General features: G+C 46.3%; 3 protein-coding genes across 4 annotated transcripts; all 3 read left to right on the top strand.

Moving 5' to 3' along the window:
• The first annotated feature begins 10,443 nt into the window (after nucleotides 1-10,443).
• On the top strand, nucleotides 10,444-57,236 carry nalf1a (NALCN channel auxiliary factor 1a). Its single transcript, XM_028955456.1, has 3 exons — nucleotides 10,444-11,247; nucleotides 53,577-53,748; nucleotides 54,486-57,236. The coding sequence occupies exons 1-3, from the start codon at nucleotides 10,693-10,695 to the stop codon at nucleotides 54,770-54,772; spliced, it is 1,014 nt and encodes a 337-aa protein (XP_028811289.1). The 5' UTR covers nucleotides 10,444-10,692; the 3' UTR covers nucleotides 54,773-57,236.
• A 487-nt stretch (nucleotides 57,237-57,723) lies between these two features.
• LOC114764569 (uncharacterized) lies at nucleotides 57,724-62,817 on the top strand. 2 transcript variants are annotated; one of them, XM_028954299.1, is made up of 2 exons: nucleotides 57,724-57,861; nucleotides 60,031-62,817. In XM_028954299.1, exon 2 carries the CDS (start codon nucleotides 60,094-60,096, stop codon nucleotides 62,686-62,688), a length of 2,595 nt encoding a protein of 864 aa, XP_028810132.1. In that variant the 5' UTR covers nucleotides 57,724-57,861; nucleotides 60,031-60,093; the 3' UTR covers nucleotides 62,689-62,817. The 2 variants fall into 2 exon arrangements, with proteins under 2 accessions (XP_028810132.1, XP_028810131.1); XM_028954298.1 differs by lacking the exon at nucleotides 57,724-57,861 and adding an exon at nucleotides 58,694-58,747.
• Nucleotides 62,818-63,715: 898 nt separating this feature from the next.
• LOC114764570 (hemopexin) lies at nucleotides 63,716-67,302 on the top strand. The gene is given in 9 exon segments (XM_074933597.1): nucleotides 63,716-63,784; nucleotides 64,159-64,258; nucleotides 64,373-64,530; nucleotides 64,719-64,872; nucleotides 64,977-65,189; nucleotides 65,265-65,357; nucleotides 66,178-66,308; nucleotides 66,760-66,907; nucleotides 67,049-67,302. Coding segments are annotated over 9 exon segments (1,293 nt in total). The 3' UTR covers nucleotides 67,276-67,302.
• The last annotated feature ends 973 nt before the right edge of the window (nucleotides 67,303-68,275 follow it).

The following is a 68,275-nucleotide window of genomic DNA, read 5'->3' as shown; positions in this document are numbered from 1 at the left end:
GTTATATTTTACACATGCTCATCAAGGCACCTAATACAAGCCTGCCTAAATGAAACCCTGTAAAATAAATTGAATTAGACATGCCTGCCTTATGCCCACAGTTGGTCAGCCTGACCAGTGGACCAACACTTAAAAACACAAAAGGACATGGCAACAATTTGGTTATGCTCAGCCAAATAGTGTAGGGTGGTCGTAGCCTAGAGGGTAACACACTCGCCTATGAACCAGAAGGTTCAAATCCCACTTACTACCATTGTGTGCCTGAGCAAGACACTTAACCCCAAGTTGCTCCAGGGGGACTGTCCCTGTAACTACTGATTGTAAGTCGCTCTGGATAAGGATGTCTGATAAATGCTGTAAATGTAAATGTGTGTGTTTCCTTGACTGTCAGCTACTGACAGACCTGTGGGCATTATCACGCGAATGGTGGCAAGCGGGACCCCCCAACACCCGAGGTGCGCTCCTCTAACTGAAAGGTTCCTGTCTTGCGAAAGGGCGCACTGGTATCAGGAGAGGGCCTCTGCTGCGCGTGGCCTTTACAGGTTCCCCGCGCCGCGCTGACCTCGGATGGGCCCTAGGTGGTGCCACCTACACTGATCACAATCACCCGCCTGAGGACCACCGCCCAAAACAAACGAGATGATAGTTCCTATGTTTCCGTCTTCTGAAAGTAATGTCTGTGGAAACCAGAGGAAAATGTTTCTGGGGATCCCCCCCCCCCCCTCCCGTTGGCTGAGTCTGAAGCTTCATCAATCAGTAATTGGCCGTATCTATCGAGCAAAGAAGCGAGGGGTTCGGCGTGGGGATAAATGGCTGTGAAATTGCGGCGTGTTTTTGACAGAACTGAGGAGCCCCCCCGGTGGGAGCCAGCAGACGTTTCCTAATAAAGGGTAAATCTGCATTGCAAATAAGAGCGGCGCTGCTCCGGGGCGGCAGCGCTGTAGCCCCGAGTGCCCGGGCGAGATCTATTATTACACATCACCCCGAAAATATCAGTGTGTCTTCTACACACACACACACACAGAGAGAGAGAGAGAGAGAGTGCTCAAAAAAAAAAGTTCAGCCACATCCAGAGGTCCTTGCTTTCATCGTCCAAGCGGACATTCCGCCTCTGGGACAAAAAAAAAAAAAAAGGACTTGTGTTCCTGCCCTTGAAAGTTTATCAAGGGAGTGTCAAAAAGCATCAAATCTCTTCCCCAGTGTGGCTGGTCCACCTTTCATAGGGTGGCGGGACCCTTCAAGTCGGGCCGCGGCGCTGCATGCAAATCCAAGCCGTCGGCGTTGGCGGAATCTCTCCGGTTGTCCACAGTCCATCAGATCTGAGACAGGGTCTAACCTGATTTCAATCCATTTGTCCATAGAAGATCTTGTTGGAAGGCGGCAGTGTGTTCCGCAGTTTCTTAAAATGAAGAATCATCAAAGAATACGTTGTTAAATGTTACATTTCCGGTGGGCGGTGGCGGCCTAGCGGTTAAGGAAGCGGCCCCGTAATCAGAAGGTTGCCGGTTCGAATCCCGATCCGCCAGGGTGCCACTGAGGTGCCACTGAGCAAAGCACCGTCCCCACACACTGCTCCCTGGGGGCCTGTCATGGCTGCCCACTGCTCACTCAGGGTGATGGGTTAAATGCAGAGGACAAATTTCACTGTGTGTGCTGTGCTGCTGTGTATTACATGTGACAATCACTTCACTTTCACTTTAAATTGTTAAATCTGTTGCCTTCCACACGAAACATGCACTGGGTGATTATATAATAACGCAGGATAAGGGTTTTACGAAACGTGTCCTCTGCATTTAAGCATCACCCTTGGTGAGCAGTGGGCAGCGTGTGGGGACCAGTCAGTGGCACCTTGGCGAATCGGGATTCAAACCCGCAACCCCTCCGGTTACGAGTCCACCTCCTTACCTGCTAGGACTTCGCTGTCCAATAAAATCCCTTTGAGCGTGTGGATTTTTCCGCGATTCAGCCCCCTCGTTGCCGCTGTTCCCAAGCCGCCTCAGCCATGGCCTCTGCTTATCTCTCCTGTCCGACGATAACTTTAACCAGATTAAAGCCCATTTGCACTGAGCTAATAATTAAAGCCATTCCTGTCAGAAAAAGGGTCTCATTTGGAATTGACTTCCGGCAGAGCTGTCCACCCCACCGCCCGCCCTGCGCAAAAACGTGCACCTGTTAAGAGACAAAGACATGTGAGTTACTGTCCCACTGGCACCAGGGATTTATTCAGGGTGTACGTGACTCTGTGTGTGTGTGTGTGTGTTCGTGTCGTTTTGCACTGCATTGCTTCGCACACACACACACACACACACACTCACACGGACACACACTTCGCACACCGAGATGACCGCATTGCTGCTATAATTCAGTACAACAGTCTCGGCTCTCGCAACGCATTGATTTAACGGAGCTATTTTTGGCAGCAGCAGCAGCTAAACAGAGGCGCGGGCCTGACACCCACCCCCACGTCCTTCCGTCAGGCGCTGCAGATGAGATTTAAAGTGAGTGTTTTTTAATCTAGTTGCTGTAAGCTGCTCGAGATCATTCAGCTGCTGGAATCATACGGGAGGGAAGCTCGTGTCAGCGGCTGAGCAGTCAACGCTTCCTGAATGTGTGTTTCCATGCACTGTGTGTGTGTGTGTGTGGAAAAGGCCGCAGGTTGTTCTACCTGGGTACGTTCTTATGAGTTTTAATTATTCCACTCTTCAGAAAATGACTATGCGCCAGTAGAAAATTGAGAATAATTCACTTAATATGGGGCAGGCGTCTCAGTCCGGCCCGTTCCTGATCACGCTGTAGCAGGTGAAGTGACAAAGGCCGAAGAAAAGCGTCCCAACAGCAGTCCTGAGTTGGACGAAGCAGCTTACGAAGGTCCAACAGCCCCCAAATCTCCAGTTTGAGTCTCAAGCTGTTAACGGTGCGTGTTCGGCGAAAGGTCAGATCTTTGAACCTGCTCTGAACTGCATGTGTTTTTGGCCCACTGAAGCTCCTGGGACAAAACAACTGGATCTTACACACAAAAAATAATGGGTTCGGAAGGCCTGGTGATGTGCCACATGCCCTGAGAATGAGCATAATGATGTCACATACTCGGTATATATAGCGTTTTATTGCTAATACATCAGCGCTCATAACTTGGCAGGTCCAGTGGAGTGGGGAGATGTGACGTATTCTTCACAACAAGTCAGACGTTTTCAAAATCCGAATTCTCTTTCGATGAACTCGATGAAGCGGAACCGCAGAATGCCGCGCGAGGCTCAGTAAAGGCCTTTTTCTTTCATAATAAGCAGCACAGCACATTTACATTTACAGCATTTATCAGACGCCCTTATCCAGAGCGACTTACACTCAGTAGTTACAGGGACAGTCTCCCTGGAGACACTCAGGGTTAAGTGTCTTGCTCAGGGACACAATGGTAGTAAGTGGGATTCGAACCCGGGTCTTCTGGTTCCACTAGGCTACTACCACCCTCGCTCTTGCACGAAGCAAGAGCATAAAAAAACCCCACTACCTGGTCCGATGCTTCTGCCTCGGCGCCGCCTGACGTCTGACTCGTCTTAATGAGCCGTGATTAGATGTCGTATCGCAACGCCGGCTCATCAGCGCGGCGTTGGGGCTTCTCTTCCCGTCCCGTTCAGCCTCCCGAGTGATTGGTACGCCGTGGGCCGCCGGATGAGCGCACGCGGTCAGCAGGCCGCTCCCCGGGTCAAGTCCCCAGGTCAAACTTCACCGTGCCAAGAAGAGAAAAAAAAAAAAAAAAAAAAGACAGATTTGGGTTTCAAGCGAAGAGAGATCGATCAGAAATAAAAAAGCCGGCGAGGTGACGGCGGAAGATCGCGTCTCTGCTAATTGAGTTTAAAGCCGCGCGGTTGTGCTTGGCGGCGCGGTTTAATACGGCATTCCTTTTCTTCGGAGACAGTAAATTTTATGGATCAGTCAATCGATCTGTAATTGCACGAGTGCGCGACTTTCATCCATCTTGGCGGCGGAGCATTGATTTAAGGTCTGTCCATTTTTTTTATTTTTTTTTAAATACAGCGACCTCGCTCATTAAAATGGCTTTTTGAACGATCTTCCGACTGAACGCGGCAGTTAGTGAGGGAAAGGGGCAATTGATGTTGAGGAAAGATACTTGTAGGAGATCAGAAATGTGGAACGCTTTGATGAGGGCAGGAGGCACGACAGGAACATCATTTTATTTAACAGGGAACAGAATAAAAACTTAAACTGGACAGAGGTCCAGTTTGCCAGAGACAAATCAAGTTCTTATGCACACACATGTTTTAAAGTGAAGTGATTGTCACATGTGATACACAGCAGCAGCACACGGTGCACACAGTGAAATGTGTCCTCTGCATTTAACCCATCACCCTTAGTGAGCAGTGGGCAGCCATGACAGGCGCCCGGGGAACAGTGTGTGGGGACGGTGTGCAGACTGGGATTCGAACCGGGAACCTTCTGATTACGGGGCCACTTCCTTACCCGCCAGGCCACCACTACCCCCATAACTAGACACACGTGGAATGAACAATTAAGACTTTGACGCAATAAAGATGTGCACCATAAGGAGATAATGGTCTGAATCGCGAGAAATTCTAACTTAAACTTTCAGCCCTGAAGAGACAGTGTAATGACTTCCCATATAAAAAATCTGGTTATCTCTGTTAACACTGAGACAGTTTATAGCTACAGGAAACCATTTGTCAACTGCATTTAGAAAAAGAATCGGTGTTGTTTTAGGATTGAATTCTCATAATACCTGACAAGAGAGGACCACGGTGTGTTATTTGCTTATTAGCTGATTCTGCTCCGAAAGTGAGGTGATTGTCATTGTGAGACACTGCAGTGCAGCACACGGTGACACAGCGAAATGTGTCCTCTGCTTTTAACCATCACCCTTGGTGAGCAGTGGGAACCATTTAAAATCCTCAGAAACTCCCAGAAAAAAAAAAAAAACTGGAGAATTTCATGTCAGGCCATATCAGCACAAAAGTCATTAATAAGTAATGTTTTTTAATAGTGTAATTACAGTGTAATAACTACAAACAGTGGCATGGAACAGCCCTGTTCGAGCTGCTCCTGTGGGGTATTTTGAACTTGTGAGAGTGGCTGGCTTCGTGTATTCGGCAGAACGAACAATTCTCGCCATGTAAATGTCTCTGCCGTGGCGTCGGTGTAATTTTAGATCAAAGATCATCCGTGAGCCGGCGCGCACACGCTGAGCGACTCGCCTGCGCACATTATCCACGTTCGACCAGACAACAGAGCGGAGGGCAGCCCGGCTCGCTCCTCCCGTCCTCGGGGCCCAGCGGGGCGCGGGCGGGGCGCCAGCGAGTGGTCACATGGAGGGGGGGGGCGAGAGAGACGGCCCCAGGAGGCTTCCCCGCTGGGTGCAGGAGCCCTCGGCGTGCCACTTCAAGATGGCATGGGAGTCGCCGGTCGTTTTGGGGCGTCGTTTGCTGCTGACTCACGGCCGATAAACGCCGGCTTTATACCTTACGCAGGCATCACAGCACTTATCTCCCCTTTTATTCTTGCCCCTCGGAAAGAGTGTTCCCCGATCCATTTCCCTCCTTTTTATTTTACCGCGGTACAGCGGATACGCTGAAGGGAATAAGGATAATCGCCGCGGCCGCAACAGCCAATAACAGGCCCCGCTTCCCTGTAAGGTGTCGGAAAGATAAAGAGGAACGCCGGGGCTGAGGCACGGAGAGGCGCCACACGTTCCCCTCTCTCTCACTCTACGCTCCGGCCATTACGCCGTCCTTTTTCAGGCCGATAAAAGGACCTCCCTCTTTGATGGCCGGGGAGGGGAGGGGAGAGTGGAGGTGGCGGACGCCCCCTTGATTGGATTCAGGAAACCTGGGCCGAAAGGATGGGCGAAAAATCAGCCGACGTGATGATGCCTCGCTCCGTCCCTCCCTCCCTCCCGCTTTCAGGTGTGATGTTGGTCTGAAAAAAGGAACGGTCGGGGTCAGTCGGTAATCCTGACATTTTAGTACACTTTTAACCTAAATTTCAAGGCTATTCGAGGCTCTTTTCTTTTTTTTTTTAAGCGATGTGAGTATTTCAATATTTCAGAATGTATGTCTCTTTTCTAGTGTGTACCTGGTCCCTTGTTGGCAGGTGTGCTCCGCCTTAATGGTGGCGGTGCAAATGCATGATATGGGCAGTGGTGGCTGAGCAGGTAAGGAAGCGGACCTGTAATCAAAGGGTGGCGGGTTCAAATCCCAAACTGCCAAGGTACCGTCCCCACGCACTGCTCCCGGGGCGCCTTTCATGGCTGCCCACTGCTCACCAAGAATGATGTGTTAAACGCAGAGGTCACATTTTGATATGTTGTCTTCATTTCAGTTTCAGTCTACTCTTTGCATCATAGTTTTTGTTAGTCTTAGTCACGCACATACTCATTTCAGTCAAGTTTCATTCGACTAAGAGTCTGAGCATTTGTCATATTGTAGTCAGAGTTATCCATGATCATTTTACCCTGGTTTTAGTCAATGAAAATTGTATTTTGGTCTCTTTGTTAAGTAATGCATTTCTATTTAACCCAGTCAATTTAGTACAAGTACCTTAGTAGAGAAGACAAAAACAGCATTCTCTTTTAGTCAAACCCCTTTCACAATTGAAACAAGGTTATCTTATTATTATATTGTTGCTACTTTATTGACTCCAGAAAAATCTATTCTAGTGGCCGCATTTCTCCACACATATTGTTTCCTTTTTCCACTTCATTGTAAAGACAGTGCGTCCAAATGTTGCTTTGCCCAGCCATCTTCTAACCCACCACCGTATATCTGTGGCCCACCACAAGCATTCTGAAATATAAATAATGCGCGAATGGAAACTGAAGAAGTGACACAGAAACAGAAATACTAAATAAAAATAATGACGCAAATAGACAAAAAGAAATAATGAATGAAGAGACAAAAATGAAGAGACATTTTAGTTTCGTTTTTTTTTTTTGCAAACCACATTTAGTCTCGTTTTTATTCATCAACAATATTACATGATATATTTCATTATAATCATCGTCACTTCTAGCTTCAGTATCGTCATAAAGTTCGTTGACGAAGATATTTTGACACAAATTTCGTTGGCGAAAATGACACTACTGTTCTTGCTGTTTATCATAATGACTGTTAATCAGATCTTCTCAGGGGCCTCCTTCCATCTCGGGGCCCCAGGCATTAGGTTGCTTTGTCTATCCTGCTGCAAAGGCCCTGTCGTGGGGGGGGATGCATCCCTTACAATATTATATATTCCCTACAACAATAATTGCATACGACAAGCTGCATACTGTGCGACTGTATACGGTCATGGTCATATGCGTAGAGAATCAGCACTGGCAATAAAAAAAACCCTACATTTCCTGGGACAGGACAACACCCTATCAAATTTATTAATTTCCAAATCAAGCCGGCACTCTCGCACCCCACCCCCTTCGCTTTTAACGACTGCATGACTCAAGCTGCTTAAATATTGTCAGTGACCCAGAAAAAGCGCGGAGACTTTGACGTTTCATAGTTTAAAAATGTTCAAGTTCCTACAACGGCCTTCGGAACGTAATAAACCGTTCCGCACGAGGTCTCACGTTTTATCTGCATGTTGTGAGCGGTTTGCGTGCGGTGCTCCCGCACCAACATTCACACGCGCACACGCAAAGAGGGTAAACAGGTTCCCCGGTCCCTGCTGTGCGCCACATGGCCCACGAGTTGTAGCCGCAGCATCCATTATTGCGCAAAGCGTGACACACGATGCACATTCTCACCCGAACGGCGCTCACAAGGCCGCCCCGCCGCCGATAAAGCTGCCGGATAGGAGCGCGACAGAAGCCTACCTTGGGCTGGCCAGGTTGGCACACTTCTGGTTGTTTATTAAAAGGCCGGCGAGGGTGTGGGCCAACACATATGTTGTGCATTAGACACCTCCGACGTGTCAAAAACCATGTCAACGCACGCTGCGATTGCGCCTCGCTCTTCCTCCTCCTCCAGCCTCCATTTATAATGCGCTTTTTTTTTTTTGTTGGAGTTACTGTGTGTGTGTGTGTGTAGAGGCACACATGCGTCGCGCTCCATATGGCTCTGAACTGCGAGACAAAGTGGAGACACGGGCCGACCCGGCGAGTGAAAACGAGCGCCTGATCGGGGCCCTCACACGTCCCCGCACACCAGGGCGCCACGAAACGAGCCGGGCTTTACTCGCTACACAGTCCTACGGCGGGGCGGCGGTATAATTGGAAGCCAGTATTACTCAGAGGCTCGCGAGGGGATGAGGTTCGGCCTCTTTTTTTTCCGTCTCAGCGTGGCACGGCATCCATTATTTCGCTCCCCAAAGCGCCACTGTCCTCAAACGAAGGGGATCGGGTTTTTTTTTTTTTTTTTTTTCAAAATTTCTGCCATGGCCCAAAATCGTTAGCCAAAAAAATGAAGGAAGAAAGAAAGAAAGAAAGAAAAATGCAACGTGGACCAGTTCCACACCAACCAATTAGATGGTCTGTAGATGTCTGTAGATGTCGTGGAGGAGAAGACGGGCTCCCGGGTTTATCTTCTCAGGCCGCTGCATTCCGGCCGATTATTTCCTCTCGCTGGGATGCAGCATTCGGGCGGGCCTGTGTGCGGGTGGGTGAACATGAAGAATTGCACCGTTCGGCCTCTTCGCGGGATTGTCACCGAGGCAGGGACAGCCACCGAAGGCCATGCGGCTGACGGTGAAACTCACAGATGCCTCTGGAATTTCCGAAACTCCTGAAACACGACATGTCCAACACATAAAAACACATAAAAACATGCTACTTACATTCAATCTACCGTAAGATGATTTGGTTTGATTTTGCTGATTATGGCTGAATATGTCACATTAATAGAATTTCACCAACAGTGAAATCAAGAAGGATTCACAATGGTCCACAAAGTGTCCAAGTTCCGAAAGGTGTCTTCAGGTTTGCCTTTCACCTTTCCCAATTCTCTGAGTTGCATGCATAAATTTAGGTCGTTATAGTGGATTCATATTGTTGGTTTTATGCTTGACCCTTCAGGTGGGGTGCAGTAATGCTCCCGAGATATATCAAAGTCAAAGCAAATGGAAAATTGCAAATGGCATACATTTACCAGACGCCCTTATCCAGAGTGACTTACAATCAGTAGGTACAGGGACAGTCCCCCTCTGGAGACACTTAGGGACACAATGGTAGTACGTGGGGTTTATACCTGGGTCTTCTGGTTCATAGGCGAGTGTGTTACCCACTAGGCTACACATGCACCGACACATATAGTGCAGGTCGAGACAAACCAGGCGGACAAGTAGCAGCAATATGACATATATCAGTGCATGGATGTAAAGGGCGTCTGATAAATGCTGTAAATGTATTCAGTATATTGTGTATATGATATAATAATGAGAGTAGTGGTGATATGATATGATAATAACACAGCAGCACAGTGTGACTGCATATATGTTATGTGGATGACTGTGAATTGTCTTTCCTGTAGTCGTTTCCAGTCACCCACTAAGACTCCTGTGTTACAATTTTTGGAAAAAGCCCCAAAACCATCGACGTGTCTCTGTACTTTCATGCCGTCTGTCATTGGAGGGTGACGAGTATGATTTAGGAATGGCATAAAAAGGCCAAGCTCCGGGACTCCATAAGATTTAGTGGTGGATCTTTTAGTTGGCTAGATTTCATATGTTGGGATTTAATTTACCAGGCAAAGGACAAAAGACCGGGTAGCAATTAAAATCCCGAGAGGAAGTGGGAACAGTAACACAGGCAATAAAGTGCAACACGACAGTAAAATGCATTAACATTTACATTTACAGCATTTCTCAGACGCCCTTATCCTGAGCGACTTACAATCAGTAGTTACAGGGACAGTCCCCCCCTGGAGACACTCAGGGTTAAGTGTCTTGATCAGGGACATGATGGTAGTAGGTGGGGTTTGAACCTGGGAGTTCTGGTTCATAGGCGAGTGCGTTACCCCACTAGGCTACTACCACCCTAAAATGCATGATTTTGGGGCTGCAAATCCTGGTCTACAACAGTACGGCCGGATTTCTTTTATTTTGTCGTGTTTACAGACGATCGAAGAAAATCTACGCGCCCGTATTTGATGGCCACCGACGCACTTTTCGACGCGGGCGACCTGTTGGCGGGCGTCTCGTCGCCCCTCCTCCCGCATCAATATTTATCGCCGGGGAATGACGCCCGAAAAAAAAAAGAAAAGAAAGAAACGTAAAGTGCCCGTCGGCCGCGGACATGGGACCGAGATGACCGCGATTCGCGGGGGAGCGCATCGTCGCCGGCACCGACGCGCCCTGACGCGGAAGCGAACCGCGGCGTGTTGAGACGACGTCGTCTCTCTCTCTCTCTCTCTCTCTCTCTCTCTCCCTCCCTCCCTCTCTCTTTTTTTTTTTTTTTTTTTTTTTTTGGAACCGGCTGGAGCTCCGCCGACAGCGGCTCTCCGCGCAGGGCGCCCGCGGAGCAGCGACGTGTTGCTGCGGACGGCGACGCGCCGAGCACGGGGGGAGCCCCCGCGATGCGCGCCGCGACCCCCGCGCAGCCCGTGGACGAGGCGAGCCGGCAGCGTTTGGCGGAGGGAGGGGGGCCGGGGCGGGCGTGAGGAGCCGCGCGTCGATGACCATTGTGGCAGAGGAGCCCCGGCGGTGGAGTCGGTCCGCGCCGCGCCTTCCCGAAATATGACCCGGGGCGCCGGGACGCGTCGGCAGCGAGACGACCGCCTCGCCATCCGCTTCGCGCCCCGCCTGAGCGAGAAGCCCTGCACCGACTCGGAGAGGGCCCAGCGATGGCGACTGTCCTTGGCGTCCCTGCTCTTCCTCACCGTCCTGCTCTCTGACCATCTGTGGCTCTGCGCCGAGGCCAAGCTGACCGGGACGCGCGACGAGCGGCCGCACGGCGGCCCCGGCCCCGGCCCCCGGGGGAACCCCGCGGAAACTCGCCTCGCCGCGGCCGACGCGGACCTCGTGTGCGCGGCCCTGGCGTCGGGCCCCGCCAACGTCAGCGCGCTGCGCCTGTCCTTCTGCGACGCCTACTCCCTGCGGGACCTGTTCCGCGGCGCGCCCGGCCCCGACAGCCTGAACTGCAGCCTGGAGGCGGCGCGCTGCAGCCTGTGCGTCCAGGCGTACCAGCGCTACGACCAGCACGCACAGGAGAAGTACGAGGAGTTCGAGGCGCTGGCGCGCCGCTACCAGACGGACGTGTACTCGACGCGGACGTGCATGGAGGAGTGCAAGGTGAGGATGATGATGGTGGAGTCGGGCTCCCGCATCCGGTCGCCATGGTAACTGCTTCTTAGTAAGCAAAAAAGGGGGGAAAAGTGCGAGTCGAGGATGCGCCATTTGTTTCGTGGCGACTGTCGTCTCGTTAATCACGTTCCAGGCGACGAAGCTTCCCGATATCGAAAGAACATGGATCTCATAAAGTTCGTTTTTTTCTAAATGAAAGATTATTGATAATGGATTATACCTGTCACAAAGGGTGCAAATTCACTTATCAAACACAGTTTAACATGGATTCTGTCACTGAGTTGTTGAGAAGTGAAGTGATTGTCATTGTGATACACAGCAGCACAGCACACGGTGCACACAGTGAAATGTGTCCTCTGTATTTAACCATCACCCTTGGTGAACAGTGGGCAGCCATGACAGTCGCCCGGGGAGCAGCGTGTGGGGATGGTGCTTGGTGGATCGGGATTCGAACCGGCAACCTTCTGATTACGGGGCCGCTTCCTTAACCGCTAGGCCACCACTGCCCCTAAAGAGCACAAATGCACGAGCCAGCCAGGAGTCTAACCTAGAATCTCCTGATTCTGATAGACAGATAGATAGATAACATGCACAACAAGTGTCTACAAGCAGCAACGTATCACGGTGCAACCGTAAAATGCGTATAACGCATGATTTTATGGACGACTTGTTCAAACACAGACATTGGCTTGTATGCAAATATTAATTAAACCGTGCAAACACATTCTCTAAAAGTAAATAGCACTTTCCGAGCATAGCCAACAACGGTAAGTTATTGTGAGGTTATTATTATTATTATTATTTATGAGGTGACCGATAAAACTGATGACTGGGTGCCCGCCTGCTGGAAGGGGGAGAACAGGGGCTTCCCCCACCCTACTGTCCTCCCTCACTCGCCTTTGTTTGCGCAGAAGTCTGGCCCCAGAGCGCCCTCTTAACAGCAATAAAGCCCACATTAAAGTTCATTTCCGACTTCTGCCGCCGTGTCCTCTCGTATGGATTATCTGGCCTCCCAGGAGAGCGCGCGACGCCAGATCCGCCTCCTTCGACTGAGGGCCGCCGAGCTACGCCAGATCGGGCGACTGGGTCGCTTTGCCATTTTGAGATCGGTCGATAGCGAGCGTGTGTGGGATAGGGTTACGTTCGCCCAGAACCTCCAGGCTGCTGGTGTCCTTGACTTAGGAATGATTGGACACACTGCTGCATAAAATACTGTCAGAATGTAGGCCTGGAAAACACAATTTCACGGAATTGTACTTAACTTACAGAACTTCAATTTCAAAAAACACAGTTTGCATAGAAGTTTGCGTTATTATTGCACTATTATGAAAGTTTCACTTTGTGAGATTATATAACAAGAATACGACTTCCACTATCCTGCAGTGGCTAGAAATGGCGATAGGTGAAAAGAGTGCTGTTGGCCATGCTTCACCAATCAGAGAGCGGCAGCTCAGATTTTCTGATCTGGAATTTGTCCCCTTATGTCGTCATAAGGGGAAAGGTTCATTCCCGTTTCTCATGCTTACATTTACATTTACAGCATTTATCAGACGCCCTTATCCAGAGCGACTTACAGTCAGTAGTTACAGGGACAGTCCCCCCCCCTGGGGACACTTATAGGACACGATAGTAGTAAGTGGGGTTTGAACCTGGGTCTTCTGGTTCATAGGCGAGCGTGTACTACCAGCTACCAAGCTACAGACACCGAAACCGAATAATGATATTTTCCAGTTCGGATATACTAACCCTGAGCCCAGATGGCTTGTAAAAGTAGTTTTTTATATGCAATGGAGGGCAATAAGAATAAAAATAAAAACGCCACTCATGCTAATAGAAGCGGTCCGGCTTACTGGATTCATGTGCAAAAGAGGCGTGCGCTTTACCAGTATAAACTGTACCGTCTGAGCGGGAATACCCGCCGGCCCTAAGTTGGCGTTGCGTCAAACAGTCCCTCCAGGACTTCGCAACGTCGCCAAGGCAAAAGTTGACACGAAAGTCCACCAGATTCCGAAGTTCCTGCCGCAAACGTTGGAATTTGCACAGTTTTTTTTGCAGTTCCATGGACCCCCAATTTACACGTTCTTTCCCAGCGTATTTCACTGCAAAAAATCTCTGCAAAAATTGCAACGTTTATTGCAATACTTTCAAAAAGGAAAAGTTGCCGCAGGAAACGGCTTCCACTCGGACCGCTTTCCTCGCCGCCGCCCCCCCGGCTTCTGGGCCCTTTTCGTTCCACCGGCCCGAGTCGGAGTGAACTACAGGCGCTGAGTTGGCAGCGTAATCGGTGCATAATCGTGGCGTTAAATGGCGCTCGCCTCTCTCTCTCTCTCTCTCGAGCGGGTGACCTTTCGCGCCAAGGCGGCCCCGGCCACTAAATTAGAACACGCGGGTTGTAACCCGGCTGACGGTGGGAGAGCAGAAAGCGGCCCGCTGTTACGCGCAAGACGCCGCGCGTTGCACGTGCGACGTCCGGCCGAACGGGAGCTCGGCCGCGTTCCGTTAAAACTCGCTAATGAGCGGAGGATTTCGGAGATTCGGTTTCTAGGCAACTGGTAATTTAGGACATTTCTGATGCACAAAGGTCAGATTGTGAGGTTCTGTGGAACGTCGGGGGTCTGAGCTTGAGGAATAAATCCCCAAATCAGGGAAATTTCGTAAAACCACGCACGTGTCCAGTATTCCGTTCTTGAGCTTCACTGTATGTACAGGATACACACACACACACACACACCTACCTTGTTAAATATGCATGTTGCTGCATCAACACCTGTTGTCCCGTTTTTCTTGTTGCATGCGCCGGCGCGGCAGCAGCAGAGCCTCGGCCGCCGCTTTCTGAGCACGCCGCATTAACCCCGCGCCTTCCGTCGACAAAAACTAATTTGATTTATTGTTCTGCGGCCTGTCTGGATATTTTCCTGGACAGGAATTAGGGCCCCCGAGACGAAAATTGAATTTTGGGGGGCGGGGGTGGGGTGGGGGGAGGGTGGCTGGCCACGGAAAGATGAATCCGGCGTCATTCGGAGGGCAGATGGATGGCCGGGGACGGCCCCTGCTGCGGTGTGTTTAACCTTCTTTAAAATGGCCTTCTACCTGCGGTGGGGAAAACGAACGCTCCCACAGAAGGGCTGTCGGCCGGTGTGTTCCTCACCTCATAATCCCAACCGCTACCAAATAAAAGGGGAGGGAGGCGGGATGGGGACAGGTGGAGAGAGAGAGAGAGAGAGTAATGAGTTGGGGGGGTGGAGAGAGAGAGAGAGAGAGAGAGCGAGAGGGCGGGAAGCGGAGGGGGTGGGGGGGTAATCACGGGTTTGACGGGCAGCCGGATCAGCCGGCTGCCTGATTTAATCCGCGTTTCCTCGCATTTCCTCGCCGCCACCAGGCCTCCTGCGCATGTGAATTTGGCCGCGTGTGTTTGAGTGGGTGGCCGTGCGAGAGTTGAACTCACTTTTGCACGCAGGTGTGTGTGTGTGTGTTGCAGTGGTTCCCGATTCAAAGTTAAAGTGAAGTGATGGTCACATGTGATACACAGCAGCACAGCACACGGTGCACACAGTGAAATGTGTCCTCTGCATTTAACCATCACCCTGAGTGAGCAGTGGGCAGTCATGACAGGCGCCCGGGGAGCAGTGTGTGGGGACGGTACTTTGCTCAGTGGCACCTCAGTGGCACCTTGGCGGATCAGAACTGGCAACCTTCTGATTACGGGGCCGCTTCCTTAACCGCTAGGCCACCACTGCCCCATGTGTTTATTTTCACAGTGCTGTGGGTTCGGTGTTCGGTGTAGGTAGCTGCCCTATAAACATGCGTGTTGTTGTCACGGCTGCCACCCGTCTGCCAGGGGGGGCGCCAGGGCACCCTGACCTCGTGTAAATGGCGGAGCGAGAACGCAAACTCATACGCTGAATTACTTCTCCCTTGCCGTACGCCGTACTCCTCGCGACTGCTTCCTGTACCTTGATTATGTCTCCTGGATCGCCCTTCGATTGGCCCCCCGATGTTGCCGACCGCCTTTTCCGTACGCGACCGAGCTTCCCGTCTCGTTCGTGATAGTTGTGGATTCATAATTACTGACAAAGTGATTGATAACTGGCATGTTAAGATGGTGATACATGTTTACGGTCAGATTGCCCCATCTAGTGGTGCTTCCTTAAATGACAGAGTATTTCTTTGCAACACTGCAGATTCGATGAAGATATAATTACTAGAAACAAACCACATTTTATATATTGGTGGGAATATTTAAGATGAAAAAAATGATGCCACTTCTGTTTAAATGTGCAGCACCCGGTGAAATCCCAGAATTCCTGGCCTCGCTACCAAACGAAGGTTGCGGCGCTGAAGTCGTCTCTGACTAATGCATCATCTGTGCCCCGTGGAGTCGTCTAATGGGGACATCATCGAGGATGCATTAGCATTTTAAAAAGCGGACCGTCCAGTCCAGCTTTCCCCCCTTTTCTGTGCTGCCTTGGCCAGAACAAGTAGTTGGTTCACACTGGGGCCAAGCGGCCAGCGCCAGAGGGGTCCAGAACGTGATAGATGGCGTTGTCCCATCGCTCTGCTTTGGATGGCAGATTTTTTTTTTTTTTTTAAGCATATGTAGTTTGAGCAGATTGCAGGCTGCATAGATAATGACAGTATCGATGCAGCGATGGCGGTACTGCGCAAGAGGACAATGTGCTCGAATCCCGGAACCGAAATGACAGCTCTGAGACTGTCCTCTCTGCTTGTCACTCATTTCGCTTGTGCACCGAGCAGCCCGTGAGGATTGTGGAATTGCCGGTCTCGGGTAAGCGGCCTCGTAGGCGAATTTGACCAGATGCTGGGTTAGAGGAGCATTTCACTTCCACAGCGGAGTAAGGTGTCTTAACACATTTACATTTACGCCATTTACCAGACGCCCTTATCCAGAGCGACTTACAATCAGTAGTTACAGGGACAGTCCCCCCCTGGACAATTTAGGTGTGGTAGTAGCCTGTGAACCAGAAGACCCAGGTTCAAACCCCACTTACTACCAACTACTGATTGTAAGTCGCTCTGGATAAGGACGTCTGATAAATGCTGTAAATTTAGGGTTAAGTGTCTTGCTCAGGGACACGATGGTAGTAAGGGTTTGAACCTGGATCTTCTGGTTCACAGGCGAGTGTGTTACCCATAGGCTACTACCACCCACCTAACACAACTTTGCTTTTATAACATAACTCCGTTTTATAACGTAACTCCTTTAACAACATTCGTGTCATCACCGCACACATTCATTAACTACATGGTACAGACCCATGTGAAGACGGGCTTGAGTTGGGACAGAAATGGCTTGAGTTGTGCTTTGGATGGTGTCCTTGTGTGTGTGTGTGTGTGTGTGTGTGTGTGCTTGTTTTGACATTTTCTGGCAGAGAAAGGCAGGTTTTGTGCTCAAATTCCTAAGAATTTGAAGTGTTTAATTGTCACCCGGCACCAGACCCGGCGACTAATGAACTTCGGCAATCTCTGGTTACTAATTTCCCTTAATCAATTTATAATTAATGTGGGCAAAATCCGACGTTGATGTAAGACACCGGTCCCCAAACCTCCGTCGTGCAAAAGACGATAATAATTAGGGTGCCGCTGTCCTGCTGACTGCAAAAAATGAATAATTTTAGTTGCTGACCCTGCTGGTTCCTGTGCCATCACCGTACTTGGCAGTAGACTCTTTCCGTCACAGTTATTACGAAATTAAAGCCAGGAGGGGGGACCGAATCTTTCATATTTAAGATAAAGATAAAGTGAAGTGATTGTCACATGTGATACACAGCAGCACAGCACACGGTGCACACAGTGAAATTTGTCCTCTGCATTTAACCCATCACCCTGAGTGAGCAGTGGGCAGCCATTCATTACGCAAAAATGCGTAATTAAAAAATTTTTCATTTTGTATTAAACGGTAAAACCTTGTTTGCTGGTTCATTTCTGCCCCGGTTTAAAAAAAAAAAAAACAAGAAGGCAACCAAGGAGACTCTGCGTTGTGGAAAAAGTGAAAAATAAGTGAAAGTGAATGAGAAGTAAAAATGACCTTTAAAAGGGTTTATGTTCATTAGCTCTCATCGCATGGCGTTTCAGTAGTCAGCGCGAACACCTCCGGGCTCCGGTGACCCTGACCGCTTTTTACAGAATGGATGAACGGTAATTAGCTACCGCGTTGCAATATTAAAATTGTCTGATAATTCTTTGCCTCTTTTTCGCGGTAGGTGTTAAGCGGCATGAAATATTACTGTTTTTTTTTTTTTGTTTTTTTTTTTGTCGCAGTCAGCAGGACAGCGGCACGCTAATCATTATCGTCTTTTCCACGACGGAGGTTTGGGGACCGGTGTCTTACATCAACGTCGGATTTTGATCACATTAATTATGACTTGATTAAGGGAAATTAGTAACCAGAGATAGCCGAAGTTCATTAGTCGCCGTTTCCTTTTCGGGGTCGGTCCTGAAGAGGGGACGCCTGAAGGGACGCTGACGCGGAAGACCACAATAACAGAAGAGGTGACGCTCTTATTTTTTTTTTCACCCCCCCTTAAAATGGAATTTCCCGTCGGACCAGGGGAGCGAACGCTTCTACCGGCATCCTGCCTTTCCCCAAAGGCCCGATAAGACACGTGGTTGGCGTTTCCATAATTGCTAAACGATTCGGGACGATATCTCCAGTACGCGGTTTGACATGCGGGTCCAGGAAAATCCATTTTCTGTCATCCAGTGCTTGTTTGGACGCTCCCTCCTGCCGTTCCCAGCGATGGGATAATGAGTTGGAGGCAGGCCGCTCTATTATGGAGCCATTTTTTATAGCGCGGCGCTGTCAGCAGGTACCTATTAATGACTATATTGCATTTACAGATGTCTGTCCTGGTGTTTTTAACTTAATTCCAAATGCACCACAGTGGTAAAATGTGCATGTGATGGTGCACAAATGTGATGTTGTATAGGGTGGTAGTCGCCTAGTGGGTCAGACAGTCTCCTATGAACCAGAAGACCCGGGTTCAAACCCCACTTACTACCATCGTGTCCCTGAGCAAGACACTTAACCCTGAGTGTCTCCGGGGGGGGGGGGGACTGTCCCCTGTAACTATTGATTGTAAGTCGCTCTGGATAAAGGCGTCTGATAAAAGCCGTAAATGTATATAGTGTGACGAAAAGCACTTTCTGGACAAACGCAAAGTCCCAGGTTCAAACCCCATTCAATACCATTGTGTCCCTGCGCAAGACACTTAACCCCGAGTGTCTCCAGGTGGACTGTCCCTGTCACTGCTGACTGTAAGGTGTCTGATAAATGCTGTAGATGTAGTGAGTGAGTGGGTACTGAGTGGCCGTACGTCTCCTGTGTCTTCTCTCTCGTGGGAAGTGCAGCTATGTAGCGGGCGCATGTACGGCGCCCGCGGCCGGCGTAATGTGTTTGGACAGCTTTTGTAAACACCTGTGTTAATGTGTTATTCATGGGGCCGCGGCTCGTTTTCCTGCTCACTTCAGCTGAAGGGCTTCCTCACGCTCCAGCGGCACCGTCCACTTGGAGAAGCGCCGCCGCTCCGGACGGTCGCTTTTGTTCGCTTTGTTTGTTTTCAGACTCCAGCGTCCAATGCTGAATTTGTCCTGCGTTCAGAGATTTGAATGGGCCAGCTCAGCGTGTGTGTGTGTGTGTGTGTGTGTGTGTGACAGTCTTGTTCCCAGCTGAGATGTAGCGGATCATCTGCGCGCCATGAGAATGCAGACCGAGAGTCTGTCCTCCCTCAGGCCCTGTTCTGTGGGCTGCTTGTGTGTGTGTGTGTGTGTGTGTCTGTGTGTGTGCGCGTGTGTGTGTGTGTGTGTACACGCCCGCGTGTGTAAGTGTGTTTTTTTGCGGCCTGCGCGTCTCTGAGATTACAACGCACAGCAAACGCGATTAAGCAAGAAGCACAGACGGGCGCCTCGCGAGCTTCTCCCGCTCCGCTTTTAAACGGGCCAAATTCCATACAGCCTGTTGCAGAAACATACGCTCTTCCCATCATTTATTTATTTCACACACTCGCACACGTTTAACACATACAAACTCGCATCCACACTCATCCTAATAAATGCACTTTCAGAAAGGACAGATGAGTACATGCGGTTATTTACTGTCGTTATTTACAGTATTATCCAAGTCCACATGTCAAATTGTTAAAAAACTGATTTGGCACAATTCTGTGTTGGTGTCTTCCTGCTAGTGGAGATGAGTGATTTGTTGTTAGATTTACGACACTGGTGCTGATGGGAATTATGTGAATCTGCTTCATCTTTGGTGCTGTAGGGTTTATGTGTGGTGATTCTATAGATTTTTTTATTATTATTACATTTACATTTAGGGCATTTGGCAGACCCGCTTATCCAGAGCGACTTACAACGTGCTTTCAAGTTACCATCGATGAAGTGATCAGTTCTGGTTCATTAGGACCCCAACTATAAATACAATCTTTTTATTCACTCTGTTGTAGCTTCTATACCAAAGTAAGTCAAAAGAGGGTTACAAGTTAATCGAAATTATTATAAACCGATATTGGTTTAATTGCGATAGCTAATTCTTATCATCAGGTCTTCTCAACGTGAGGAGCATCATACATTATCTAACGTCTCCCTCTACAACAACCTCACTCTTTCTCTGTCATATTAGCCCTAACTGGCTAACTGCCCCGACCATCCGGACGGATGCAGGCTGCTGTAATTATTCTGTATTCGTTCGAATACAGCAGATAGCTATCACCAGCTGGAGTAGAGCTGCATAAACATGGCCTGAAGAGCGATCCATCTAGCTGTCTGTCTGTCTGTTGATGGGTCTGTATGTCTGTCTAGGTGGTAGTAGCTAAGTGGTAACACACTCGCCTATGAACCAGAAGAGCCAGGTTCAAATCCCACTTACTGTCCCTGAGCAAGAGGCTTAACCCTGAGTGTCTCCAGGGGGGGACTGTCCCTGTAACTACTGTAAGTCGCTCTGGATAAGGGCGTCTGGTAAATGCTGTAATTGTAAATGTCTATCTAGCTGTATGTCTGTCTGTCTGCCTGTCTATCTATCTGTCTGTCTAGCTTTCTGTCTGTCTGTATATCTAGCTGTCTGTCTGTCTGTCTAGCTTTCTGTCTGTCTGTGTAACTAGCTGCCTGCCTGTCTGTCTGCCTGTCTGTCTAGCTTTCTGTCTGTCTTTGTATCTGCCTGTTCTCTGTCTGTCTGTCTGTCTGTCGATCTAGCTTTCTGTCTCTCTGTGTATCTAGCTGTCTGTCTGTCTGTCTATTTAGCTGTCTGTCTGTCTGCCTGTCTCTCTGTGTATCTAGCTGTCTGTCTGTCTGCCTGTCAGTCTAGCTTTCTGTCTGTCTGTGTATCTAGCTGTCTGTCTGTCTGCCTGTCTCTCTGTGTATCTAGCTGTCTGTCTGTCTGCCTGTCTCTCTGTGTATCTAGCTGTCTGTCTGTCTGCCTGTCTCTCTGTGTATCTAGCTGTCTGTCTGTCTGCCTGTCTGTCTGTGCATCTAGCTGTCTGTCTGTCTGTCTGATCTTGTAAATTGCCCATGTTGTGGTTGCCCAGGGCGATGGTGGTTGGCCCAGGGCATCTCTCCTCCCACGAGGACAGTGTGGTGCTTGTCCCTCCTTGAGCGTGGGACTGCGCTTCCAGCACCGGGGACGGCTCCTCCGGCGGTGGCGTGGGGAAGCTCTGCTCTAATCCGGCGGAGAGCGCACGCCCCGATAAGACCATCTGCCTGCCAAATAAACGTTACGCAACCAGGTCACCATTCATGCAAAACACAAAGAAAGAACCCGAGGGACCCTGTTTACGTAACCGCGCTCCGAACGGCGGCCATCGAGCGAGCGGCCGCCACGTGCGCTCTTCATCACCGCCATTCGCCCCCATCAGCAGGGAGAATCCGGCCCGGCGAGAGAATAAGAAGGCTGCAGGCCGGGGATGTAGAGTATATCGATCTATTCATCTCCATGAGCACATTCCGATCGCAATTTCTCCGTTTTTCGACAGCGGGTAAACGAGAGCGACGACTGCAAAGCCAGTCCGAGCTGTACGATGGCACCCGTACCGCGGTAGGTACCGTAGTGTCGCGGCGAGGCTCTAATCGGCGTCATGGCACGCGCCCGGCTCAGCGGCTGCTGGCTGTCGGATGGGGCGGAGTTACGTAACGCGGGGATGGGTTGCATTTCTGCCGTTCCATCGCGTTATGAAAGGGGGGGTCTGGCGCCGCAGATGAATGACAGAAAGCGGCTCACGTGGGTCGTTTGTGGGCAGCTGCCACTGAGACATTTCCGTCTTTTTGCGGTTCTTTTAAAAAATAAATAAAATACACAAATTCTTTCTAAGAGCAAGAACACATACCGCCTCCTAACACATTCACATGAGAACGGTATTATGTAGATTCGGGGAAGTGGAAGAAAAGCGTGGACATAGGTGAGAACAGCACCTCGCCGGACCCTGCAGAAGCGGCGCGGGCCGCAGCCGTTCGCCAAAACGTTGTATTTTTAAATATTTGCGAGAAGACACTGTTCCCGAGTCATTTTCTTTGTGTGTGTGTGTGTGTGTGTGTGTGTGGTCCTCATATTAAAGGTTAAGAATTTTTTTTTTTCCTGGACTGATGCGAGAGCTCCTGCCTGAGGACAGACAGTAAACAGAGCATGGAATGCACTGCCTCTGTGGACAGTTTTCCTGTGTGTGTGTGTGTGTGTGTGTGTGTAAAAGAGAGAGGGCGAGAGAGGCTCGCTTCATGCACCTTTATTAAAGCTCTCAGGCCTGGGCTGGCTGTATTAACGTTTCTTTCTGTGAGTGTGTGTATGTGTGTGTGTGTGAGAGAGAGCGCAGCTCGGCCAGTGTTTAGGAGGCTCCATTAAAATGCCAGTGGTGTTTGCTCATTCATAAAAGGCTCTGCCTGAGAGGATAAAACCTCTCCAAGGTCAGTGTCCCCCAGCTGCCTCTACTGCTCTCCTCTGCAGTACACACTGCACACTACAGAGATCACACACACACACACACACACACACACACACACTCATGCTGGATTCCACTCAGACCGCACACATGCAGGCCGCACGCCACTTACATCCCCCACACGCACAATTAGTTGCAGTTAAATAGTTGCACGTACAAAACTGTTTACAATAATGCTGTTGAAATTTGAAGAGAAACTGTATAATATCTCATCTGATCTTATCTCAGTTTTCCTGGCAAGAGCTAAGCAGGAATGTCTGAATAAAATGTCTATTTGAGGAATGCCATCGTCACTGGTCACTTGTGTCTCAGATCGAATTATGATATGGACTACGTGGTCAATGGTCACAATAATCATAAATTCATTTGTCATTTGTAGGGCAGCCATACTAACTTCTGTATGGCTTCTGTCATTTCTGAAGTTTGGAGAGGAGGTGCAAACTACTCTGCCGCACTTTCATATATGAAAATCAGCATTGGCCCAAAGCTGTCGTCACCTCCCTGGGGGTCATGTTACCTAGGAAAGCACACATCAAATGAACTGTTACTCATGCACAATCACACGATGGCACCGCGGAAAACAAAGCGGCAAAAAGAGAAGATCAGTGCGCCTCGTCAGCGGTGGAATGGCGGCCTCCCCGCGCCACAGCATTTCATGCATTTATGGATCGCAGCAGCGCTGTTATCTCTTGTGGAGACCCCATGACCCGCGTTCCTATTCATATTCAGCATGCACAGACCTTCAGCAAATGTTCACGCCCGGAGCTTCCGGTTTACTTCATCAGAAGAATCAGCATGTGATACCTTGCGGATGTGCTCGTTTTGCCCCTAGATTGGGCAATTAGTTTCTGTTAAATAAGTACGTCCAGCTAGGAAAGATTTGGTGAATCCTGTGAAAAATATTGATACTTTCCGACCACTGGGGGACATTCGGGTAAAAAAAGACAGCAAATGAGGGCGATTTATTGAACATACTTGATGCGTCGTGGCTTGTTTTACATGCGATGTATAAAGGACTATATCGACTTTAAATCCTGATGTTATTGTTAAACAGACAGCATGTACTTCGCTTCTCCTCCCATCAAAGCAGACAGCTCGCTCCCCAACTCACCCAGAAAACTCTCCTGCTGCAAGTGGAAGTGAAGTGATTGTCATTGTGAAACACTGTAGCACAGCACGTGGTGACACAATGAAATGTGTCCTCTGCATGTAACCATCACCCTTTTTGGGTTTGAGCAGTGGGTGGGGAGCAGTGCGTGGGTACCAGTCAGTGGCACCACCTTCAGTGGTTGCCTAGAGGTTTAGAAGACACTGCACTGTAATCAGAAGGTTGCCGGTTCGAATCCCGAGCCACAAAGGTGCCACTGAGGTGCCACTAAGCAAAGCATCGTCCCCACACACTGCTCCCCGGGCGCCTGTCATGGCTGCCCACCGCTCACCAAGGGTGATGGTTAAATACAGAGGACACATTTCGTTGTGTCACCGTGTGCTGTGCTGTGTATCACTTTACTTTCACTTTTTCACTTTTAGCCGCACCTGTCCATGGCTGTAGCCCTGCTTTCGAGCTGATCGGTGCCAGCTGTGTTCCCAGCTGCACCCAGCCGTGACACTAATGTTGAACTTATGTTGCATACTGTCACGTGATTCCATCCACATGACTGGTGGCTACACAGAGATGAGGTAACGTGACTCCCAATTGGCAAGATGGCCACTGCCAGCTGCTCAGTCATTGATTGCATTTGTTAGCAACCGACTCGGCAGCAGAACCCGAAACCAGCGTAAGATTTGTCCTGTTTGTCTCCTCACCTCTCTTCTCTTCCCTCACGGCCTGTCCCTACCCCGAGTAATCCAGGAACGCGAACGTCGGCATACATGGGGTGTTGCGGCTCACGCTGGCTCTCCTTTTTATTGTTTGGGAGAAAACGTTTTTATAATATAGGTGAACCGGTAAGTGGTGTTAATGTCCATAATTACCGAGCTGAGGCAGTAAGGTGGCCGAGGTTAGCACATTAGCTCCGTGTTAACATTTTAGCAATCTACAGATGCCCTGTCCCAGGAACTGTATTTCTAAACGCCTTTTGAATAAAGCAGGACAACTGATCTCAGGCCGGTAGTTAAGCATTGTAATGAAGGTTCTATCTGTCAGCCCAGATAACGTGCATTATTATTTTTTTTGCCCTCTCATTTTTGCAATTGCACACAAGCTGCGAGGTACACATGCGCTAACCTGCTAACACAGCAGCATAAACACCCCAGCTAAATGTACAGTTATAGGGGTTTGCCACCATTTGTTGCTCTTATGTCGTAATGACTGATATGGGATTTAAAATGGATTGATTTAGTTTAAGTGAGGACATTATAAATAGCCTCTACATATGTTATAACACAGTGATATGAAATTATTTCCCATTGTGAGTCTCCACACGGCCCCAGTTTTTGTTTTCGCACGGGCCAACTAAATCAGATTAGGAGAACTAGTGGCGCTGAATTTTCACCATGAGAAAGCGTGCTGCGATTGAGAGATATGTGAGCTTTTGCTCGATATAACTGGCTGAGGGACACGACGCGGAGATGCAGGTCAAATGTAGGTCAAAGCCGCCATGCGGTGTAAATCCAGTCAACGTAGAGCATAATGCTGTATTTGCTTATTAAATTGGTTTTGGTGTGTGCGTGTTTGTATGTTTGCGGGCGTTTACCCTGTGATTTAATGCTCGTTGCTGCCGAAGATTACATCCCTTTCTTCACAGATTCCATATGACTGTGACAGATATTAAGATTCAAAAATAGATAGATAAAAACAAAGGGAGTTACTCGGTTGCGGCCCGCTGTCTGTTCAAGGGTCAGATTAGCGAATCCAGCTTTTTTAAAAAAAAACTTAAAAGTGATTAAAAAGTCACATCGAAAGTCCTGCAGACACACAGTTCCGTTTTTGGAGAATCTTCCGGTCTTTAAAAACCAGGTGGTGATGGTCATTAGTGATTAGATCCAGGATCAGAAGTACCATTTTGAAAAAAATGGTGAAGATGCGGGCCTGAGGTACACGACCCTGATCCAAGATCAGCTTTCACAGGGACAGAGTTCTGTTCTCTGAAGCGAGAGAACAAGGGTGAGATCATGCGACACGTCTTCACACCCAGCATGTGTAGCCCAGCTGTTACCGTGACGATTATCTCCATCTGCGCCCCTTATAAAGACAAACCTTCATTATCTGACTGGAATTCAATTTGGCCATATCGCCAAGTGGAAAAAAAAGCTGCCTGTGGCCTTTAGCTGATGCCGTGCCCTGGGTGAGGAAAAGTCCTTCAATGTGGGAGGTGTGAAGGAGATCGATGAGGGAATGTGCCACAAACAGCGCTTTGATCAGTCGAGCTCTGCCAAGCAACTCACTTGCTCACCACCACCGGTGCTTCCGCTCCATGGAACATGGTAACGGCACGGTCATCTCTTTTTAGACACGGAGAGAACGGTCAAGCTGAACTGTTTCCGTACACCGTGTGTACCTGCCCTGCTCTTCTTGTGGCCAACTCCTGATTTGTACAGACCTCATTAAGGACTGATTATACTAATAAGAGGCCTGACAATTGACAAATTACATTTGTCAATTTAGCGGATATATTTCAACTGATGTCTTAATTCATCAATTGTCAGTTTCTGACAAAATACTGACAGTTGGCTAGATATATATTTAGGTGAGGTGAGGGTTCATGCCAAAACAGCAGTTGCACTAATGTGGTATATGAATACATCAATGTATTCTGTTACAGTTCAACAAAAGCAATGCACTCAGAATTCATAGTTGAAATGCATGTGATGTGTTTGTTTATTGGTCATTCAGCATCAAAATGAATAAAATATCTGCTTGAATACTACTGACATAAGTGGTTAACTTTCTCACACATGTGGGTTTTGTGACCATTGAATATGACAGTATTATGGGACTAACATCAACATAGATTAATATATATTTTTTATATCAGTGCCATCATCATCTGCAGTTGAAAAACTAGCTATGTTGTAAATACTGACTTGTAAAATATAACATGGACTGGATACTTAATACTTGTAAATGCACATCACTATTAAATGTATCAGCTCAGTCTTATTATTGTAAGTGTATTTACCAATACAGCACTGCGATTTTAATCCAAAAAAAAGTATTGGATATGGAAAAGCTCATCCTGCTCAAGACATGTAAGCCTTTGTTCTAAAATATTGTGTTCACATTTTAATTCAACCTTTGTTCTAGAATATTGTGTGAACAATTCGATTCAAGCTTCTAAGTTTTGCATATTTCTGCGTGCACCCTGGACAACCACTACCTGATGTGACTTGTCTTTGCTGATTAAAATATAGAAAGCTACCGCTACGGAGCAGAACATATGTCGAGCAGGTGTGCTGGACATGTTGGAGCGCTGGTGCTCAGCTGTGGGCTGTGTGTGGGGTCAGTGCATTTTGTACAATTGGCCACCATTGTAGTTCAAAGAGATCTGAGAGTCACGTTGCGTCTCGCTGCCTTTGAAGTTTCGCTTCATCAATGAAAGTTGTGTCTTGGGAGCATAGTTGGTTGACCTGCCTAGGCATACTGGAAGTTTGAATTTGTGCTTTTATGAAGAAGCTGAAAAGGCTTTTAGCTACACTACACTGGAAGTCATTTTTCCAAATACCAGTAATCACATCAGCAAATTTCACATTCGTATTGATTGTTTGGAGAGGGAAAACATTTATTGATGCATGGTCATTGCATCAGCTCACAAAATGGACGGTTACAACAGGTCAAGTGCTTCTTCTGGCTGGTCACTTTTCATGTTTAAACTCTAATTTTGTTGATTGTGGTGGCTTAAATTGTTTAATTTAAAAAAAGATTAAACCACTGTTACTGTTGTGGTGATTAGATGAAATTGCATGCAACCGTATAGGGTTGAACTTACATTATTGTTGGGATCCTGGAGGCGCTGTGCATTGTAAGAAGGTGTACTTACAGTCAAGAATAGGGTGATTGACAGTGGTAGGTGTTGACGTTTAATGTATCGCATAAGTTCTGGCTAGTGGACAGATTTTGCTTCATTTCTATAGAACAGGATGGCAGTAAAGCCATGGAGTTCTTTTTTCTACAGTCAGTCATTGTGAGAAAAGAACCAGGCACGTGACTAACTTGAGAATTCTCCAAGTGGTACATATACAGTGGGGCAAACATTTGGCAGCCACCGATTGTGCAAGTTGGCCCACTTAAAAAGATAAGAGGTCTGTAATTTTTATGGTAGGTACATCACATTGTATGATTTATTTGTATAATACTGTATTTGATCAATGGCAAAAGCTCACCTCAATACTTTGCGATGTAATGTAATGTAACCTTGGTTGGCAATGAGAGAGGTCAAATGTTTCCTGTGTGTCTTCACCAGGTTTGCACACACTGTTTTGGCCCATTCCTCCATGTAGATCTTCTGAAGAGCCGTGATGTTTTGGGGTTGTCGCTGGGCACAAATTCTCTTTTAGAATGAGTTCTGGAGACTGGCTAGTCCACTCCAGAACCTTGTAATGGTTTTCACGTAGCCACTTATTTGATGCCTGGGCGGTGTGTGTGGGATCCTCGTCATGCTGGAAGATCCAGCCATGTTTCATCTTTAATTCTCTCACTGATGGAAGGAGGTTTTTGCCCAAAATCTCATGATACATGGCCCTATTCATCATTTTCTTAATACGGATCGGCCGATCTGTCTCCTTTGCAGAAAGGCAGCCCCAAAGCATAATAACCCCCATGCTTCTAAGTGGCTATGGTGTTCTTGGGATGCAACTCATCATTCTTCTCCTCCAAACAAAAGTTCTATTTTGGTCTCATCTGATCACATGACATTCTCCCAATCCTCCTCTGGACCAGAGAGATGGTCTCTTGAAAACTGTAGACAGGTCTGGACATGTGCTGGCTTAAGCAGGTGAAAGGCTGCAGGATTTAAATCCATGACGATGTAGTGTGTTACTGGTAGTAAACTTTGTTAATGTGGTCCCAGCTCTCTCCAGGTCATAGACCAGTTCTCCCCTGTGTAGTTCAGGGCTGTTCTCAGGATCATTTGTACCCTGCGAGGTGTGATCTTGCATTGCTCAGTTGATCTCTTCTCACCAAGCTGCTTGCCTATTGTAGTTTGTCTCATTCTAGTCTTCTGCAGGTGTACAGTCTTGTCCCTGGTGTCCTCGGACAGCTCTCTGGTCTTGACGATGGTGGAGGTTGGGGTGTGAATATTTGAAGGTGTGGACCGGTGTCTTTTATACAGATACAGATTTCAAACTGGTGCCATTAATACAGGTATCGAGTGAAGGATAGAACAGCTCTTGCTTGTTTTTAGGTGCTAAATATTTCTTTTCAGCACCATGTACAAATAAAATGAAGTGTACGTATGATGAAAATGACAGAATGACAATTAAACAGATATACAGAGTACGGACTGAACAAGTAGTTTACACACAGTAGTTTACACGTGACCACAAGGCATAAATCTATCATTTTATTTGGAGAAGTCATGAGCGAGCAGCCCCAATTTTCCTCTCGACAACGATATTCCCACGGCGCAGCACTCCCCTCCCCCGACTTCCTTCCTGTCCATCTCCCCCGTGACGCAGACTGTTGCGGTGTGAAGAAAGCGTTATCGGTTCCATCGCAGCGGTGGGCTAAATATTGATTTTGAAAATTAGAAAAGGCCCCCCTTGCACTTCAGGGCCATTAGAACCTCTGCTAATGCCGGCTGTGCGGCGCTGAAAAAGCACACCCACCTTTTGCCTGTCAAAGACCATCCTGCACTTGGTGCCAGCAGCCCTGCGCCCTCGGCTACAGCCCACAAGAGGCGAGTACAAAACCGGCATCGCCATCGATTCGCCGTGGTTCCAAGGATCCTCTCACACATCAAAGAACCAGCGCTTCTCCGCCGCTGCTGTTTAACGGCCGCACTTCTGCTCGGGAAGCCGAACGCGGAGAGACAGCCGCGGGGCTGGCGCTTAAACGCTACAATGCGGGACTGTGCCGCCATTTCCAATGCAGTCAGCATCACTTGTATTATTAATCAAACAATCTCGATTCATCAATGGTGCCAACTGGTTATTCTGTCGTCAAACATGTTTCCATTCGGTTCTCATTCCGTTCAGTTCTAACTTCTTCTTTTCCTGTCTTGCTGTATGAATCCCCAGCTGTGCGGCCTTGTTTTTGTTTATTTCACATGTCAATTATTCAAAAAAAATTTTTGTTCAGGGCCTTGGTGGGATTTATTCCGGGTGAGGCCAGAAGCACTCCCTCTGAACTGGGCGGGTTGCTACTGATGAGTGATGTGCCGCGGGGCTGCAGGGGTTGCGTACCTGCATTGCGCTTCGCACATGGAACTGTACGAGAACCGGAAACGTGTAACAGAAAAGGCGTGCTCTGCCCGAGAAGGTCATTAAACACGGCGGCAGATGCATAAACACGCGCACACACACACGCGCACGCACATACACAAGCGCCACATTGTGTCACAACTTAATTTCCTGAGTCCTTGCGTCAGTGCCTCACCAAGGGCGCGCTGGAATAGCAAATGGACCCACCGGAGGAGGTTTCATCTGATAGCTTTTGTTAGCGCTGATACCCGGTCGCCAGAGCTGGCTGAAGACACTCAGCTAGGCCATCCTTCAAAGAGCCATGAACTCGGATGAACTCTTGCTATTTTATGTTCTCGAGAAAAGGGGTGTGTGTGTGACAACAGCATATTACTCACGGTATAATGCTAGAATAACAGTGGTTATGCAATTGTTGGTGCGTAAGTAAGGGTTTACCTGGCGGCCTGCAGACAAAGTTGACATTTGGTGGGTGCACTTTTTGGCCATGAATGCACTGGCATCTCGAACAGCTTCTCACAAATCGAGACTGCAATTTTCGCCCATTATTCTTTGCGAAAGCAACAGCGTGCCAGCAGGTTAAAAATGAGCTGTTGCTGAACAGTCATTTTCAATCTGTGCCAGTAGCTGGATTCTGCTCTGGGCTTTCTTTCGAAGAGAAGATTTCATTCCGTGTTTTGCATTTATGTCTGCCTGGAAAAATGAACTTCCTTGGCTCTGGTATTCGGTTATTCGGTGGGCCTGTAGCAGTAGTGGAGCAGCACTGGAAAATTGCATTAATGGAATACTTGGATATTAACGCAGCAGTCTAACTGCCACCTTAACAGCAATTTCTGTCGCCATCCGTCCACCCGCTTTCAGAATGAGTAATTAGTTCCTTTCCAATAATGTGTGCACATATTGGGATTAAAGCATTTTTCATGCATCAACAACCTGGAAACAATTTCCTGATGATGGCATTTCAGTGGCTCGGTGTCAGCAGTTCGATGTTCGGTGTCATGTACGGAAGAACCACTAGATGGAGATCTAGATCGGATTCTCAATAAACAAATGAGTTGACATAATAATAATAATAATAATAACATATTGAAGAACCTGTCATGAAATCTGCCAGGGTTTTTTTGAATTAAATACTTTAAATGTGCTTAAATATTGTCTTTTAGTTTGCTAGTTTTTTGTATTGTCTGGCCTCAAAATTGTGCAGTGGATCCACAGAACAACCGTCAGAGTATTAGAATCTGAAGATTTTCCCAAACGTTTCTTTGGCCTCCTGATGCAACCACCCAACCATGTTGTGCTTGAGAGTCAGGTGTATTTAAGCGGAATTCATCTGAGACAGCTTTAATTGCACACAGTTGGACTTCATTTGCATGATTATATGACTGTGGCTGAAAATGGCTTCCCTCTTAGTTCTTAGTCGTGAAACAAAATGCATTTTCGTACCCCTTTTCCACTGCTCCGGTTCGCAATTTTGGAGACAGTATCACAGGTTTCCACAGGAAAGGATTGTGCCGGTGTCCTAAAACAAGCACCGAACTGGCCCCTAACCTCCACAGGTCTAGTAGCGAGAACCTGTGACATCACGAGCGGTGGGCAGAGTGATCGGTAACTTTAGAAGTCTGGTAATGTGGAGCGCATTTTAGCTAAACGGACGTCCACAGAAATTCCACAAAAGTTAAAAAGTGCACTACAACAACATTTATTTCTTATATAGCCCAAAATCACGTACAGTATGTCTCAATGGGCTTTGACAGGCCCTACAGTTGACACCCCCCCACTTGACCCTTCTGCACACAAGGAAAAACTCCACAGAACAAAACTCTAGGAGAGAGAAAAAAATAAAGGAAGAAACATTGGGAAGGAGTGATACAGAGAGGGACTTGTACAATAGGAAAGAAAGAACAAAGAAATACTAATAAGTCCTACAGTTGCAGGGTTGGAGAAGTCCATAATGTAGTCCAGTGTCATGGTCTAGATTACATGTCCATTGTGGTGTTACTGGTCCATTTGAAGATCCCTGAAGCTGTAGATGTTACGGTGGTGGTGGCTGTGGACAGTGTATGAGGAAATAAGGGACGAACACAAACAACCAACCAAATTGTCAAAGTGAAGAAAGACTACAGGGACAAAAAGAAGGGGCAGCGGTGGAGGTAATGGATCCGGTGCTGGGATTTCTGTTAGATGGGCGTGACCTGTGGCGTATTATCCTGCCTGTCTGGCGTAAATGTGGGCCAGTTCTCGGTCGGCCGAGCAGCAGAACCGGTACCTGGCGGTGGGGCAGAGGGGGGGGCATCACGTCGAATGGCTCAGCCGCTCTGGCTGGATGTTTTACTACGAGCCCGCGCCGTGCTGGAGGTTCGTCGATGGGTGGGCGGGTGAGCAGGTTACGCCTTTTACCGACACCAGCATGTGCATTTATATATGTGCGTTTCACCACTTGGTGAAAAAGGGCTGCGCACTAGCGCCGAGTGTGTGGAATATTAATGACAAATATGAAATGTCAACAGTTGACTTATGACATTAAATCCCTCTCGCCCGGAACCCAACTCGGCGCGGCTGAGTCGCGCTTTCCAGCGTAGTCGAGGTGTGTTTGCGCGGGCGTTCTCAATGCATAAACAGTGCCTGGAAGGTGTGTGTTTGAAGTCGTGCATGCTGTGTGTGTGTGTGTGTGTGTGTGTGTGTGTGTGTGTGTGGGGTGGGGGGGGGGGGGGCATTGCCGTACAGGCTCTGTATATAGGCCTATTAGCGGTGTTTGGATTCCACTCGATCTAACACCCGCCCGGTGGTTCTCGCGAGTTTTCCTGGAGGCCTCGCCACCAATTTTCTTCATGGAAGCCGCGTGCACTTCCGAACTGTCACATACGTTATTAGGCTTTTTTTTAATGAGGACCTGAACCTAATTAAGGGGTGCTGGAATGGAAACGGCCTGGCTGGAGGGCCTTAAGGAACAGGGACGAGAACCGCTGCAAACAATGTTAACCTCCACCGTGGCAGCCACCAGAGAGATTTTGGGGTCACGGTCCAACCGGCCCACGGCTTAATGAATGCCTAATTAGCTGGATGAGTTGCACCAGAGAATAATGGCTGGAGATACTTGCAGGTTTGTTTCTCACAGCTGCAACAAGTGCTGCTTACAGAGAGTCCACGTCAGAAGACACATCTCATTGCCGTAGAAAATTGCATTTCAGCAGGGTCAAACTATTGGTCTACAATAAAAAACCTCTAAGGACGGTCCAACGTATTATTACTACTTGGAAGATTAGTGGAGAACCATCATCAAAGTGGAAAGATGTGGTTGTAAAACTGAGTATTGGGAGTAAAGCGCTGTGTGGCCATGAAAACAGGCACTTGTTTGTGAGTGTAACTGGGTGAAAGTTGTCCCTGCATTGTGTTGTATTTTTCTGGCTCTGGTGTGTGTGTTTCCAGCCAAAAGTCCCCTCTGCTCCTGCTGCTCCCGTATGGGAGATGGAGGGGGGGAACACACACATGGCAGACAGAAATGTCCTCATATAATGAACAAAAATTTTGAAATAACATGTACAAATCAATATTGAACAAACATGCAACACATTAACATAAGAAATACAGTACAGGCCAAAAGTTTGGACACACCTTCTCATTCAATGTGTTTTCTGTATTTTCATGACCATTTACATTAGTAGATTCTCACTGAAGGCATCAAAACTATGAATGAACACATGTGGAGTTATGTACTTAACAAAAAGTGGAGACCTGACCTCCACAGTCACCGGACCTGAACCCAATCCAGATGGTTTGGGGTGAGCTGGACCAACAAGTGCTAAACACCTCTGGGAACTCCTTCAAGACTGTTGCATTTCAGGGGACGACCTCTTGAAGCTCATTGAGAGAATGCCAAGAGTGTTCAAAGCAGTAATCAGAGCGGCTGGGTGGCTATTTTGAAGAATATAGAATATAGAACAGGTTTTCAGTTATTTCACCTTTTTTTGTTAAGTACATAACTCCACACGTGTTCATTCATAGTTTTGATGCCTTCAGTGAGAATCTACCAACGTAAATGGTCATGAAAATAAAGAAAACACTTTGAATGAGAAGGTGTCCTAAATTTGGCCTGTACTGAATATACAGAAAATTAAAATAAAGGTGAGATGATAAAAGATGCTGAGCCATCGCTTCCTTACCTGCTTTCATATGAGAAAGGGAAGGGAGAGAAGGAAGTGATCGTCTTCATAGAATCATGGGTATCAAGTCCCAGAAAAATAACAAATAAAACAATTACAATAAAAAATATGATTTTGTGTAATTATACACAATAATTATACACAAGAGGGACAGTCCCCCCCTGGAGACACTCAGGGTTAAGTGTCTTGCTCAGGGACACAATGGTAGTGAGTGGGGTTTGATCCTGGTTCTTCTGGTTCATAGGTGAGTGTGTCACCTACCAGGCTACTACCACCCCATTTTTTATGATGTCAAGAGGTATTTCAGGTTTGACAACAGATTGACAAAAACATTAATGTGATTGAATAAATTAGAAATAGAAACAGGAATGGATGAATATGCAACTTTTATAACTGTCTCTCATTCTCTCACATATAGTGGTTGAAAAGTAGAGGACGGGGAGTCTCCAGGGAGCTCCTTTAGACTCAAGGTGAGAAGGTCGTCGGTGGCGGCTTAATAATAATCTGCCAATAATAATCTTTTTCCCCCGCTAGACCGTACAACAAACTGCATCACCTCGCATTCCGAGTTCACGTGGAAGCGCGTTCCCTTCTTCAGAAAATGTGTTACTTATCTCTCCTCTTCCCCCCGAGGTCCCGTGACGTCCGCCGCCGTGTCACGTCCACGATGCCGAAAGCGTGACGCACGCACCCCGCGTCTGCCGCAGAATAATCACGGAGGCCCTTTGTGCGGCAGTGCAGGGGGCGCTCCGCTCACCATGGCTCCTCGTCCCAGAATGCCGCGCGGCCCCAGAGCCAACGCTGAAAGACGTGAGCCCAGGTGCCGAGGAACAGCATGAGGGGCGCCAAACGTTACCGACCTGTAATAAGAGAGGTTAAAAATCGCGCCGGTTTTATGGTTATGATTCTGAAGTGCCATGTTTCACCGTTAACTGCTTGGGTCGCCATGCGGTGTGTGTGTGTGTGTGTGTGTGTGTGTGTGTGTGTGTGTGATGCAGCAGCGATCGGCGGCTGCTTAAACCCTTCCGTTCACCCCTTGGACACGGCCGTCCTGCCTTTTCGGCGTCCCCACTTCCTGCCTTTGTCTCAGATCCGGTTACAGGTGAGGGAAATAGAGGGAGCGGGAAAAGAAACACGGAAAAAAAAAACAACGCGTAACGCGGAATTGAGGCAGAGATGCTTTTGAAGAGTCTGAGCGCTGAAAAGGGCCTCAGATCTTTGCAGCTGTCAGTCTTTGGAAGCGTGGCTCTTTTAAGTGGATTTCCTGTGTTGCAGAGAGAGAGAGAGAGAGAGAGAGAGCGAGCACCTGCTGACTGTGTGTTCCAGCCTCCTGCCCCGGTGTGTGGTGAAGAGCACGCCAGTCGTGTGAGGTTAAGTCATATTTACCTGAGCAGAGATGGTGACTGACAGCTTCTCACTGCGGAACACTGCGGAAATTTGTCATGTTTTACCGCGCACCACACACCAGAATACGCTGTTAGAAGCGCGGACGTAGAGTGCCATGTGTGTGTCCTGCGTGCCCAGTATTGATCGTGGAATATTGATTAGTCATGTTTTTTTGCTGACATCGTGATTATAGCGGCAGCGTTTTTTCCCAATTTGTTTGGATGAAGTCGACCAATAGATATATATCAAGCCTTTGGGCAAAAAAAAAAAAAAAACAGTCCATAACAGTAGGTGGCGATAACGCGAAGTGACAACCGCCGTTTCACACCACGGCAGAAGAGCCCCAAACTGATGCTGATATGCTAATCGGGGGGTTGGCGAAACCAAGCTGCGATACAGACTCTCAGATATGGATCGCTATTGAATTTTTGGGTTTAACTCAAATGCAGCTAACTGAGTGTAAAAGGGTAAAAGGGAACATTGCCACTTGCTGGCCATTTCGTTCCATCATTATGTTTATCGGGCTGCTTGTGTTGTCATACTGTGAAATTCCATTTTAATATCTTCGGTTCAAACGGCACCATCTTTTCATTTAATTAGATGTTTTTTTGAGTTGCTTAAACATTCGCCATGTCACGGCGGTCCTACATGTCCTCCACTCATGCTAGTGGATCGTGTCCCCCCCCAGGTCACCCGACTTTAATTCACGTCACGACTGGTGATTGAGGGGTGATAATCAGAACCACTGGTCTCGGGGGTACGTAGGCCACCTAGTGGTGCTAATGTGCCACTCGCTAAACAGGAAATCTGGTTTAAACCGGTTTGATTCAGCCAAAAGTGACACATTTATCATAAAAAATGACAATTTTTTTCCAATTATTACTTTCTCTCATCAAAAAAAAAAGAGTTTGCTGTGATATCAACCTTTTTATACTTCAACAAACCCGTCCAAAATGAAATCCCGGAGGTTCAGGTTGAACAGCAAATATTCTGCATATTCAGATCAACTCCAACATGATGCCCAGTCCTTCCTCTGTGCGCATATTTAATTGCTCCCCGCCTGAATTCGCGTGTGTCGTGTTGTGGGAGATGTTAATGACGGTCCGATTTCTTTTGCTAATTTCGTGAGCCTGTAGCCATGGAAACCATAAATACACATCTCACCTGTCGTCCAACAGATACGTCTGTTCATTCGCCCGGCTACAACTGGCACGTGTGTGTGTGTGTGTGTGTGTGTGTGGGTTTGAGGACAGAGCACACAGCTCCAGAGCCGAGGAGGTAATTTATGTTGAGCCGTTGTTTGACTGTCTTAGTAATTAGTCCCGGTTTTGTTTAGGGACGTATCCCTGCAAAGCAGTAATCAGAGGGCTGGAGCCGGAGATCATCGGCTCGGAAAATAGACGTTCCCGAGAGGGGGGCGAGGGGAGGAGCGCCTTGTTTTCCTGAGGATGTCCCCATCTTGAGTGACCGGAATAAAACGCGATACTGTGCTTTACCTTGCTTGGTTTAAGAACCCCCTCCTAGCACCTTGTCATCTTTCAAATGTCTCGATAACTGGAGATTGACATCTTTAATTATTCAACCAATACTTGCAGCATTTAGCAATATATACAAATATCATTTTAGGCCACATTACAAGTTAGTTCTGTATAGTTCATACTATAAAAAGTATGAAGTACTGGCCTGTTCCTGAAGTCTTTACTGTTGGAAAAAGTAGGATTGCTGATGCTGAAACTTTATTATTATTATAAAAGGGGGCAGTGGTGGCCTGGCGGGTAAGGAAGCGGCCCCATAATCAGAAGGTTGCCGGTTCGAATCCCGATCCGTCAAGGTGCCACTGAGGTGCCACTGAGCAAAGTACCGTCCCCACACACTACTCCCCGGGCGCCTGTCATGGCTGCCCACTGCTGACCAAGGGTGATGGTTAAAAGCAGAGGACACATTTCATTGTGTCACCCTGTGCTGTGCTGCAGTGTTTCACAATGACAATCACTTCACTTTCACTTAAGTGTGTCATTAACATGGACGTTCTATCGGAAATGGTGCTTCAAGCTTACATTACCCGCCTTCACCCGGGTCAAATGACATAAAAGTGTAAAAGGGTGGTCGTAGCCTAGTGGGTAACACACTCGCCTATGAAGCAGAAGACCCAGGTTCAAATCCCACTTACTACCATTGTGTCCCTGAGCAAGACACTTAACCCTAAGTTGCTCCAGGGGGACTGTCCCTGTAACTACTGGTTGTAAGTCGCTCTGGATAAGGGTGTCTGATAAATGCTGTAAATGTAAATGTATGAAATTTCTTATGGTGTGTTAGGGAGGAGGTGACGTCTCCGCTCTTCTGTTGCAAAGATCTTTCTTTAGTTCTGTTTCCTGGTAGAACTGGCAAACTGAGGTTCCAACAAAAGTGCACCAGATGTTTTCTGGTTGAGCTGTGGGTCCATTAGAGTGACACCGTGGTGCTTCTGCCGCCTGTGTGTGTGTGTGTGTGTGTGTGTGTGTGTGTGCACGAGGGACAGCTCGAACGGCAGGTTGGCAGGCTCCCAGTGCCAGGCAGCTCCGATGCCTCCCGCGAACTACGTCGGCTTCGCCCACGCCTCGTCAGGGGATAAACAGACCAGCCATCTACGAGGACACACACTCCCACACGGCGGAGATTTAATCACCGCACAATACCCGGAGCCTCCAAAACAAGGCCGTCCTTTCCAAGGGACGCTGAGACTCGGAGAGCTCCAAATGCTGGCAGGGCCGAGCTGAGAGACTTTGCGCGAAAAATCCAGCGGGACTCCAATTTTTCAAAAATCCCTTTCAAATCTACAGGATCTTCTCGGATTTGGCGAGTTTGTTTTTGCTCAGGAATGCTACCTGGGGATTTGCGGTCTCCATCAGAGTTGGACAGAAGGCCGCGAACCCGGCACGAACCCAGATGGAAGATCAGGGGTGGACTCAAGAAGGCTAGAGTTAAAGTGCTAGTGCTCTGCATGCTCGTCTCGGTAATGGTCGTCGTTTTTTTGTGCTCGAAGGGCCTTAGGAAAACGGAGGAGATGGACCCTGCGCGACCTGGTCATGTGACGTATTGAGACTAAAAATTCCCTCTTCACGGGGTCTCTGATCCCAATGGACTCTGTTCTCCTTTGTTGTCCCTGGGTGGTGGAACAACTTGCCCTGCTCCATTCAACTAGCCGAGACTACCACCACCTTTTCAGAAACATTTGAAAATCCACTTGTTTAAAAAGTATTTAAAAGTATAAAATATATATATATATATGTGTGTGTGTGTGTGTGTGTGTGTGTGTGTGTGTGTGTGTATATATATATATATATATATATATATTGTCTAGCACTTAACAATTCCCGAGCAAGTTAGGCCTTATCAGGGCTCTCAGTTTTGTAACTCAAAATCTATAGGAACCGAATGAGAATTGCTGGTGTCTTCCTCAAAGTCGCTTTGGATAAAAGCATCTGCCAAGTAAAGTAAAGTAAAGTAAAGTATTGACAGGCGTGGGTGCAGAGACGGAAAGCAGGGTATGTGACCGCTGTTACCCCCCCTTTTAAAAATGTTAGTTGATAAAATATCGGAGATAATTACGCACCAACACCAGAGTGAACGCTGCATAATACAGCTTGGAAAATATGGCCCGAATTTGCCTCTTAAGACCTGTGTGCTGTATTTTCACAGCGATTGTGACTGTATAGGAACTTGTAGTCTATTTAAAAATCACAGGCATACTATCACCAGTCAAACGAACTTTTGGAACTCGAGTCACTTCCATAAGTTCTGAAGTGACTTTTTTTTCCCCCAGGAAATACTGCAGGGTGTCAGCATGCACTACTTATCTTATGAACTGGCATGGTTGACACACAAGCGATGACAGCCAAATCCAGAAAAGTTTCCCCTCCGATGTCATCACAACAGCCGAGATCTGAGGGTGTGCAGGTTCGACAGAAGCAGATATGCGAGTTACGAGGTGCCTGGAACTCCACGAAACAGCTGCTCTTTATTCACGGCCCGTCTCTGTTCTTTCACACGTTCCCCCTCGCTGCTATCTGTAGGTGTCGTGGCATGTCCCATCAGCGCCGCGGCTCCTGCTCGCCCGGCTGGCCTCTCACTAGCGGCCAGAACACTTCCTGTTCTCCTGTAGAACAGCCAGGGGAGGGACGGGGAAAGGTTGGACATGTGTATGATGTCTCACTCCCTGAAGAGGGCTCTTGAGGGAGCGTTCGGGGGAGAGACGATGCCTCCGCTCGGCTTTTCAATCTAAATGCAAATGCTTGGAATTGAAGCTTATGACCAGGAGACGAGAAGGGACCGAGAAAAGAAAAGAAAAACACGGGTTTGATGTCAGAACGCCACTGTCCGCTTTGTATGAACCAGTGTTTATGCAAGCCTGTGTGTGTGTTGTGTGTAGACATAACTCAAGTGAGGGTAATGTAAAATTACAGTAAACTTTGAGCTCGGCGTTTTCCAACAGAGTGACTCTCGCTTATTGGCCCCTCGCTTTTCTGATGTCACTTTCCAGAGAAGGGCTTTTCATTGGACGGCACCTTAGAAAGTACTACACTTGTACTGGAGGACAGTGAGGAACTTAATTAGATCATGGATTGTGTGCCTCATTTGACCAGGCCTATTAAGAAAGCCAATGATATGCATTTACTCGTTGGACAATTCTGTATTTAATGCATGATATTTGTACATATATTTGATGAAAGTGAAAGGCGCCCGGGGAGCAGCGTGTGGGGACGGTGCTTTGCTCAGTGGCACCTAAGTGGCGGTGCGGGGATTTGAATTACGAGTCCGCTTCCTTACCCGCTAGGCCACCGCTGATATATTATATATTACTGTTTTTACAAGCTGTGCTTAATTCCTAGCGTCCTTGCAACTTTGAAGTGCAGTTGAAGTGCCTGGTTTTTATAGAGTGCTACTCTATAAAAACACTTTGTTGTCCTTTTTGGTCTTTTTTTTTTGTTCAACTTTATTCAGAATGCAGGGGCCACTTCGCAGCACACATTTCGTTGTGTCACCATGTGCTGTGCTGCAGTGTTTCACAGTGACAATCACGTCACTTTCACTTCAGGATCCACAAAACACCAGACTAGTGTTAAATAATGATAAACTCCCTTAACACAGTGACTACTTTTCTTATGTTATGTTATTGTAAGGTTTTGTTTTATGTGAGCTAGTATACTTGCTGGTAATATAGACAAAATGTTACAAATTCCTACCAATATGTCAGGACAAATATGTAGATTGTAGATATGTAGATAATTAAATTGGTGATATTGTTGTTATTAGAATTATTATTTATACATTAGATAGAATAAATGGCCTTTTAATATAAAGATGGTAGGAAAACGTCCTCTTTCACTCTATAGATTTTTTGGGCCATTTTATTGGGTTACAGCATGTAATAAAAATGGATTTAATTGGGATTGTTTGGAGAGGCTTAAAAACAAAAAAAAAAAGTCAATATCCTAGAATGGGCCTACCAAAGCCGAGACCTCAATTCAATTGAGAATCTGTGACAAGAATTGAAAATTGCTGTTCACCAGCGGTCCCCATCCAACTTGACAGAGCTTGAACAATTTTGCACAAAACAATGGGTGAAAATTGGAGTCTCCAGATGTGAAAAATTGGATGCGACAAACAGACTGGAGCGAACACTTATGAAATTAATTATTTTTCCATTTATTTATTTACAATACTTGGGGGGTGAGTTGGGGGGGGTTATGGTTGTGCTGATACGTGTCAAAACGACAGTACAATATAACGTCTAAAGAAAGTTCACCCAAAATGTCCTTTCTGATTCATAATTCTGATCAGTTTGACATGTTTCGATCATACATTGATGTTTTAGATGTTTTGCATGTATATGTAATAGATGGAAGTGTGTGTGTGTGTGTGTGTGTGTGTGTGTGTTTTTATTTTTATGAGACTGGCTTTAACTATCAGAAACACCGCATTGTAAACGGCATTGAGTGATGTTTGGGGACTAAGCCCACAAGGCCATCTGTATAACTATTGACCCTGTCCCTGTGCGGTCAATTTCATTTGTCAGCCGTTCACTATTTACAGCTTTTGCCCCAGCTGCTGAGTGTGTCAGAGGCCTCTGTGTGTGTGTGTGTCTGTTTTAAATGAAAAAATATAGCTGCAATCAGCATGAAACTGTAAAAGCGACAAATATGGGTTGTAAATTCTTTGTGTTTATGTACATACTGAGATGCCCTTCATTTCCCTCTTCTCGGTGTTAAATGATGCAACTGGTGTGTGTTATCAGGTGTTGGCATAGAACTGGGGGCATTGTGCACATTTCAATCATCCCGGCAACTGAACATTTTCTATAGTGAGAATCACCCTCATACTGTAATCCCACAGGCTGTAGTCCCCTCCACGGGTGTCCTGAAAAAGGGAAAGAGACAACGGGCCGGTGTATTGCTTTGCGTAGTCACGCGTCAGAAGGTAATTACGGCCTCGCTCTTTACCACACCCTGTTTCATTAGCAGCGCTGTTCAGGGTTGGTTGTTTGCACGGGACATTCCATCGATTCGAGGAAAATGTGTCAGCGAACTGACATTTACCCGCCTGTGCAGTTTGAGCAATGAGTAGGACACTCGGGGTCACAGTTCATCACTGGTACCAGCTGGAGAGAGGGGTACCTGGGCTTTACTTCAAATGTAAGCAGAATTAAGGAATTAAGGCCGTCCGTACACGAAAAAGTGAGACTTGTTGGCTGTAAAGCAGCGGACAGTGGAGTCTTCAGTGAGGGGACAACGATCACGGTGACTTAAGTGACTGAGCACTCGGAGCTCTGCTGGAGCAACACATCTGCACTACAAAATATTTATGCCGAAGTTATTAAATTACAGGGCGGCGAGAGCTTTATAAAGTATTCAGTGTTCTGCTTAAAATACGGCCGCATATGTGAAGCTCGGGGAAATAAACGCAGCAACATTTGCCTTTTTTTTTTTTTTTTTTTTGTCCGTACGGCCCAAACAGACGAAAAACATCACCCTACGTTCACACCTTCACACCTCAAAACCAGCCGGAAGTCTCTTGTCACTTGCTTGCCGTTGGCATTAAAACAGAAGTCTGATCAACTGTACGGTAATGAGCTAAGACTCGGTGGCAGCCAGTCAGAGCCTGAGAAGCGCTTCGTTTTCAGGTCGTCCCCTCCCTCTACTACCTCGGGTGCGGACGGAGGGTCGGGGAGTCGAAGCGGGGAGCCCTTCTACACCTCAAGACGTTGGGTTCAGACAATGAAGGCAACAACACCTGTCCCACATACACAAGAAAAATGCATGTCTCCCTGACGACCCGAATCGCTTATTCCCACGGTTCGATGGGGACAGCAAGCCACCCATCACCGAGCTCACGCCGCGGGAGACTCCATCATGCGCGCTGATGCTGAACTCGGCCAAGGTGAAATAGGCCCTTAGCCACATCAACCCCTACTAAATTGCCGGGTGCGATGGGCTTCCTGAATGAATGCGATGTTCACCAAACTGTTTAACAGCCCGTCCGTCCCCCATCGTGGGGTATAAAGGTCAACTGAGGACACCGTGACACTACTGGTCCTTCACATTGCACTGTCACGCTTGAAACATTGGTTCCGATTCACTGGGTCTGCATTTACTGCTGCCCACCATGAAAATGACAAACTGAGTACTGAGACGCTCTGACTGTTAACCCATCGATGACAGTGTGATGTGTCCAGAGTAAAAAAAGTTGAGAAGCAACAAGAACTTAAGAAATCTCCTTGGGATTGTCTTTTTATTAGAATGAAAAGCCACTGTCACCATCCAATGAGAGGGTGGAGGCAATACAGAGAAATTCATCTGCCAAGTCCTGCCACGGCCCATCAGCACGACAGCGCTGTCTCCGGCGCCGCTTCCCGGCAACGCACAACAGCTGTGGAACGCTTCATACTGTACGCTCCACCGCTGGGAACAAGGAGAAGGTCCTCCAACGCATCATCCGACGCTTCCAAAGGACCGCTGGCTCCCGGCCACGAACATCTGCAAAGATCCGTCCCACCCCCATCCACGGCATCCTTACTCCATCTGGCACGACCAGACGCATCGTGCGCAGCACAATTCGAATAGCACCGACTGCGTTATATATCCGCCACGGCGGTTTGTATTATTTATTCTGCCCCCTCCGCCCTTCAAGTGCGATAGTTATAGCAGCTCTCTTATTTATTTACCCGCCCATCACTCTTCAATAATTTATTTGTTCTGGGCCACCCCCTCAAGTGCAGTAATCTGTTTAGTGCAATATCTATCCAGCAACGATGCTCCGTAAGCCCTTCTTCTCGCTCCTTTTTTTAAAAAATTTTATTCTTCTAGTCTGTTCACAAATTCTTTATCGGAATGTATATCTATTTATTTATTTTTGCCTACAAATACATTTATGTTATTAATTTTTTTATTCCATATCTATGTCTTCTAGAGTGTAGGTGGAACGGCTAACTTTGCCTGTTGGTAGAAAATTGCATTCGACATACAGCAAATATGCATGACCTTTAACACTATAGTTTGATTCATCAGTTTATTGACTGACTTATTGACCAAACCTCCGTTTACCCAATTTTTTTCCTGGTCTGTGAAGGTAAAATATCTACTGCTTCCGTGTCCACACAATACCAGCGAAACGTATTAATACTCATGGGAAAATGGAATCCTGACTCTACCTTGAACCCTAACCCTGTGGCGGCCATTGGCCAGTCATGTAGTACTTTTTAATTAAATATTGGGCGACCTGCTCGAAGAAAATGAGCATAGACAAAAGGAGAGTTTGCCAGTGTTGGATCTCTCAAATTAAATCAAATCAAATCAAATCTATTTTTTTAGAAACAAAATGTATACATACATAAATGAAATATAATGTGTTCGAGTGTATGTATATAAAATATATACTATATCATTAAAATATAATAATTTGCTAAAATAGATGTAGACGGTAATTTAAAGATTTATGGAAGCGGGATACTGGGGGAAATTAGGAAATGTTCAGTGCAGATCTGGGGGTGTGTAATTGTGATGTCTGTGCGGCTGACATTTAGCCGGAATCCCCTCTGGCTGAGTTCACGTGGGACCACACGTCAGGAAGATCCATTCCCTCCTTCGCTGGATGGAAACTTGTTACCTCCTTCAGTCACCAGAATAGTCCCGATCGTGGACGCCGGTCATCGATCGGCGGGCTGCGGGGAACGTGAGAAAGGATGATTCCGGGATAAGGTGGAGGCTTCGGTTTAATGTGAGCTGCACTGCAGTAAAAATCCATTAGATTTTTTTTTTTTTACCGTCTCACCTCAATAATCGGAAACTAAGACCTGCTTTTTTTTTGTTGCAAAAACTCAAACACACATTCTTGTGTCGACGCAGGCACTCGCAATAGCTTTACCCGATTAATAAATAATCAGGTGAATAATTGCAGACAATTAAATATCGAAATGCATCAGCTGTTTACAAAAGTAACCCAGAGATACAAAATTGAGGAATTATGCTTCACAGCAAGAAGGTGTGCGATCCTGTGTGATGCGTAGATCAGCTGTAGTGTGTGCGACGCCCAGCATGCGCACAGAACGACTTCCTCCACAGAGTTGTAAAAAGACGGGGGATCAATTTCAAAGCTGGTGTCTTCACATTTAACTTTCTTCATTTAAGGGTGTTAACGGTAGCTCCTATTTAAAACACACTTAAAACCCCTATTGTGCAGTGTGGCCTTAATGAAATGGGATAGAAAGCAGGCGTATTAAAGTTTCATATTATAGTTTACGACACCCCAAGACACGAACAAGAATTCATCTGCAAATTGTTTGCAGTCCACTGAGCTAAAAGCCCCACACTCTTGAGCTGTACTAAATTTAATATAATAGCTGCTCCATATTACGCAGGCTTTTAATCTTGAAAAGGGCCACTGAGCACTGAGAGCTGCTGTGCTGCTGTGGGTGGAGGAGAGACCGTGGATAGTCTACAACGGTATTTTATCCTGGAGCCCACATGCCACTATAACCTGTAGACAAACCAGTCTATTTTCACAGGTTGCACATATCATTCATTTACATTTACATTTATGGCATTTATCAGACACCCTTATCCAGAGCGACTTAAAATCAGTAGTTACAGGGACTTAGGGTTAAGTGTCTTGCTCAGGGACACAATGGTAGGATTTGAACCTGGGAGTGGAATTTCAACCTGGGTCTTCTGGTTCATAGGCCCACTGTTACCCACTAGACTACTACCACCCTCATTCACAGCTAGAAGGGTAGAATTATTAGATATCTGGATTTATAGGCAGATTATTAAACTCATGGTCATGGCTGCCCACTGTGTTGGGCAGTGTTGGCCTAATCAAAAGGTTGCCGGTTCGAATCCCGATGTGCCAAGGTGCCACTGACCAAAGCACTGTCCCCAAACACTGCTCCCCGGGCGCCTGTCATGGCTGCCCACTGCTCACTCGGGGATGGGTTAAATGCAGAGGACAAATTTCACTGTGTGCACCGTGTGCTGTGCTGCTGTGTAGCTCAAGTGACAATCACTTCACTCTTAAACGTGTTTGAAGTACAGGATCTGAATACAAAGAACATCTCCTATAGATAGTTTGCATCTTTTGTTTCACTCATTTCTCAACACGGCAGATATTCAATAATGTAGCAGTCTTGGTCAAAGAGAAACAGATTTGCCCTCTGAGTAGTGTCCTGCATGTCAGTATAGTGTGTGTGTGTGTGTGTGTGTGTGTGTGTGTGTGTGTGTCAAATTACCTGTCAAACTGAGTTTCAATTCAGTTATGCCATTTATAAAGCACATTTTCAAAAGATCTCAGCCATAAACACAAGCAAATATGACATAATAAGTTAAAAAGGACAGTGCATATTAAAATCATATGAAGAAAACGGTACACAATTCATAGATCCAATGAAACTGATAATACATTATGCAAGTCCCCATTAAACCAGCATATCATTGTCACGGCTGGGTGCTGACAACAGGATGGGACAGGGTGCTGCAGGACATGGACGGGTGCTGCTGATTAAGCATCCATGATTAGGCCTTGTTATTAGGAAGGAGTTGGCAGCAGAACAATGCTGCTGCGTTGATGTGGACTCACCCTTACCTTGTGTTTGGTTTTGTCCTGTCTTCTGAAGACACACACCTCCGGGTTTATTTTATATACAGCACAGGCCAAACGTTTGGACACACCTTCTCATTCAATGTGTTTTCTTTATTTTCATGACCATTTACGTTGGTAGATTCTCACTGAAGGCATCAAAACTATGAATGAACACATGTGGAGTTATGTACTTAACAAAAAGTGGAGACCTGCTAAACACCTCTAGGAACTCCTTCAAGACTGTTGGAAAACCATTTCAGGTGACGACCTCTTGAAGCTCATCGAGAGAATGCCAAGAGTGTGCAAAGCAGTAATCAGAGCAAAGAAACTAGAATATAAAACATGTTTTCAGTTATTTCACCTTTTTTTTGTTAAGTACATAACTCCTCATGTGTTCATTCATAGTTTTGATGCCTTCAGTGAGAATCTACCAACGTAAATGGTCATGAAAATAAAGAAAACACATTCAATGAGAAGGTGTGTATAAACCTTTAACCTATACTGAGTGTGTGTGTGTGTGTGTGTGTGTGTGTGTGTGTGTGTGTGTGTGTGTGTGTGTGTGATATTTATATATATATATATATAGAGAGAGAGAGAGATAGATAGATAGATAGATAGATAGATAGATAGATAGATAAAATAATGTTATGAGCAAATAGGACAAATTGAGTTTATTAGTTATGTGTGTGTGGCTCTGGTTTGTGTGTTGAGTTCAACAGTTTGATGGTCCAATGGCAGAATTTATAAAGTCTGGATAAGGCCAACTGCCAATCGTCATAAGGTTAGTGTCAAAATTTGAACAAGCTCTGATGTTTCTCTGATTGATTCTTAATCAATGTCTGTTTGTACAGCAGTGTCTGTATTAATTTTTTTTGCCTAGGCTCGTACAGTGCGATGAAACTGGGCTGTTGGACACCACGCGTCTTTCACATGTTTTTGCAGGTCCTAGGCTGCCATGAATCATTAACTATGCACAGCACGTGCTGTTGTGGGCACGTTCATCAGCTGGTACATGGATGAGCGGGTTGGCTCTGGATTAAGAGGGCTCCTGGGCTGCCGATGACTTCTTCTGTATCTGTGCGTTCACTCGGCCTTTATTTTTTAACTCGCCTTTGAGTGGTTTTCTTTGCAAGTGAGACTTTGGCAGAAAGGGGACGTGTGGCATTGCTGTTGAATCTAATTAGTCAGAACAGTCTTCGCCGTCAGCCTTCCTGTGTGTGTGTGTGTGTGTGTGTGTGTGTGTGTGTGTGTGTGTGTGTGTGTGTGTGTGTGTGTTTTGCGTGCAGAGATTTCTGCTGTTTATGGAAGTTGAGCTATCCGGTGTGTCATGAGAGGCTCTAATTAGGGTCTGTGAGGCAGCGATCTCGTGCCAGAGCACAAAACTCAAAACTCTCGCTCTGAGAAGGACATGGAAACGATGTGAAGTGGTGCCAGCAGTACACTCCGTCAGTGTTTGTGCCAGGCTTTGAGAGTGTTTCAGTGTCCACTGAAAAAAAAAAAATTAAAAATAAGACGCAAATAAACAGCCTGTTTTTTTTTTGCACTTTTTGAAACTTTGTGCAAGAACGCAGATTTTTTTTCTGGCCCTTCATGCCTCTTGTCAACAGAGGCTTTTTCAAGTTGTGGATCATCAGTTTCTGGGGTCAGTTTCTTTATTCTGATTAGAGTAGGCAAATTGAAATGAAATGTGTCAAGAAAGAAAGAAAGAAAGGTGTTTAGATGGACGTCCAGTAGGGGCAAAAGTTGCCGAGGGATGTGGCAAATATTTTCTTAGTGCTATTTTAGATGTAGCATGTTGGGAGTGTTCCCGGATGTCAAATTCACTACTACAACAATGAGAATCTGCATGTTGCTTGATAGTGGGCGTGGTCAAAAAATTTGTATAACAAGAGTTCAAATTTGCGATTGATTTCTTCTGATGAGGACGTAAGGTGTGTGACACCTGTCATCCCCATAGTCTTCTCCCATTTTAATTGGACTTTCAAGACGTTCGTGACTTACTGTGCACGGTAAATACATTTTTATCAAATATGCTCAGAATGCTAAACTATTTTGGTTTCTAAAAAAGTGTGAAATGACCTACAATTCAAATGATTTACATGGTACCCATACAGACCCACTTAGTACACTAAAATATCTTAAGTAAGTAATGGTTTTAGCAAATAACTACAGCATTTAGCTCAGATCATATATAGACATTTTACTAGCTTGTTAGTGCCGCTTCCAGTTGTCTGCTTGGTGGAGACGCACCCGGCTCCAATCTGCATGGCAGCTGGGCGGTTATAAAGGACTTGTTGAGCAGCCCATCGAGACTGTGGACCCTGTTACTTACCTCAGGTATGTTTTTCAGGTCCTGGCAATGAAAGAAGAAACCCGTTTATAATGTTTTTAAGTATCTCTCTTTTTCAAGCACAGTGGTGTTTCACTTTTGGCTCTTCCCTTAATAATAATAATAATGCGGAAAAAAATGAAGACGTGCCAGATGTATTTGCCTTGTCGGCTTCATCGTTGCGTTAGCACCATTACAGGGGGCGTATTAGTGCAGGGTTTCCATAGATCATCAGAGCGCCGTTCAAATGGGTGAACACCTTCACCGGCACGGAGGTAAATCTAGTCTCCGCAGGTTTCGCCTGGGCCCGAAGAACAGAGGGAAAGGAGAAAATGGGCTTTGATCTACTCCGTTAATTATGGGAATTCTGTTCCCTGCACCTACCCTGCCTTTGATGTCTGAAGCAATCCAGGTACTTCCTCTTCCTCTCCCCACTGTTATGTGGAAAGGGGACACCAAGCAACCAAGCATGTCTCTCTGGATTTAGTTTTATTCGTTTAGTGCTCACTTTCTGAGGAGTTGATTAAACAACATGTCTCAATCGATCAATTTATCTATATTTGTAAAGTGCTTTTTACCTCAAGTGAGCAAGCCAAAGGCGACACTGGCAAGGAGAACCTTCCTGAGTAATAATAGGAAAGAACATTGACAGGAACCAGAGGACTCATGCCCCTTTGGTCAAAAGCGATCAAAGCTATGGACCCAGGTAAAAGTTCTGTTTATGATTTTATATAGTGTGGCCATTGAGTAGATTCACATAGGAGCAGATAGTTTGATCCATTGAGGTGAAGTGCAGGATGGCTCTCAGCATCACATGGCCTACAGCCTGTAAGCGCATTTATTAGGTAAGTTGTGCTAAATTAAGTAGCTGGTGAGTGTATATGCCCTTTGGTTGGTGTTGGTTGAGGGAAAAAAAACGAGACATTAGAAAGCTGAAGTGTCTCTTGGAGCAAGTTTTTGTCTCTGGTCCAAGAAGCTGGCAGCCAAGCTGCTTGCAAGAGGATTCAGCTGTGAGTGAGTCTTGAGGGGCAAATTCAGAGGAGGCATTAAACCAGAATGAAAAGTCAGAGGCATGAATCGGTCCATCAAACCCACCCCCTGCTTCCCTTTCCTTGTCATTATGTTGGACCTGCTGCATTTGCTGCATTGTTACACCTTCACAGGGATCCTAAGCAGAGTTGTTGGTCTTCCGTCAGTCATACATGCTTTAATTGCAGCTTTAATCGCTGTTTCATTTTGCATAAAGCGGAATTAACAGGTTATGACGGAGAACATGAGATCTAAGCACTGAACAGCACGCCGTGCTCACTTTAGTGGCGAGCTTCTACTCCCGAGTTTTATAGTCAGCCTCGACGGATGACAGGAACCACCCTGCAGCCCATAAGCTTCAAATGGCCACCATGAAACCTTAAGAGTCTCATTTCACATAACGAGTTTAGATTGATGCATTGTAACGACTCTCGGAAGTGCTCTAATTAGATTTGAATCATTAATTTGGACTTACGGCTAATGAAGTTTCAGCCAACTTGCATGCACACGCAGACACACAATGACATCTCCACTTGAATTGGAGAGCTTTTAATAGCATTAGCTGCGAGAGGAAGAGGCAGAAATGCCGTAAGGAAGCACCTTTCTCAGCTGGGGATTGATGCTCGGGCTCCAGTCTGCCTCTGTATGTTTCACAAATGCACGCCCGCTTGTCGGCGGGGAAGAAATAACATGTGCACCTGGGAAGAAGGTGCAGCTCACATCCTTGCAAGCATGGTGCTACCCAGAAGGGTCGCACTGTTTTATTACGCAATTGGTCGCGTCAATTGCATAATAATTAAATAAAGCGTCGAGGAGGAAAGACTCGCTTGGCCCTGTCGGCGACCCAGGCTCTTCGTTCGGTGGTGGCCGCTTCCATGCTGACATCTGTCGTTCCTGAATGGCCAGGCCTGGGTCCTGTGCGTCGTGTCCGAGCCATTTCTGGAGAAATTGAGAGATAATGGGAAATGGGATTTTCTCCTCCCAGTCGAGTTTAAAATTGAGAAACAAGATCCTTGTGTTGGATAGTATGGCTTGAAGGATCAATAATGTAGCAAAATTAGAAAAATGTGGGCCAGGATGGCTGTATATAATAATTACAATAACATATCAATACCATATGATCAGAAATAATAATCAGTTGTTAACATGGTAATTATTACATATGCTATTATTCTAATTATTTTAGTTTATTTATTGGGGAAAATCTAATATTAGACATTCTGTCTGAGAATATAAATATTACAGCGTCTGAGATATTGTGTGTGTGTGAACATGTGTGTGTACATGGTTTTGTCCCATCTGTAGTTCCTGTGATATCCCATGATGCCTTTCCTGTTCATCACCTTCAATAGACCTTTTATTACGAGAAGCATGTTTGAAGTGTGTGTGTGTGTGTGTGTGTGTGTGTGTGTTTGAAGAGGTGTCTTACAGCAGGTCTGCCCAGCAATCTAATATCCGTCTCTGCGGAACGCCCTCCCTGATCACTACATTCCTTCTTTTTTTTTTTACTTTTGGACTTTGCTGCAGCCACAGGACATGATGTTCTGGCCGCGGTGTTTCTGTATAGGCGCTACACAGGCCTACTTCATGCTAGTTAAGTGTCAGACTGCAGAGAGGCTGTAGCCTGGTTCATGTTCGAGACTGTACATGCAAAAGTACGAAGATCATAATCACGTTTTATAGTACGATTATCACGGCATTCCAGAAATAATTATTTGATGCTGAGTGACTTTTTTTTTTTTTACACAATTCAATCTTGCACCATATGGCTTAGAGCTTCAAGGTCACAGCTGGATCGCAGAACCTTGAAAGTGCCTGGAGGAGGGGCCGGTTGATGATGATGGTCAGCAGGTAAAGAAATCACGTGTCGCCGCCACTCGAGCTGCATTTCCAACTGGTGGAACTGGGTTTTCTAAATGGACGCGGGAGAAAGTGACCTTGCCTCGTGGCTCTATTCCAAGAGAGATAAAAAAAAACAGAGTAGATAGGATTCTCGTGGGAGCGTCACTGTCACCACTGGTCGGGGTGTTTACTGCGCTTCATTTTCACTTGCGCTCCCATGGGGCGGCGCTCTGACCTTTGACCTCTTTTTTTTTTTTTTCTGCTGCTCGTATGAACAAGGGGACAGAATTCGGATGGAAGTGTAGGCGAGGGAAGGGAATCAGATGCCTCCGTTTCCGAGACCGCTGTGGTTTGAAATGTTCATTAAAAAGTTTTGGAAATGGGAGCAGATAGGGAGTGCTCGAAAGCGTGACAGATGCCTGTAGAAAGCCCAGTCACCTTGAGAGACATCTAGTGGACAGACGGAGGGAGAAGGACAGATGCAGGGAGATGTAAGTAAACGGGAGGGGGCAGTGGTCACCTGTCTTTACCGCATCTTTCTGCAGAAGTCGAGGGTACGGGGAGTTTTTGAATATATATGTATATATATATATACACACATCCCATAAACCCCCTAAAACCCAGACAGGTGGGATCGGATACGCTGACAGCCAGACTGTACTGATGGGTGACCTGCTTTTTAAAGAACCGTCTGCTGTTCTGTGTGCTGCGCTCCCCCTCTCTTATTTTCTGTCTCTCACACACAGACACACACACACACACACACACCATCACTGGTTTAGGTATACTAAGTGAGTTGCGGTGTTCTTCAGGAATGTAGGGCAAGAATCAGACTGGCATTTTGTACTCCTGTCTGGCAACGCGGTTCTCATGCCCGCTCCACCGGACACGCTGTGCTCGGCCACGTCACCTGACTCGCACGCTCAGGCACTGACAAATTGTGCCGAGGAATACGATGCCGGCGTGTCATGTCATCATCTGCAGTGTGTGTGTGTGTGTGTGTGTGTGTGTGTGTGTGTGTGTGTGTGACCGGAGCCTCTGCAGTTTTTTGCCAAATGAGGGAGGCGTCAGAACTGGACCAGGCCGGGTGGCAGAGGTTAACGCTGCAGAAATGCAACCGGCTCTGCCGCTAGCCGCAGAAGCTGTGGGTCGCTGGCACAGCGTGGCCACCTGCTGGAGAGATGTGTCATTACGACCGGCGTAGACAGCACGATCAGAAGAGCGGCATTACCAAAAACATGTACAGACAAAGACCAAGCAGTCGTTCCTTTTTAATTCCAGTGCAGTGGGACCGGCCAAAGCGCTACTGATTGTGAAAGGGACGTTCAATTTTTCTTCCAGATGTCCCTCTCACTTTGGACAGAGATTTGGATGAATGCATGGTCAGACCAGTGAGTTGATTGTGACCTTCACGTTCAATATTACCAGCATTATGAACGTCATGACGGAGGACATTTTATTTTATTCTTTCACTGTCTGAAGTTGCTCTAGTGATCTAAACAATGTGAAGGCCATGATTACCACGGTAATAACCTGATTCTTTATCATCCTACTCTCACTGTCACCTTATTGTTCATTGATGCTTACTGGATGCTTTGTGAAAGAAACCGTATTCTATGCTTAGACACACACATCATGGTCTTAATTCCCGATCTACATGGTGGTTAAAAAAAATATAGTTTCATAAAAAGTTTCGACACTTCCGCCAAGCTGCAGGCAGAGTGTGCAGAATATCTCTATTTTTTTGGACATCGATGACAAAGTCTTTCAGCATTACATAGGGAGCTGAATTTGGCCCAGGTACACAACTGTGGAGTTACTGTTTTATTAGCCGATTTATTAGCCGACATTCATAATTTCTGAAAAAAAAACAAAAAAAAAAAAACGCTCCTGCACATTTCTGCCATGTGGTTGTCTTGATGGAATTGTTTCCATAGGCTTACGATTAAATATCTTGCGTAAGATCGCGTGGAGCACAAGAAACGGCTGATGTTGGACAGCGGCGTAACATTTGCAGGAGACGTGAGACGTCACGTGAGGCCGGTTCCAGTTACAAGATGAACGTTAGCATTTACATAACAGCCGACGAGCAGCATCCCTTCCTCACTCTGCTTTCAGCGTCACCTTTGTTCCTCCCCTGCCTGCTTCATCCCTCCGCAGGTGGTGTATAAGTCCTGGCTGTGCTCCCAGTACTTCCAAACCTCCCAGAGCAGCTGTCACCAGAAGATTCTGTGTGAGCGCTACTGTCTGGAGGTCCAGCAGAGCTGCCCCTTCATCCTGCCTGACAACGACGATCTCATCCACGGAGGCACGCCCAGCTTCATCTGCACCGGTGGGTCGAACATCTGGAACATCTGGGTCGAACCTCGGACTTTTCACATACCGCATCTGCACCCGCATGAAATAGTTCATCTTCACCGAACGTGTATACGTTTTTATATTGAAGTTTTCCATCCCAGTGTTGCACTGGCTTTTGATTCATGAAGCCTACAGAGACGTGAAGATGTTCGTTTCTGAATTTTAGATCAATTGGTCTTGAACCTAAATTTGCAAAATGCCATCAGCAGTAGATCGGAATGGATTGTCTGGCTTGTTTCCTAGATTTATTGTAATCTCCATCCGTCCGTCCTCGCCGGCGCCAACCACTTCTCTGTTGTTCCGCCAGCACAAAAGTCCTCGTGCTTTATTCACAATTGGTACATCCGCAAGGGCAAAGCAAGTTTTTTTTGGTCTGCCGTTGCCCTCCAAAAGCCCAGCTATTCTGCTACCGAAACGGCATTTTTTCCCGCTCCTCTTGTTTTAATAAACTGGATGTAGTTCGGATGACACAAATCAAAAAGCACAAGATGCAAATGAAATGAACGGGCGTGTCCAAGTCCATTTAGCAGTAGAAAACTGTAAACACATTTAGGGTACATACAAATAATGTGGAAATAATTGGTTAATTGAGAGACATTTTATTATTATGATTACTATTATTGATGAATTGCTTGTTGATTACTATAATAATGTTTATTTAGTCTCGCTTGATAACGGTATTCATTTCTGCTTTGCTTTTGGCTGTGGCAGGACTCGGAGGCCTCCAGCCCAGTCCCGATGCGGAGTGCTGCGATGTCCGGTGGGACTCTGAACCCGACAGCCACTCGCGTGGGACTCTGAAATGGACTCACCCCTCGTGTGAGCACAGGAACTCTGTCACCACTTCTGGGGCGCCTCGCCTGGGACACGGGCGTCTAAAACTCTGCCTGCTGGTCCTCGCCCTCCTCCACACAGTCGCAACCATCACCGCCGCCCACAATGCCACGGCGCTGGTGGCCGTCTTTCCCCTGGAGGACCACGCCCCGCAGGAGGAGTGATGCCCCCTTCCCCCGTTGGCCTCTGCGTAGCTGTGGAGTAACGTTTCTGTTAAACAGCTTCTTCTGTGGGAGTTTTCCACGGCCCCTTCTATATAGGCGGGTACAGGGTGCCCTCTCCCCACCCCAGCCCCACCCCCGGATCGTGTTTGGTATCTTCTGTGCCACCCTGGATCTCAAAAGGAACGCGAGACCAGAAGAGAGAGAAGAGAAGCGAGCGCAGGGCCAGGCCGACACGGACGCCACGCTGATGACGTCATCTCTCACACGTTTGGATGTGACTCATTGTCATGTGTTTCAACCGCTCGGCTCTTCTTTCTGCATTTGAGTTTCTTTTTCGCGTGAGGGAGGTTAGAGGAAGTGCGGTTGTTCTAGAGCGGCCATTTCGATGTTAACGTGTTTATTTTCATTTTCGCATTCACATTTTCTAATCCCCACCCCACCCCGCTCACACACTGGTGACATCAACCCTTGAATCCAACACTTCTCCCACAGATCTGGAAGTGGAAGTCCGAACACGTGTCTCAAATTGCAACCTCCTGAACGGTCCTGAGCACCTTTTTTTTTGAGAGCTGGTGCTGCCGGACACCAAATGCACGCATGTAGCAAGTGTATAGTATCTTAACCACTGGTCCACAGGCATGATCCGAAGTGCAGCTAAAGTTCACACTTTAAGTTGAATCTCACTGGATCATGCTGCATTCTGAATAAAAACTACATGTCTGATTGTAATCGCATATGGTGCGCAATTTGAGACACGGGATGGGAAACCACAGTCTTTTCCGTTTGCTTATGGCACCAGAGATGCTTGGTGAAGTGTCCCGTGTTAAACCACGTTTTTTTTTTCATGCTTCTTTAATATATTTTCCTGTCATGGCCTAAACACTGAATTTACCATTTACCTCAGACGTAGCGGTTCCTCTCTGTGTAGACGGTGCAGATCTGGACCTTTCGGTTCTCGTTAGAAAGCGAAGGGAGGCTTGGAAGGGAGAAAATTAACCCAACATGGCAACCCTGAGACGTTGCGCTGTTTTCTATCTGTCAGTCCCCCCCCCGCGCCCCACAACCACCCTCCTCCCCGACGCGTCGCGGGCGTTTCTCTTCTAACCGAGTTAAGGGCTTAGCACACGTTTGAGCTCGAGGCGAAGGAGTTCTCAAGGGCTGATTCTACATCTCTCCTTCTCGTTTGTGTGACTGCAGCAGGTCGTGAAAGTGTGTGTTCGTGAGCTAAACCTCCCATCCCACGTGCGGCGTAACATGCTCACACTCCCAGCGCTTTACCCCGAGAAATACCCTTATATATATCAGCGAAACACGTCATCGGAAATCATTTTGTGTTCGTGGCTAAATTTTAGAAAAAAATAAATAAAGTCAAGGGAGGCTCGCTTCCCCCGGCATTATTCTTGCTCAAGGCACATTTTGGCATGGCACCTCCTGCACTTTGCTTTTTTGAATCTATTTAAGGAACGTCTGGAGAGCCTTGCCCCTGAACCGAGCCGCATCACAGGCTATATTAACTCTGAGGGCTCCTCGGTTCTTCTCCCGGCTTGCCCATCTCACCGAGGGCCTGAGGCGAATCTCGCTGGATGAGCGCGAAGAGTTGTTACCATTCAGCGAGATGTTGGTCTACAGGAGCACGCAGGAAGCCCGTTTTGATGATGATGTAAAGCGACAGGCTCCACCGGGGCCTTCGCTGACAAGGTTAAAAAACAGATCTGTACAGTAATGAGTCCATGGCTCTCTAGGTTACTTTTGACATGGGTACAGTCGGGCCGGGTGTCACTAATGTGCTCATAATGCTAGTTTTGCATTTTCCTCGGCATTAACCGACCTGATGAAATATTGTATCCGACCTCATTTCCCCGACCGCCTTGACTTGTTCACTTTTGAGTGAAGTTTTCATCTTTAATGTTTCATCCGTCTCCCTGTGTTCTGTGATCTTCTGTTCAATCCTATTGATCTATGCAGTCGGACCACCCCGTCGCTCTGATGTAAATAATGTCTCGATGATGTCCGTCCTCTTTTCGATTTTTTTCCGTCATTGCTTTCTACTCCCGTTTCTGACTTCTGTCTTTCTGTTTTTCTTTTTCGTTTCGGGACCCCACGTGTAATGGTTGTTTCTGTCGACACATGTCAAACGAAGTGTGAGATGATCACTAGGAATGTGCTCCTCCCCTCAAGCCGACAAATCAGAAGAATTCTACACTGTAGAGTGCCCTCACAAGGAAAACCAAGGTGAAAAAGAGAAACGTATAGATATTAGAAAAACTATTATAGTCATATTGTCATACTCTAGAGGTTTCAGTTTCACGCGATTATGTTTGGGTTTTACTTTTTTACGAGAAAGACTGGAATATTTATAAAGCTGTGTTTCGCCAGTTACGACACTCTTTTGACGTAAGACAAATTCAGCTCTATTAACTTATCTTCTGTTCCAAAAGAAATAAATAGAGGTATGTTAAATATACTCATTGTCTGTGCTGCTTAATCGACCAACCTGCTGTGAACCTTGCTGGAGCTGACCTTTACATGAAGACAAATCAGCAAGTCTGGGGAAATTCTGTCAAGTTTCATTCACTGTGGTGCGCTTAATTTGCTACTTATCCCAAATAATTACAGTCATCTTCAAAAGGGCAATATCTTTGAAGCTTTAACAGGATATCATTGATCAAACAGTAGCTCCTTGCCTATTAAGACTGCCCTCTGGTGTCTGATAGCAGTACTGTGCCACCCAGGGACCATTTTAGTCCCTGGGCCCTTCACAGGACAGAAGCTCTTTGAAAAGGGCACAATGCTGCAGTGAGCAAATGCAATCAGAATTGCACTCCTGGCCAGTACTTAATAACTTGCTGAAAGTATGAGGAGTGCTGGTCTAGAAGTAGCCCCATTGTGGACATGGTTTTTTTTTTTTTTTTTTTTTGCAGTGCGGACAGTGGAAACCCGACCCGAGCAAGTCTAGTTGCTCTGAGAGTCATTGTGAGTCCCTGGGCTCCCTCTTACTGGCCTGAATTGAGGGCGACAAAGGCAGGGATCTGATGTTATCACGCCCCAGTGCTGTGAAAGTGCAGCAGGAGTTTCTGTTTATGAAGCAGGTGCATGAAAACACAATATATATATTTAGGACATTTGGGAATATTGCCTGCAACCAGACCTGCTACTCAATTCACTTTTATTTAGCAAGGAGGCACCACCCTATGTGCCAAGCTGTAAAATGAATGGTTTGATCCTGAAATTTATTCATATGAACTTTTAAAACATGAGGTGCCACAGGCTGCATGTGGAGAGATGTTTTGTTGCTGCATTGAAGCATAAATATAGTATTAGTTTTCATTGTGATAATTGCTGAAGAGATCCATGCACGACATGTAAGATGTATAACGTGCATTTTTTTTTTTTTTTGCAAAACTTGTTTTAAATGTACTAATCAAATGCAACCAATACATGCAACACTGGCACAAACAGTACACTTCTAACACTGCGTTATCTGACCCAATTTGTGCCATCAAATAAAGGGCACCTTGTTCCTGGTTGACATCTAGTGGTCACTCAAAGCATTTACTTTTAGAAACCGTTCAGTGAGTCCTGAGGACATGACTTGGTTTAATATGGCAAAATGCAAAAAATTACTGCATTTAATTACTATATAAATGTGAGGTGAAGTAAAGTTCTTCATTCTAAAACACTCCACTAGGTGCATCAATGGATGCTTGAAAATATGCACTGTACCAAGTATTTTCTGAATAAGTATGTTTTGGAAGCTTACAGGAAAAAACACAGAAAAAATAAACCAAAAAAATAGATTCACATAGATTTTAGATGAGCTGCACATTGAGGGACGGTGTAAGGTGGATGATAGTGAGAGGGCGGATGTGGGTGGGGGTGTGGTGTTGAGTGAAGGGGATAGCTGAGTGCGGTGCAGTCTCTCACTCAGAGTGCGCAGGGAAGAAGGAGGACCGGACAGTGCACACCTCAACTCAGGTAAGACCCTGCTTTATGTTTTACCTGGTCGGATTGATGACTGAACACAATCAGGTATGCACAACGTCAAAAGGTCACGAAAAAATATTAATTTTTGAATTTTAAATTTCTCTTTAAAAATTCAATCATCAATTACATGTTTAGTATTGTTTAATATTGCTAATAAGATGGAAAGTCAAAAAATCTTACAAAATTTGTCATCTGTCAGCATCTTTTTAAAATGAAAATAAATAAATAACCGCAGTGCCAGAGATAATTTGACATTATGTGTCATCTTTTAATTTTTTCACTTATCCTAAATGAAAGGCCACTTATGAAGGCATATAATGTCAATAGCCCCTCTGGAACACAGGGAACTGGAGCCTTCATACAACATTAACACATGGTAACATGAGAAGGTGCTGCTGGCTTCTCCGCTGCAGGATGAGACGGATTTATTTCACTGCCCTGCGGCTTTACTTTTACTCATAAACACACATATGTCTTAGGTAGTCCTGGACAAACCTGTGCCATTCAAGCAGTGTGGCTTCGTCTAATTTGTGCACTCCTGGGGTTTCCCGCTCTCTCAAGTAGTCTTGGGGTTAAAAGGGTCAAGATAATTTCTCTTATCAGCTGAGACTAGTCCAGAAGGGACCGAGAGGACAACAAGGCAGAAAAAGAGAGGTTTTGGATGCGGGGTCAGATACATCAGTCGATAGGCTTTCTGAAGAAAGCTCAAGAAAAGAGGTTTCAGCTTTGGTCGGTGAACATGCTGATATTGCAAGCCATTCAAAGTCTCAGATCATGCGTTTCCAGGGGGACTCTTCTTGTGAGTGAACCATGGTAAAATGACACCGTGCGCCTTTCATCACAAAAAAGCCCTGTTGTTTTGCTAGTCTGGGTAAGAGGTGTGTGTGTATGTAAGTGTGTGCAAGGACGTGTGTGTACTCAACCTAACTAGGGCATGAAGGTGGGACGAAAACCTTCATACGTTCCAGCAACACATGGACATGCAGAAGGAGTGTCTATGAAGAGAATATATGTTGCTTTTAAATGCGGAGGTTTTAAATCAGTGAATGGTCAGGCTGTTTTTGAGATGTGATCCTTTGTTCTGTGTGCCACCAGTTGTCCTCTTCAGGTATCTTCTGGCATATCTAGATCAGCTGCTCTCTTCAAGCATATCTGCTTTCAGACAATTAGACTCTACATGCAATGTACAAAGCATTAAAGCAACAATGACGATTTGCATGATTATAAAATGCATTACTATTGTGTTACAGAATACTGTTCTGCTCTCTTGACAGAAACGTCCTTTGGGGCATTGAAAAGGCCTGTTGGAATTCCACAGGCTCCTTCCATCATTCAGAATGATGTTGATAGGCTCGCACTTCAACAGGAAGCCCTTGGCCAGCTCTGGCCCACAGCTGATTCATGCCTCTCCGGTGCGAATCTACACCTCTCACCAAGATAAATCAAACTCGCCTCCCCAGTCCCTCACCACCCTCCCGACGTGGGTGACTCAAGCCCTGTGCGACCTGGAACAGGGTGAACAGGAGCTGCAGCGCCTGCGGGAGCACCAGACAGCGGAGGTGGACAAGGTGAACGAGGGTTTGGACTCGGCCGTCTTAGGGGTCCAAAGGGAAGAGCGCCGCCTTCTGGAGAGGGTCGAGCAGGAACACCGCGACGCCCAGCGTCGCCTTGAACAGTTGAAGAAGGAGAACTCTGCGGCCGCGCGCGTCGGCCAGTCTCTTGTGGACCGGCAGCTGCGTAAAATCACCCAACTGAGGGAGCAGATCCACCGGTGGGGCACCTGTGCCAACGGCCCGAACAAAAGTCAGCTCTTGAGGGGTGTGAAGGAGCTCACGCAGCCCTGGGAGATCTCGCTCTCGCTGAAGAAGGTTGCCTTCCAGCCCGCCGCCCGACACCGTGCCGCAGGCTTCGGAGAAATCGACGTGCAGGAGCACAGCTTGAGCTTTCCCGTCGGGGCCTGTGGACCGCAAGGGCACAAATGTGCAATCCACTCGGGAGACATGCCAAGTGAAAAATTCATGGCAGTCTCAGAGCAGCTGAAGTCATCTTGTAATGGGGGCGCAAGCGAGGCTGGCACAGGGGACTTTACAAAGGCTTCCCGGGGAAACATGCGGATTGTTAGGAAGATACGCCTGTCAGGTACAGATGAAGACAAGCTAGGAGAGGAAGTCAAATTCTCCAGCTCAAAACCACCTGTAAGACCACGTAAGCAAGAGACATCTGAATCATCCCAAGATGAGGATCTGGACTCTTTTGGATCTGACGCACGTGGAGATGATCTGTTCTTGGCAATTTCCAGCCAAGGAGAATCAGGAGAGGGGCGGGGACAAAATGGACAATCTGATATGCAAGGTCCTAGAAAATCAAGGACCTTGGTTCTGGTGTCCAGCCACGAGCCCTCCTGCCCTCCAGAGGGCAGTACACTTGAGCATAAAAGCTGGTATGAAAGATCTGAGGACTATGATAGAAATCAAGGAGACAAACTTTATGATATTGGCAAAGAAACATCCCAGTATTGCTGCGAAACAATTACTTCTCCAAAAATCAGACCAAACAGTCCCCTGTCTGGACGACCGAGAATCCGTCACAGTCGATCTTTGGAGAAGCACCCACTCAAGATAAGGTCCCCCTCTCCGACAGATAGCGTCGACTCCAGTAATACCTTCACTATTAGGTCTGCAGCCCAGAGCAGCTCATTCAAAGAAGACGACCATCGCTCCATGTCCACAGCAGACCTGTCGGGCAGAAATGATCTCCTGATCAATGGCGCCAAGGGTGAGCACCAGGCAACAAAGAGAGGCAGTCGTATCCGCATGTCATCTGCTCCATCAAACTTAGAACCACGCTTCAAGGTATCTGATGGTGGTCCCAACCCCTCATGTCAGGAGAGCCGAGAGAACCAACCGCCTTTAAAGATGATTTCTGAAGGTTCCAGTCGAGTAAGTCGATCCATGTCCATGTCTGCTATAGAGGGCAGAAACATGCGCCTACCCAAGTTCCAGCAGCACGAGGAACGAGGTAAAAAGGAGCAAGCAGATCCCGTAAATATCCAGGAACACCGTGGGATACTGAAGGTGGGGCATCTAGTGAGAAAGTTTGGCAAGCAGGGCTCAGGGCGCAGTGACTTCACCTTGCCCAGCGGGGTCCATGCCACAGCCCAGGGTCAACTGTTTGTGGTGGACTGTGGAAATGTCCGCGTTCAGGTGACAGATTTGCAGCAAAACGTTGTCCAGCAAGTGACCCCAGCATCATCTGAAGGATCCGCCCGGCACTGCCGTAATTTCTTTGATGTGGCCGTGAACAGTAAAGGCCTCATTGCCCTGACCTGTGCAGCAGAACGTGCCCTCCTGGTGTTCAGCAGACATGGACGCCATCTACAGACCTTCGGAAGCTCACCAGTGACTGGGACTGAAGAGCTCGAGGCGCCCAGGGGTGTTACAATCACTAAGCTAGACGAGTTCCTGGTGGCAGACATCCGCCGTGGCACCCTTACCGCGCTGAAGTTGGATGCCAAGACGGGAGCCAAGGTGGAACGCACAGTTGTCACAGGCTTCCAAAGGCCCTACCTTGTGGCAGCTTGCTTGACATCTGGGCTGATGGTCGTCTCTGAAAGAGGGATTGAAGCAGGGCGGCCTCCTTGCATCAGGGTGCTGGAGCCTGGCTGGAACACTATCCGTATCCTGGGGGTGTGTTCCGGGATGGGCCCCGTCCTCTCCTGTCCCTGGGGAATTTGCATAGACAAGGACGGAGATGTCCTTGTGGCAGACTGGGGAAAGCAACATCGCGTGGTGCTCTACCCAGCTGTTGGTGTGGGTCGCTCTATTGTGACCCAGGGCCTGAGCAGTCCTAGGGGTCTGGCTTTGCTGCCAGAGGGCCACCTAGTGGTGTCAGACAGCATGAACCACTGCATCAAGATATATCGCTACAAGTGAGGCAGTTCATAGATTAATTAACATATGGACTAATTTTGGTGTGCTTTACTATTTCATTACTCCACCCCGGTCCTGAAATATGTATATATCAAACGTCAGTATGATGTAAATATTAGAAAATTTAAATATTTAGGCATATTAAGACGTCTTTTACACTATAATTTACACTAAAGATCTCTTCATATTTAGCAGCTTCTAGTGCAGACAAAATTTTAGAACACTGATGAGCTATGTTACGTTTTATAGGTTATTATAATTCTATAACGAATCCTATAATAAATGTATGAATCCATATTTTTTTCATATACTCATTGCATAGCTTCTATTAACAGTTTGCCTCAAAGTTCAACATTAATATATAGTTCATGCTAATAAACATTACATTTATATATAGATTGATCAGCCTTTGGGCAAATTCATCGAACTGATTTTGGCTGAATTGAAACATTAACTTGTGTTTGATCACTAAATGTGTTTGATCTATTTGATTTGATTTGGGTTAATTTTCTAACAATCATTGCAAAATTCAGTGTATTGTGAAAATACGGATTTCCTTTGGGATAATAGATAACAGATTGTTTATTTTAGGAGGATATTAAGTAATTCAAACATTTAATATAATAAAATGGCATGTTACCTCGCTCTACTTTGGATAAGCTGTAAAGGGTATGAATAAATTGAAATGAAAATGTTGAGTAGCGTTGTTTCTTTGATCAGTGTTGTTTATTCCGCATAACCGGTCCTTTAAAATGTATGAAATCAGTCTAATAATGTACATACATATCTTTGAACACATGATTTTGCACAGTGCAACACCTCATGCAATATATAACATTGCGTGAAATCAACATATTTTTGTGAAGATTGCTATTGATCGCCAGGGTCTGGATTTTGCAATAGTTGACAAAACGCTGACCCTTACTGCAAACAGGCGTGTAGGTACATAGTGTCTCCTTTACACAGAGACCTTTCTGAGTATAAAGGTCTGGTTGTGCTGTACTGCCACTGGTTCCTTATGTCTTTCACCATGAAGCTTCTCCTGAAGACGGTGTGCCTGGCATCGGCCATGGCACTGAGCTTCAGCGCTCCAGCGTGAGTACTCCTTGACTCCATAATGACACTCCTAAAGATTTTTACATTTGAGATCAAATGTTTCCTTTTTATCCAAACACTGTTGTCAGGTCTATTTGCGTCCTCCATAGACAACAAATACAAGTAACAAAATCATAAGCAGTTTATGTGCCTAAAAACGTTAAACGCATGCGCAGTGAGATGTGTGGCTGAATAAAACCATTTTGTTCTGTACTGTTTTCGTACTGTCCACACAGGGAGCACGCAGTGCAGATGGCAGGTGAGTTTTGGCAATAAACAATATCCAAGGTCTCATACAAAAATGATGAATATTGAGAGTGCGATATTATACAATTGTACTTTAAAGGCAAAGATGGCCACGCAGAACACCCAAAGCAGTCAGACGATTCCCACTACAATGCCAGTCCTGATCGCTGTGCGGGCATAGAGTTTGATGCCATTGCGCCAGATGAAAAAGGAACATCGTATTTCTTTAAGGGTAGAATGTGTTGTTATAAAATAAGCATTTTGAACTATATGGCACAAATGAATGAATGAATCAAGAAGGCAAGTTGATTGAAATTAAAATATCCGCGGATCCACCTGTTCATAGGCGACCATCTCTGGGTGGGGTTCAGTGGGCCAGCTGAACTCTCCAACGGCACGTTCAAAGATCTCGATGAGTACCATCATTTGGGGCATGTAGATGCAGCTTTCCGCATGCATAACAAAAAGGACTCTGGAGACCATGACCACATCTACTTGTTCTTGGTATGATTAACACACCTCAGAGCAAGCATTGTTTTTTCCATGACACTTTAAAAACATGCATGAAGTCCAGAGCCAAATGGGTTTAAAAGGATTAATGGTTAGAAGTTACTAGGGGATTGCAACAATTCCTTATTGATACCGTTATACCTGACCATTGTCTCGTATTATTAACCCCCCCAACTATGTAGAATGATAAGGTCTTCAGTTATTACAAGCACAGTTTGGAGAAGGGCTTTCCCCTGGAAATCCAGCAGCAGTTTCCCGGGGTTCCCAGCCACCTTGATGCTGCAGTGGAATGCCCAGCAGGCGAATGTGTCACCGACGCTGTCCTTTTCTTTAAAGGTGAGCACATTGTTAGCATTGAAACAAGATTTCAAATGCAAAGTAAGGTGTCATATATGCAATAGAATAATACCATTGTGCACGTCTCTGGACTCTAATTCCAGGAAAGGATGTTTATCACTTTGACATTGCAACAAAAATGGTGAAAAAGAAAGCGTGGGACCATCTGCCCAACTGCACCTCAGCCTTCCGTTGGCTGGAACACTATTACTGTTTCCATGGTCACCATTTTACCAGGTTCCATCCTGTAACCGGGGAAGTTGGTGAGAATTATCCCAAGGATGCTAGGCATTACTTCATGCGGTGTTCCGGTTTAGGTGAGTGAGAAGGGCAGACGGAAGAGAATCCATAAAACCTTGATGCTGCTAAATTAAGGAGGGTTTCTAATGTAGACCACGGTGCCAGTGGCAAGAAGGAGCCTTGCAGCGCAGTGCACTTGGATGCCATCACTGCAGATGACACAGGAAAACGCTATGCCTTCAGAGGTGAGATGTGTGAATTTAACTGTGATTATAAAATCACCGTTTGGCATATGCTGTGTATACACTATCTCACAAAAGTAAGTACACCCCATCACAGTTTTGTAATTATTTTATTATATCTTGGAACAACACTGAATATACTCTTTGAACAGTGTACAGCTCACTGGTAGTGTAATAGTCCAACATGATAAACACACCTCCAAGATGGCCACTACCTGACATGAAAGGGGCAGTGGTGGCCTAGCGGTTAAGGAAGCTGCCCCGTAATCGGATGGTTGCCGGTTTGAAGGCCACTGGGGCCACTGCTCCCCACACGCTGCTCCCCGGGCGCCTGTCATGGCTGCCCACTGTTCACCAAGGGTGATGGTTAAAAGCAGAGGACACATTTCGTTGTGTCACCGTGTTCTGTGCTGCAGTGTTTCACAATGACAGTCACATCACTTTCAGTTGCAACCTGTAAAGCTCTTGTGAACTCCTGGCCCAAGAGAATTAAGTGCTGAATAATAATGGTGGTCACACAAAATATTGACACTATGGGCACAATTTGGACATTGTCACTTCAGGGTGTACACACTTTTGTTGCTAACGGTTTAGACATTAATGTCTGTGTGTTCTGATATTTGGAAGGGACAGCAAATTTACACTTGCTGTACACTGACTACTTCACATGTATCAAAGTATCACATCTTCAGTAATGTCCCAAGGAAAAATATAATAAACTATTTACAAGGGGTGTAAGGGGTGTATACTGTGAGAGACTGTATGTGTGTGCATCCAAAGTTGTTTTTACTTTCATTTTTTCTTTTTTTTTTTTTTACAAAAGGTAAGTCCTACATTCGTCTAGACTCACACCGTGATGGCACACATCCATTTCCAATCACCAAATCCTGGAGAGACGTCACTGATGGAGTGGATGCTGTCTTCTCCTATGATAGCAAGATCTATTTAATTAAGGTATTTGAAAGGGGAAAATATTGTGATATGGTTTCTGATTCTGTGCTATGTTCTAATATGGTTAATAAGATAGCATTTTATTAAAAAAAAATTAAAATTAGCCTTCAACATTAACAAAACATTAACATTATTTTGGCACTTTTGGAAGGGATACATTAAATTATGAAAGTTTCATAACAAAGAAACTTTGTTCCAAACTGTAGTAAAGTAAAGTGATCTAAATCCAGGGCTATGCATAGAGTGAGGGATCATGGTGGCTTAAATAAACGAATCATTTAGTATGATTAGAAACACGTGGAAGGCTTAATTAGGAGCAGAAATTAGGATGAGGAAATAAGTTAAGACAATAATAAAGAAGTATATCTGTATTAACCTGATGGGCCAGGGCCACCAGGACGTTACACAAATAAAATTTAACCAGAATTTTGAAAGGATTTTTTCACCATCGCAGGGCAACCAGGTGTACATCTATAAAGCCGATGCCCATTACACCCTCATCGATGGCTACCCCAAACCCCTGAAGGATGAACTGGGCGTTCAAGGCCCGGTTGATGCAGCATTCATGTGTGAGGGAGAACCCACAGTGTTTCTCATTCAAGGTACATATCCACACGGCTTCGGCTTGAATGTGCAAATCGGTCAAGCTTTTAATATTCGCAAATGTGATCCACTGGCAAATATTGCATGGTGTCAGTCTACTATTTAGAACTGCATCTTTATAGACTAAATTGCTTTTGTAGGTCAGAAGATGTTTTCTGTTGACCTGAATGCCACACCAAGGTCAGTGAAACGGGAAGTCAGCCTTCCCTTCACCAAGGTGGACGCCGCAGAGTGTGGTGCCGACGGCGTCCGCGTGTTCGTGGGTTCTAAGTATTACAAATACGAGAGCCCGACAATCCTAAGCCACAGTAAGGTCACGCCGGTGCCCTTCAAGATCTCCCCAAAGGAGTTTGTCTGCACAGAATAAGGAACGAGGAAGGCGATCTAAACCCAAACATGGAAATAAATCATTCCAGAACTTTGTGTTGATTTCTGTCAGCTGATTTTACTGATGTTAGCACGTAGCTTGGTTAGCATTTTAAAAATTATTTTAGTGTTACAAACAGAACATTTTTTAAACACTTACTTTTACTCATTGGGGCAAAAGTAAAAGTTAAAAAGTAAAAAAAAATACAGAGTAGAAGGAAGCTTTGGCTGAATCATGTCAAGTCCTGAAAAGACAGTACTTTCGCATGTCATCTGTTATAATCCGTCTGAGAGCTTCTGCAGGTGGAAAATCTTACCTGGAGTCATACAAATGTGTACTTTACACATACATTCAAACTAACTGGTCAAATAAATCCTAGAGCTTTTTTTCAGCTGCGTGTCCAAAGGTCCATGGCAATGGAAATATATTTGATGATTTAATGTTAAGAGACATTCTGCTTTGTTCATGCAAAATGCATTTCAGTTTATTAAAGACTCTTTTAAGAAAAATTACATATATGAGATTTCTGGTCTTTTTTGTTAATGTTAATTGTGAGTAAAATCACACGTAAATATGATATGAATATCTGAAATAAAACGTATGCCAGCACAGCACCATGGCCTGGAAAACGATTCCATGCGATTAATGGACACACTGCACTACATGCACCTAGGATTAATATTGCTTTTTGGTCACTTGGTGGCACTGAAGCGCTTCAAACATTTTTGTCCCTTTGAAATTATTTGAATATTTAAAAGAAATGTGTACAATTCATTAAATAGAAAGATTTGTTAGATCTGTTTTTCTGCAACTCAAAGGCACAGGGCCAGGCCATTGAAATGGTGTCCAGTGACAATAAATAGGCACTTTGGTTGGTTTTATTGGTGCCACTTTTGTGCGTATTCTATATAAGCAGAATTTCAAACTCATCTGCTGTGTCATAAGGAGTAAAATTTTCCATGTGCCATTTCGGAAACTCCAGACTGAGTGGCCAACTGTA

This window comes from Denticeps clupeoides, chromosome 15 (assembly GCF_900700375.1).
Source record: "Denticeps clupeoides chromosome 15, fDenClu1.1, whole genome shotgun sequence".
In the NCBI taxonomy this organism is placed as follows: domain Eukaryota; kingdom Metazoa; phylum Chordata; class Actinopteri; order Clupeiformes; family Denticipitidae; genus Denticeps; species Denticeps clupeoides.
This window is presented reverse-complemented; position numbering and strand designations above follow the sequence as displayed.

Excerpts from the sequence above, each read along its gene's own strand:
- nalf1a (XM_028955456.1), top strand. The coding sequence starts at position 10,693 with ATGACCCGGGGCGCCGGGACGCGTCGGCAGCGAGACGACCGCCTCGCC. Across the intron at positions 11,248-53,576 it reads CGTGCATGGAGGAGTGCAAG|GTGGTGTATAAGTCCTGGCT; the intron begins GTGAGGATGATG and ends ATCCCTCCGCAG. Across the intron at positions 53,749-54,485 it reads GCCCAGCTTCATCTGCACCG|GACTCGGAGGCCTCCAGCCC; the intron begins GTGGGTCGAACA and ends TGGCTGTGGCAG.
- LOC114764569 (XM_028954299.1), top strand. The coding sequence starts at position 60,094 with ATGATGTTGATAGGCTCGCACTTCAACAGGAAGCCCTTGGCCAGCTCT.